This window comes from Mytilus edulis, chromosome 13 (genome assembly GCF_963676685.1).
Source record: "Mytilus edulis chromosome 13, xbMytEdul2.2, whole genome shotgun sequence".
In the NCBI taxonomy this organism is placed as follows: domain Eukaryota; kingdom Metazoa; phylum Mollusca; class Bivalvia; order Mytilida; family Mytilidae; genus Mytilus; species Mytilus edulis.
In genome coordinates this window covers 54,457,193-54,529,281 of record NC_092356.1, presented here as the reverse complement: position 1 = coordinate 54,529,281, position 72,089 = coordinate 54,457,193, and the positions used below count along the sequence as shown (strand labels likewise).

General features: G+C 32.2%; 2 protein-coding genes across 4 annotated transcripts; both read right to left on the bottom strand.

Moving 5' to 3' along the window:
* Positions 1–22,255: 22,255 nt before the first annotated feature.
* LOC139502262 (uncharacterized) lies at positions 22,256–45,801 on the bottom strand. 3 transcript variants are annotated; one of them, XM_071291694.1, is made up of 16 exons: positions 45,716–45,801; positions 39,243–41,378; positions 37,554–37,729; positions 36,627–36,717; positions 35,752–35,845; positions 31,151–31,401; positions 30,158–30,355; positions 29,871–29,964; positions 28,602–28,700; positions 27,534–27,714; positions 27,153–27,232; positions 26,577–26,675; positions 25,992–26,121; positions 25,145–25,337; positions 23,865–24,007; positions 22,256–23,186 (listed from the first exon to the last, which is right to left on the bottom strand). In XM_071291694.1, exons 2-16 carry the CDS (start codon positions 41,347–41,349, stop codon positions 23,043–23,045), a joined length of 4,080 nt encoding a protein of 1,359 aa, XP_071147795.1. In that variant the 5' UTR covers positions 41,350–41,378; positions 45,716–45,801; the 3' UTR covers positions 22,256–23,042. The 3 variants fall into 3 exon arrangements, with proteins under 3 accessions (XP_071147795.1, XP_071147798.1, XP_071147797.1); XM_071291697.1 differs by lacking the exon at positions 45,716–45,801 and adding an exon at positions 45,401–45,520; XM_071291696.1 differs by lacking the exon at positions 45,716–45,801 and adding an exon at positions 41,670–41,816.
* Positions 45,802–53,229: 7,428 nt separating this feature from the next.
* LOC139500409 (ELKS/Rab6-interacting/CAST family member 1-like) lies at positions 53,230–54,297 on the bottom strand. Its single transcript, XM_071289149.1, has one exon. The coding sequence runs from the start codon at positions 54,295–54,297 to the stop codon at positions 53,230–53,232; it is 1,068 nt and encodes a 355-aa protein (XP_071145250.1).
* Positions 54,298–72,089: the final 17,792 nt, after the last annotated feature.

Below are 72,089 nucleotides of genomic sequence, written 5' to 3'. Positions count from 1 at the left end.
TTCACAAATTAGGGCCGAACACTTTTAATGAAACATGATTCAAATATTAAGACATTAATATTATATGTGATTATCTATGATAAAATCTTATACTTCAACGATGCATTCTTTTTAATAAAGCACTATACTGATTCTAATGAATAATACAAAAACCAGACACGACGATATTTAGATGGATTAAAGGTCTGCAAAAGTTCAAATTAGAAGAGCATAGGATGACATTTTTCTTTGATAAACACTGTGCGTCCGACATTGTCCGAAGCACTTTCGTGGACTAACCTTTACATGGAAAGCGCTAAACCGAATATCATACAGCCAAAGATGTTAATTATACCTGAACGCAAGAGAAATTAGATAACTAAAAAAGGACCTAAAATAAACCAAATTCAGCAAACTTTGAGAACCAGCGTTTCTTGCTTATTTCTATTTTATGGCAATGGAGGTTCCCGAAAAGTATGTTGAATATCATACCAGTACTGAAGCACTTAATACTAACCTGATGTCACTCCTCGCAGGTACTGACAATCAACCCGTAGACCTTTTGAAGACCTTGTTGTCTCCTCTCTTCTCTATTCGTGAAAGATCACTGTTCTTGAAGACAAGAAACTAGTGCGTGTATTTTATTCAGCAATAAATTTAAACCTCTCACAATATTGATGCATAAGATTGTGCAGCAATTCAAAACTAACGTGATTTTCAAATGTGGTTTATTTTGTTTTCAAATCAAATGATCAATATATTGCTGCTATTAATAACTAGCTAACTTGCATCATGAATGAAGCTATGAAATGATTTTAATGCCAGGAAAATTAGATTAAAACAGGAAGCATTAATCATTGCTTTGGATTCAGATATTTCAGAAATTTGAAATGTTTGTTCTTGTTACTAATTATTTGAGTGCAATTGATGTTTCTTTCATAGTCATATTTTTTTTGGTGTTTTACAATATTATTATGAAACTCTTTATGAAAGAACACATCACACTTTATACGATAAAAGTTAACTTTTAAGTTGACTCTTTTTCACAAGGATTCCAATAGAGGAAAAACATTTAAGAAAGAATCGCAAGCTCTCCATAATGATCAATTTTCAACTCATCACAAATAAAAACGTATCAAAAGCATGTATTGTTCATGTGATTGAACGTATATGGTATTTTAGCATCTTTGTAAAGTTTTTTTTACAAATATTCGAACGATTATTTATAGTCATTTTTTGGGTGTTAATTTAAGAATGTCTTTCTTGATCTATCTGACAATTTATCTTTTTATTTATTCGGCCAACACTGATTATAGGCACCCGTACGGTCTTTGATACTGAGAAAACAACTACCATATAGTCGGCAATAAAAGATTACCCTCATCGATATATTTATGTTAAACATGTGTAGTAAAATATCTGTTTGCATTAAGACTTAGCGCATATATACATACCGGCGACAAGATCTAAAAAAAGAGAAATAATTTCAGGCTTTGCAGTTGGAGATGATATTATAGACATTTGAACCCCTTGAGGTAAACATATAACACAGTTTTAAAATATGTAGAAGCTGATATTTGAGAGACTATTGTTTTTGTAGCTGATATTGATCAGGGGAATTATCATATCCTGAACATTAACATTCGAAATTAAATGCTTCCGTATTTTTTTTCATCTCTCATGTTTTTCTAGTTATACAAATTTGATGTATTTTGTATATTCTATCACAGCTGAAAACGATAATTATGGAGTGGCATACATAAATCTACAATAAACTGGTAAAATGGTAGCTAGGGGAGGAGGATTAAATAGTTGTTATGATTTGGATAAAGATTGCTAAGAAAGAGTTATTAGTTTGATGTTTAATTTTCTCTTAATACGTATTGATTTGTTAATAAAACTCATTTGTCATTTAATTTTACATTTTCTCTGTGATATATCTTTGGAAATTAATAGATTGTTATAAAGATAAGGTATATTTGTTTTCAATATACTACTTTTCCTATAATATAATTGCAAATTTGTATTAAAAATCGTAAAATCATCAAATAGCATTTGAGAAATGAGGGTGAATCAGTTCATATTAAAATCAGTATTAGGTCCAAGATACATGTTCTTTTCTGTATTTTCCCGTTGTGCAGTTCGTATTAATTAATTGATGATTATTCGAAATGTTATAAATAAGTCATGTAAACTTATTGTTATATGGTAACCAGTTGTTTATTCACATAGGTGTGTCATTGTGCGATGCTTGGAGGTATATAAAAGCAAAATTACCACACATAAATAGAAGAATTGCAAAATTAAGAAAACAGGTTATAAGATTTGTGATCAATATGTTATGTGCTAGATTTAGGAATATGTGGTATAAGTGCCAATGAGACAACTCTCCATCCAAGTCACAATTTTAAAAGTAAACCATTACAAGTCAAGGTACGGTCTTCAACACGGAGCCTTAGCTCACACCGAACAGCAAGCTATAAAGGGCCCCAAAAATTACTAGTTAAAATCAATCAAACGAGAAAACCAAAGGTCTAATCTATATAAAAAAAAACGAGAAACGAGAAACACTTATAAACCACAAAACCAACTTAACCACTGAACATCAGATTTCTACCCGTTTGGAGACATCAGTAACATTTTGATATGATTGTTTACATGGATTTCTATTTTAACTAAGTAAAGTTGAATGAGAGACATTGTATTCAATTCAAAGTTTTTTTTATTAGTAAAAAAGAAAACAACAATTCTTATCATTGCCGCATTTGAATGCATAACTTGTAATTATTATCAAAAGTTTTGTTCTGTAAAAAAAAACCAAAACGATCAATTACAATTTAGTAGAATATGACAAGAGATATCAAATCATTGGATATAAGTCTTAAGTATCAAATTAAATGTCTCTCCACAACGCTGGACTGATCAATGCATTACATAAACCTTTGTCGACGTCTTCATACGTGTTTTGCCTTCGGTTGACCGGTAATAAAAATTGTTATCAAAACGACTTCAAATCGTTAGAACATCATTGGTCTCTTGGACCTTGTAATAGACGTTTAGCAGATTACGTTATCTATCTAAGGGTTTTATGTTACTTATGTCTTCTTTGACCAATTATCATCGATTACATATCAAATCTGTCGTTAAAACATGAATATTTGTGGCTTTGAAATCAATTTGATCGCCCCCCTGGTGTTATTAACTATCTCTAACGTATCCGTGTTGCACATCAGTCATGTTTCGTTGATATATTTACATTAACGTTAAAGTCCGTTGAGGGAGAATCGTTTTTGTAGTTACTGTTTTGCACTATGTAAGGCCTTCTGACGTCTTTTATTGTCGTAACCAGACATCGATAATATATTTATCTTTCACACCAAGGGATTTGACGAAAAATGTCAATGTCAGTCGATCTGAATTCTGACCTTTCTCTAACCTAATGGAGATGATTTTATCAATTTAATATCTTTTCAATAAACGATTTTCATTCCCCTGTGTAAATCAATTTTACAATTGTTGAAAAGATACTGTCTCTCAATTTGACAGAAATTTACTATGGAGAGATACGTAAGTACAGTTTCTATGCTTTTCAAAAGAAAACTCACTGTACCAAGTCAGAAATATGACAGTTGTTATCCATTTGTTTGATGCCTTTGAGTTTTTGACTTCGCCATTAGTAATATATTGCAATTCAATGTATAAACAATTAAAGCAAGACTATCTAAATAAGGTGAATTTGGGTATGATCATTCAGTGGTTTTTTGTAAACAAAATAACAGGCTATTGGGTCAAATGTTTGTGGATTTATATATACTATATGATACATTATGATGAAATATTGATCATGAATTAGATGCAATCAAAGTGAATGCAAACCGTTGCAATAAGGTCAACATATTATGATGAAGATAAAGTTGTATGTACTGTTTAGTTCAAGTTAATGAGACAACACATCAATACGTATATCTTGGGAACGAAAATGAATAGAAAATATGTTTAAATCATATTGATATCACTTAAATGTCACTGGTTCAGGAAATGGAATAATATTTCCGTTATTAATCGCACAAGCATGTATCTGTTGCATGTCAATTTGATGGTATTACCATGTCTAGTGCATCAAATGCGCATTTTTACAATTAATTTCTCTTTAGCGATACTCGAGATTTCTGTCTGAAAATCTAATATCCAAAACAAATGTTTAACGGCAGACATAACCACAAAAGGGACAAATGTATGGCTAAAGCCGTTCAAGGTATAAAAAGTATAAACGCTAAACTTTAAATGATTTCCCTGGTTTTCAAACACTAAATTGTTATTCCTTCACCTAATATGTATAACAAACTTTGTTATAAGACTTTACAAAATTGAAGAAAACAAACTTTGAATACAATACGCAATAATTATGTATAACACTACTACCATGCAAACTATTTATATGATTTACATGCATTTTTGTTCGAAATCTGCTGAAAATTAAGAATTTAAAAGTATCTTTTTTAATACTAAATTAATAAACATGTTTTGCACTCAATGTAATTAACCTTTACCAATATGCTATAATATATTATTCATTGTCAATTACAAGGTTGCTTAATTTTTTCGCTAAGTCAGAAAGGTAGGCGAAGGCACAATGCAACTATTTAGAGCAATGCTGCATGAACATACAGATCACAGATTATCAGTCAATATCAGTGTGTAATAACTTCCCTCCGCATAATGTTATCATTGTCAGCCGATTTTTCACATATACAACATGTATCCAAATACTTTGTTATTCAATTTGCCACAACAATATACTTTTAAGATTTATCCATTATATACGTTTATAAACTTTTTAGCCAAAAATTAGTTTTGAAGAAAATAAATGCTGAAGATAATTCTCACACACTGCATTTTATATTGATTTTATTTTATTATAATATTCTTTAACAAATAAGTTCTTTTTTTATATTCAATTTGCTAAAGAAAATATTTAAAATACATTTTAACAATCCCAGTAAAAGCTACGCTAATTTGTTTGTTGATGAAAATGCATTTTCCCATCATTAACATAAACTAATTGCAAAATGTAGGGCCGTTTAGTCCATATAGAAATATCTATAACCGTAATACTACATCACTAAGCGTTATTATTAAGAAAGTAACGGTTATATTTCCTCTGAATGTAACTTCACGAGAAAATGAAAACATGGTATGCAATCACTTAAATGCTTCAAAGTCAATATTGATTCTGAGCGACAAAAACATTCAGGTCGTACTTAAATACTATCATTGATGGTTCTGTCTGATAAGGGTGAGACTATGGTCAGTAGATTCCATGTAAAGAATTATTATTCAAAACCACTGAGAAATGAAAATCATCAATATTTCATAATTTGCAAATGCTATGTCAATAGAAGAAGATTTGTTCATGCAATATGTGCCGTAAATACAATATATTTGCAAAAATGCGCTAAGGATACCAAAATGATACTCAAACTCATGTTTCAAAAACAAATTGAAAATGTCATGGCAAAAAAAACAAAACACTACGAAATGACAAAAAGTACACAAAACACAACAAAGAAAAACTAAAGACTGAGTTACACGATTTTTAAAAGATATATCAGAAATGTGCCAGCAATGATAGATATATCAACAAAAACAAAACCATACGAAAGGACGAAATATTCCAAGAAATTGGTTCATTTTGTATGTTGAGGTTAAGCATGAAACAGTATGCATTTGATAAGAATGCTTTATTAATAAGATTAAACATTAATTTATTATTACGGATATGGAATAATACATGGAATAATACAGTACTTTTGACTGTTAATCATACCGGATGTGTTTAGTTTTACATCGTAAATGTCAGTTTTTCTAAGAAGGTGGTAGAAATAATAAAATACTTTTTATATTTTGCTTTTTTAATTCAAATTATAAATGAAGTTTTTAAAAGGAGAAAATTTTGAAAAAAATGATTAAATTATCGACCAAACACTTAAAATCTGTCTGGACTGATCAGACAAAAACTGTTTTGTGCATTTACATGGAAAGCCATTAAGCATCAAGTTTTATTTCTAAAAACAAAGTCCATTATCAAAATATGGAATAATGTCAGTTAAAGAATAGATTGCAGACGGTTTGTTTCGTCAGTTAGATATCTTTTTTCAAATTCATGTTTTGCGTTGGTGTACGAATATGTACAAACTCAATGTTTGCATCATAGAAAATTGAACAGGATACTGTAATGAAATACACGTACTATAGTGTATAACAATACATCCCACATTTTTGTCCCACATTGTAAACACTTAGTATCAAAATCAAACCTTCTAAATCAGATCATGTAAATATAACCCGATTGACTAGACAATGCTATAATATTATCTTCTGTTTATTATTGACATGATTTAAGTTTTTAAGACCATCGTGAAATACCAATCTTAAAAGCTTAAAGATAAAAGCAAATAGTTTCAATTACAGGTGAATCTAACAATGACGATCAAGACAAACGAGTTCAGATTTTTCATGCTTAAGAATTACAAAGAACAAATAAATCTATAATAGATTTCCAGTCTATGAATAGAACTTAACAAAGACGTCCTACATGAACGTTTATATTCCTATATAAAATATAAAAGATAACAGGACTTACGACAAAAAACATTGAATTAATTGTCAAATAATTTAAAATCATAAATACATAATCTGTATATCGAAGAGAATATGATAAATTACCTTTATTTAAAGTAAAATATGTTCAAATATACATATCATTGGTGTTTTGAAAAGTTAAGATACGAAACCACAGGGATATTCAATAAAGGCAACAGTAGTATACCACTGTTCGAAAAGTGAGGGAAACGCATTAAATATTAGAGGAGAACAACAACACAACATAAAAACAACATTAAAATGTAACACACATAGAAGCGAACTAAGCATTAGCCAAAATCCGATGAGAATAATAAATATAACATCAAAACTAAATACATGAATTTGGGATAGAAAAGTACCGTGACACGTCCTATAGCAAATATAAGAGGAAACAAACGACACAACAGAAACACAACGTTAAAATGTAACACTCACAGAAACGAACTATAATATAGCAATGGCCATTTTCCTGACTTGGTACAGGACATTCAAACTCGTATTTAGGCATCAAACTGGAATGATACTTTAGTGACTATCTATATATCTTGTTTAAATAGAATGGGAAATTGTAGGAGTAGTAAATCGAAGCTAGCCATAAAACCCATTCTACATGAGAAAGTGGCTTTACCAAGCAAGGAATATGACAGCTAATCTCATTCGTTTCATCTTTTGATTTTGCTATTTAATAAAGAATGTTCCGTTTTGAAGTAGCAGTTTCTTAAATTTGTTATTTCATTTTTTTATATTTTAGAATTCGGAATTTAGATAAAAATGAATATTTATTTTTTTTATAATGTAATTTTATTTTTTGAACAAGCAAAATCTAGGACATGAGACACGATTATTGATTGATAGATTGAGTTGTGGTTTAATTAACAAGGTCAAAATATAAGTTCACTAACTGTCTACATAGTATGTCTAGATCTGAATCGCTTCGAATCCTTACTGTTATTATATAATAAATTGATCACCGGAATTCTACTTAGATGAGCAACATGACGGGTTCGACATATAAAGCTGGATGTGCTAATAAAACTAGCACACATACATTCCAACCCGGATTTTAGTGTTGTTTGCGTTACACACTTTTTAGATTTTTTTATGCGTTGGTTTGTGAGATTTTTTTAATCATTCGTTTTTTGCCATGGTGTTGTCAGTTTTTTTTTCAATGATGTGTTTTTGAATGTCCAATTGGCATGTTCAGTCTTTGTTTTAAAACCTTTCACTAACAGACATAGCTTGACCAGAAAGAAAAACCATAAAGATTTGATTACAAATCTCTGACCAGGTATCTTGCTAGGGATTGGTACATGTAAATTAGAAGGTTTCATTTCGCCATATAAGATGAAAATGTATACAACTGAGTAAAGACATATTGTACAATTCAACCGCGGAAGCTCTTCGGAGAATAAAAATAAGGTAATTCAAGAGCAGACATTCAATTAAATAAACCGGAAAAGTGCTACTAAATCTGTTTATGAAATTTGTGTTGAGATTGTGGTTAACATTCAGTCTTCTCTATTTTCAGCAGGCTGTCGAAGACTACAGATTCATGAAATCAATACTAGAAGTATTTTATAAAAGTCAATTAGAGCAGCTTCAAGAGCAGGAAGCCTTTATTGAGCAACAATTGGACATTCTTCACGACCAAAGAGAGGCTGTTCGAACCAAAAAACGAAGCCATGTACAATGCCTTGTTAATGTTGTTGCTTGTTATAAAAAGCGACGATAAGAATAAAGCCTTATAAAGCAGAGGACATTCCTTGATTTTTTGGTGTATCTGAAATCAACCATTCCTAGAAGACAATCGTTTAACTATTTGAATGATTATTTTTATTGAAAACACTGTATATACCATCATGATTGCTTTTTTGTTATGATATTGTAAAATTGTGGAATTTTAAATTAATTTCGGGTACATCAACATGTTATTGACTCTTTCTATATATTTTTCCTGTGTAACAGTGAGTCTTTTATTTATTTGTCAATATTCAGTGTATGATGCATTTTATCTCAAACTTCCTTCCGACAAAGGAACACAGTTCTTTCACCAAATATTCAACTTATTACGGACACACAAATAGTTTTGACACGTAATCGCAAACTTATTTCCGTTAAAAGAATATGTCATTGAGTGTTCTTACATATAATTTCGAACTCATACATGCTCATAACCAAAGAAAGAAAATAGCTCTAAAAGTTTTAGCTGAAGAAACTGATCAACATCCCAATAAATACGTTATACAGTTCTAGCATCTTATATCAAACGTTATTTTGGTCAAGAGACCTTAACGTCTTTTTCAAATTGTGCGTTTAATTATGCCCCACCTACGATAGTAGAGGGGCATTATGTTTTCTGGTCTGTACGTCCGTTCGTTTGTCTCGCTTCAGGTTAAAGTGTTTGGTCAAAAAAGTTTGTGATGAAGTTGAAGTCCAATCAACTTGAAACTCAGTACACATGTGCCCTATGATATGATCCTTCTAATTTTAATGCCAAATTAGTGTTTTGACCCAATTTCACGGTCCACTGAACATAGAAAATGATAGTGCAAAGTTCAGGTTAAAGTTTTTGGTCAAGGTAGTTTTTGATGAAGTTGAAGTCCAATCAACTTGAAACTTAGTATACGTGTTCCCTGTGATATGATCTTTCTAATTTTAATGTCAATTTAGAGTTTTTACCCTTATTTCTAGGTCACCAAACACAGAAAATGATAGTGCGTGTGGGGGCATCCGTGTACTATGTACACATTCTTGTTGTTTCATATATTAGCCCGCAAACTATATGAAGAAAACCTCTTTATTTTATATAAATCCAACAACAAATTAACAGACAGCTCAATGATATTGTGGCTCTCGCCTAGGTCTATGATTATATTCAACAATATACACTATCCTATCCCCAATTGAGAAGTATAATGCAATTCCTTTCTTGTTGATCTGATTTGCTGATCATGTTTTTCTGTTAACAGTTTATGTCTATAATCTTAAGTTTTTCTGTTAACAGTTTATGTCTATAATCTTAAGTTTTTGCTTAAAGCACAAAAGGGGTATACAAAATCGTCATTTAAGGTCAATCATTCCTGATACTGGTATAATTAGAATTGTTAGTAGATCCTGTATTGGTGATAATTTGTGTGTGTTAAATGTGTTATATTTTATCTATCTGTATATCCTTTCACGGATTTGGCTATACTTTTTTGAACTTTTGGATTATAGCTCTACATCTTTTATATAAGCTTTGGATTTTACATATTTTGCCACGAGCATCACTGAAGAGACATTTGCCTCCCATTCTCATTTAGAAAAAAATCCCACACCTAATTAAATGGGCATTTAAAAAGTCAGAATGTGAATATATATGTTCAAACTCTTTTAGGTCATTTTTTAATAGCAATAAACAAAAAAACTATGTCAATTGGACATGCTTTGATACTATATATGCCCTTAAATTTTTACTAGATAACATTTTTGTTAGCTTTGGGGATTCCGTATATCGTCAGATTATCGGAATTCCAATGGGGACTAACTGTGCACCACTTATTGCGGACCTGTTTTTGTATTGCTATGAGTTACAATTTATGACAAAAATAAGCAAAGACCCATCGAAACAACATCTGATAAACAAATTTAATAATACTTTTAGATATTTGGATGATATTTTGGCTCTCACTAATGACGACTTCAGTATGCATATTAAAGAAATTTATCCTGTTGAACTTACTTTAAATAAATCTAATACTAACAATGACCACTGCCCTTTCCTCGATCTTGATATCTATATCACTAACGGAAAGCTTAATACTAAACTTTATGATAAAAGAGATGATTTTTCATTTCCTATCGTTTATTTTAAATTTTTAGATGGTGACGTTCCCTTGTCACCATCTTACGGTGTTTATATATCTCAACTTGTACGATTCGCTCGTGTATGTAACAATGTTTTAGATTTTAACGAGAGAAATTTATGTATTACTGACAAATTATTACACCAGGGTTTTCGATATCACAAACTAGTCAAAACATTTACTAAATTTTATCATCGGTATAAGGACATCATTCGTAAATATAGCTCAACATGCTGACTTCTTATACGTTCAGGTATTTCTAATCCAATCTTTTATGGAAATATTCTTTATAAAGCACAAAAGTGTCAGTATTCACCTCAAAAACTAATCAAACCTTTGAATAGACTTATTAAGAAGGGATATATTTACGATACTGTTGTCAGGTGATTAAAGATTGCATATTTTGGCGTTAGTATTGATTCACTTATAGGGTCTTTGCATCGGAACTAAACACATTTATTCAAAAACCAGTTGTTGGCATGACACGGGTTATGTTCTTCTCATATATGTTATGATGGTATGATACTAAACCCCTAACGGGAAGGATTGTGCCTGATATTCATATGATGAAATCATAATCTTTCAGTCAGTTTAATTGAAGTCTGGAGCTGGCATGTCAGTTAACTGCTAGTAGTCTGTTGTTATTTATGTATTATTGTCATTTTGTTTATTTTCTTTGGTTACATCTTCTTACATCGGACTTCTCTTGAACTTAATTTTAATTTGCGTATTGTTATGCGTTTACTTTTCTACATTGGCTAGAGGTATAGGGGGAGGGTTGAGATCTCACAAACATGTTTAACCCCGCCGCATTTGTGCGCCTGTCCCAAGGCAGGAGCCTCTGGCCTTTGTTAGGCTTGTGTTATTTTAATTTTAGTTTCTTGTGTAATTTGTAAATTAGTATGGCGTTCATTATCACTGAACTAGTATATATTTGTTTAGGGGCCAGCTGAAGGACGCCTCCGGGTGCGGGAATTTCTCGTTACATTGAAGACCTGTTGGTGACCTTCTGCTGTTATTGTTTTCTATGGTTGGGTTGTTGTCTCTTTGGCACATTCCCCATTTCCATTCTCAATTTTATTATTTGTCGAAATGCGCATCTGGTGCAGAAAAATTGGTACCGTGAATTTTATTATAGTTTTCAAAATAAAAAAACAACGAAAGACCCAAACAAATATTGGTAAAAGTCACAGTAAAGAGACAAACGCCAACAACAGGTCAACTAACAATTTCGCCTTTCTGATTGGTTTTGATATTTAATTGAAATCTATTTATTATCATGATTACATGTTTCTTTTCAATTGACAAAAACACAATAAAAATTTAAAAATCGCCATTAGAGAGCAATCACTTCAATAATAAGTCCTCTGGAGAAATAAGTAATGTTAACTTATTTGTTGATCTAGTCTTCCTGACAATATTTGCTTATAAAGTTTCTATCGACTACTATATATTTTTGAAGATATTCAGCAAAACGTAAAACATTTGACTGCTAAAATCGTCATTAAAGTAGTCTTCTGAATATGTCGGCGTTGCGACTTGTTTGACGATATTGTTATAATGTTTGCTGTTCAACGTTTCTCTCTCTATCTATTGTACATTTCAAGATAAAAGGAAAAAAACCCAACAATTATCGAATTCAACATTTCAAGGAAATCACTCATATAAGAAGCCGTCTGATAATTTTGACGTAAATAGAAAATACAGACATTGTTGACTATTTATAATTGTTTTCAAACTTCACCTTAATTCTTTTTTATAGCCATTCGGGCCATCTTGGTTTAAATGTGGGGTCATTGAACCGATATTTTACACTTTCTACTCAACTGATGACTGCAGCTAAGTTAGTTTAATTTGGCTGAATAATTTAACAAAAGATGAATGCTGTAAAAGTTAACCGACGACGACGACAGATGACGATTTTTGCCCTATTAAACTTTATCATGCGTCCGAAACGCTGATGCATATTTATCTTCAGCAGCAGAAAAAGTTGAAGAACCATATAACAGAAAAAAGAGGCGAAACATACTAAAGGAACGTTCAAACATATATTAAGTCAATAACAGATTTAAAAACGTCATAGCTAAAAAAAAAGAGACAAACAGTCCGAATCGTCTAAATTGCTTTTTTAGAAGTGAGTTATCGAAAAAAAACGACCACTTTTTTTAAATGTAAATCCGATTTTATCCCTTTTTCTCTACTTCTACTATTTAATACACAAAACGCACGAAAAAAGTTGCAAGTACTACACGACAGCTTGTACTTTATCACGGTAAGTATAGTGTCCGCCTAGGATCGTGGTTTTTCGAGAGATTTGATCGGGCTTTTTCGAGTATGACCACTTTTTGTTTAGTGAATATACACAAAAATGTAAACAAACAGACTTCATCTCTAACAAAACGTGATATAAACGCCTGTGTTTAATATACAAAGTTATATTATATATGATTGTATTTGATATCGAAATATATTACTAACCCGACATTATTTTTCTTTAAAAAAAGTGAAAATAAGCCTTAAAATGCTTTAATTCTAAAATACAGAATAAAGCCATTTTTATACAAATTACACTGATAATGTTGAAGAAAATACATACATAGAATCTATATATCCTTAGAAATACAGACACTTTTCTTTATTCTGAGACTAAATTCATTTGTTTATGTTCGGGTTTTTTCGAGAGCAGTCCGGGCTTTTTCGAGTGTGTCCAATTTTTTTCAAGTGATTGTACAAACTGTCTATAGTAAAAAAATGCTACATGTCAGTGTATTTACGATTAAAAACAATAAACAAAGTTTCAAATTAAGTACTTTTCCAGGCATGAACCAATGCAATTGTAATGAACATTTGTTCTTTTGTATATAACTTTCAAGTACAGTACATATTCGAGATGTCAACAATATAATGTACGCATAAATAATTTGAATTGAGACGTACATACAGATATTTTTATTTCTGATGAGCTATTCATTTCATTGTTTATTATGCATAAAATCTTATTCAAATGTTTTTGTCAAGTGGAATAAAAATCGAACGGATTAATTGTGTTTGTGTTGTTTTTTTTTATTTATGTTTTTTTTTGTTGGGGCGGGGATCAGGCTTCCATTAGTAGAAGTGTTTAATTATATAGCATTTTTCTGATTCTTCTTTGCTGTCCAGAACAGAGGTTTCTTACTCCTTTTATTTAATTAACAGTAATGGTCGCATGATACACATGTCCCGTTTTCAAAGTTCATTTCTCTTATGCAGGGTTGTGTCTTATTATCTATTTCCTGCATGAATAGAGAATTCTCGTATCATCACTACACAGAGTGTGATATGAAAATACGAAAATCTGAGTTAATTTTGATCTGCTGGTATCACTCGACCTATTACTCCCTCCACTAAAGTAGCCTTACTCTGACACAAAATAGTGCTTTCGATGTCCTTGTTTACTTGTTTACTTAAACAAGAACAAACAAATTTTCAAAAATCAAACTTTTGGAAACAAAGAAATATATTTAGACCATATTCCATCCAAAATTTACTTGTCTATGAGTTAGAATTAAAATTTGAGGATTATTGCGCTCCACGGTTTACTAATTAAAAATTTCGAGAAAAAAAACAGGGATTATTTTTGGAGTACCTCTATTCGAAGGTCAGTTTTTTTTTTCTTAGAAGGCTTTAAAGGTATTGGCATGTAGAAATATGATACATGTACATATCAGGATATACCTGGTTTCTATGAAGTTAAACTTTGTGTAAGATAGATATGGAATTTTAATTGGTGGTCTGACACCTTATCAATCATCATAAGACGGTATTACGGCATTTTCACTGAATATTCGTTAGGTCATTGATGACATTCAAATGTTATGACGATGAACATTTCGTGTGCAAAATGCTAGAATAATGATGAATCTTTAGTTTAACGTAATGAGAGTGTTGACCGTATTAAGACAACTAGGTTTAATAACTTGTGAGAATTAGAAGGGTGCCCAATCAACAAATTTGACGGATTTGCCTTAACGGAATAACACACGGCTATATTTTATATCATTGGAAAGAGGAAAACAAGCCTCATAGAAATGTCGTTGTCGTCGTTGTCTGCCGTGGTCACGTTTTTTTTTAATCAAGGTCAAAGGTCAAAGCAAAAATTCCAGAAAATGCAGAGTCACATTTAGATAGCTTGTTTCTCCTACAAATATGCGTTCGGAGCAACATTAAAACAACTATTTTTTAGAAAAATATCTTTTGTATCTAAATTTAAAATTTATTTTGTATTTTTATCGCCAAAAAAGACTTTAGATGGATTTTTTTGCATGATGGCATTGAAATTTTCAAACAGCTGTTAAATAACAGTGACCTTGACCTATATCAATTTCTAAATTTGAAATTTTAGTATTCAATTCATTACAAGTAAGAACTTAAGATGTTTTTTAGATCTTAACTTTAATAATTTGTCAAAAACAAAATGTATTTTTAACGTCGTTTGATAGTAAGGTGTTCGTCAATTTCTAGGTAAATATCAAATTCCTGTTATTGGGTTTGAAAGAGTATATATATATATATATATATGATTTGTTTCGAACTTTGTGTAACATTAACGCCGAACTTGGTTAAAAATAAAGCTCTGTTAATAGCTTTGCTATACAAAAGTAAAAGTTACTGCAAACGGAGAAAAAAGGGGGGGTTATAAAGTTATGAAAACAAAACTTAGAAACAGGTAACAACAACCCATCTACATACACAGAAGACTAAATTAGCAACAATTGGCTATAATGTTATTGATGTAATCAGAGAAAAAAATCCGTGCAAGTATCACGCAATAAATTTTCTTTCGGTCAAAATGTGGTAAATTTCAGCGAAAAAAATTATGAAATACTTATACATTGTACTTAAATTATATAAATCTTTTCAGCTTACGTTATATGATAAATTTAGTTTCTCAGCTAAATAATAAGTATCATTTGAACAAATAACACAGAAAGCAATAATTTTATTTTTCGTGTTGAAGATGGGCTGTATGAGGAGGTATTTTTGGGTACCCTAAGAAACTACAAAATTTTGAAAACGTGACCACGGTAGCCTACCACGACATTCATGATTGGAAAATATAAATGAATTTCCAATAGTTTGCATATAAATATAACCATGTGTTATCCTTTAACTTGAACTCGCTAACTAGACGTCTTTTTCGATACTGGGCACCCTACTAAATGGGATATCGCTTGATATCAACTCTCGTCATTTAATTCAAATAGTAATAATAAACTCGCCAAAGGTTCGTTTTTTATTTTATTGAAATTAAATAACTCCAGTTGATAAAAAGCAATATCTATTCCTACTCGTAATGACACCTATAGACAATTTTTCAATGTCAAAAACTTAACTTTAACAAAAATCATCTCGTCTGAAACTACTTGACCAAGTTCATTATAGATAGAGATAACTGTAAACAGCAAGAAGAATGTTCAGTAAAATAAGATCAACAAACAAGTCACCATCAACAAAACAGATAGTTTTGCCATTAATTCTATTATTGTTTTTAATGTTGAAGAGTGCCCTTTGTTTGACATGCACTGCAGCAAATAAACTAAGGTGAGTGACACAGGCTCTTAAGAAACTCTTTAATGTAAAAAAAAAAATCCCATAACTCGGAAACTTAAAATCAATAATTTCTAAAAATTCGAAAGGGATGATAACTCAATAGACAATTCACCGAAGTTCCATGTAAATTGGTTACAACGTTTTTGAGATTTCGTCCGACATGCTGACGATGGACGAATTGACAACGGGGTACCATAAATGTCCCGTATAAAAACTCCATAGTTCATCGCGAAATTTTTGTTTACCTTGACAACAAAAGTACCAAAGTGGAAAGGGATTAATATAAGTTGCAATAACTTGTTTCCCAATCAACTATTTATAAATATGTTTAACCTAACAAAAGTACCACGAAATGAAGTTAAAAAGATTATGATTCTGCTGCACTTTGTTCTAAATAACTTTTATAAAGGATCTAATAATTTCTAATTTAATACTGGAAAGTTATGGTACATGTAGAACAATTTTCGAACAGAGAACTTGCATTAAATTCAAAAAGGTTAGTTTTGATCAATGTAGTATTATGTTTTTATGATTTATTGAGAATAAGTAATATTTTCATTCATTAAATTACCGGTATAAACTAGAACAGTCATTTTTTTAAAGTCTAGAACACCTTTTTCTTATTCATATTTTCTGTAAAAAACTCGGACCATTTGACTAAAAACCCGGACGATTTCACAGTTGCTCTCGAAAAAACTTGGACAATAATAAACACTGAATATTTAGTTAAATACAAGAAAATTGTGCTTTTTTGTTGGTCGAAATATGTTAAGTATTCAATATAAGATGGGTAATTATGTAAAAAAAACTATTATAATTACGAAATAGCAGTTAATTGAAATTATCGCATGTGTTATCACTGGAAAAAGCCCGAAATACACTCGAAAAAAATGGACCGCATTACTCGAAAAACCTTGATCCTAGCCGGACACCATACCTACCGTGTTTATTCTTTTTCTTAGAATCGTATCACATTTCTTTATTTTTTCCTACAATAAAATAAACTTCAGAAAAATTGATTAGGGATATTTACCCAATGGTGTGAAATTGTAATCTGAAAAAGTCATTTTGATTTGAACCTCTCTTTAACGACTGAACAATTATAAAATATACGGGTTTTTTTCTCAGTTTTATAGCCGATTTTAAGACTAATCCTTTCCGTAACTTTCATGCCGTGTAGACATTTCGCTCATGGCAAATTAAGATCTATGCTCAAACTGTTCAGTAGCTTCTAGTTACCTGTACGTACACATCATCAACATACTGATTGTCTGAAATGCTACTGAACAGTATTGAAATGACTCCAGACGAACTCTTTAAACAAAGATGAATTTACTGCGATATTGACTGACAAATTGAACATCACTTAGTAATCATTGGTTCGGAATTTTAAAAATGCTGTTAAGATCGAAATGACTGTTTCAGACTAAAACTATTTACTAATGCATGCAATCAAATGTAGATTCTTAAACTTTCTAATGACATATTCCAAAATCTACAATCGTAATCTGAACATGATTGCTGTTATATTAGATCCTGTGTGTGTCCATCAACAGAACATGTTTTACACATACGGGAAACTTAGATACAATTTGTGTTTAGTACAAGCAGAATCTTACTCATTAAAGCAACACACTGATTCCGGAACCAGATACACCGAAGATATTATCATAAAATTGATTGGCGTTTTGATCTACAACATATTTGTTGCGTTTGGTGGCTTTCTATTTCAGCAGTCAAATGAATTTAAAAAAAAAAAACACTTTGTAGATATACAATATGAAACAACATTATGTTATCAATTTTAATATCTTGTTTATCTATTATTTAGACTTTACAAACGAAGTGGTAACAACTGGAATCCTTGAACTTAAGAGAGGCGAGACCACATGTGTATCAAATTTTGAGGTTTCCACAAGTTCGAGATAAGATCTTTCCTTTTTACCAAGTCAGAAAATTAACATCAAATTTAACAAATGCATATCAATGCAGATTTTTCTATTTGAATTACAAACGGAAATTGCATGATATTCTTTCAATCAAGTTATCACCAAAGGATTTCATTAGCAAGCTCTGAAATATAATATATTAGATCATATAAAGTTTTCATTCAATATCAAGTGTTTTGGGCTTTGACATTTGAATTTATTCAATGTCATCTTATATAATAATTTAGATTTGACTTGATTAGGACTTAGGGAAATACTAGTCAGCCTACCCTTCCAGTGCTACTGATATTAACCACTATTTCTGTGGGATTCATGTTGCTTAGTCTTAAGATTTCTATGTTGTCTTTTGTGCACTATTTTTTGTTTGTTTGTCTGTGTGTCTTCCTTTAAGGCCATGGTGTTGTCATTTTATTTTCGACTTTTTGAATGTCCATCTGGCATCTTTGATTCCACTTTTTTGATAATAGTACAAGAACTTAACATGCAATGTTTACACATCCACTTACTATTTCATCTACCAGAAACATTTTAACAAATACAGATTAAGGAAAACATAATTTCACGTACTTTCAATTCATGAAACGTTGTACTTAAATTTTTTTTACGTCTGTTAGTTAGTTTCAGAGATAAGGAAGACTTGTTCCAAACAAAAAAAAGATCAGTTGAATTCAGTACAGATACACTGAGATGTACGGTTAATTTCATACGAAAGAATTATTGCAGCTACTCAATGTAATTCCTTATTACCTGATCTCAAATAAAGCATGTCTATTCTACTCATTTACAATATGCAGTCTGCACATTCAGTTTCATATAGTACTTGTTAAGGTATGGACATTTATTCCAATATTTGCCCAAATATCATATTTTTGCGCCAGTCAAAAACAGCTTTTTTTAAAGCTTAGTAATTGTATTCATTATACAATTTTGAAAAAACAAACTTTGTAAAACATCACCGCGGTCTGAGCAGAGTCGGAGCAGTTAGTTGATGAACCAAGTGTATGTTTAAGAATATCTCGTGATTAAGATTATATTACAATGTTGACGGCTGTTTCCCTATTTTTTCGACATGTTTACCTATTATGTCGCAGTTTTATTCACACAACGTTGTCAATACAATGGAAATTTATGCGACTGTCATACAAGTGAGTAGTTTGGCTAGCTATAAGACAAGGTCTATTCAACCATTTTCTATTAAAATAAGAAATTGCCTGTTCCAGGTAAAGAATATGACAGTTGGTATCTATTTGTTTTATAGGTTTGAACTTTTGATGTTGCCATTTGCTAAAGGACTTTTGGTTTTAAAAAAATCCCGGAGTTGGTTTTTTTTTTGGCTTTTTTACTTTTTAAGATTTTCTTCATATTTCTCATTTTATCGGACGACAAAATGAATTGAAATGAAATATATTTGTGATAAACACCAAACAGTTTATCGTTGCTTACTTTGGCATTGCATGGTTTTTACAAATTCACTTCATTCTTCTGTTATGAAAATAAAGCATTTGTGACATTGGATTATAATACATTATAGAATAAGAATTATTAACCATTGCATTGATAATTTCTTGTGTCCACTTAAAAATATGTATCTAATAATCGGAAAGAGTAATCAAAAGTACTTTTATTTTTCAATATATTATTTAAATTCTTATCTTATCTATCACAATTATATCCAATACATTTTTTTCATTTACATGACATTTTTTTCGAGTTAACTCATCCCATCTCATCTGATCTGAGACAATGTAAGATTGAATATTGCTATGGTGTTTGTTTTCCTTTTTTCCTTTAGATTTATTTTGGTCCGTGATAAACTATTGAATCTCAATAGAGTAATTTAGCCTTTATTTTGATTGAATTTTCTATTACTCTCATACATTTAGATGAAAGAAGTACATACATTCATACTTTTTAATGGATTTTTTTACCTTAAGCAAACGTTATTAACCGATGCATGTTATTGAAACAATTGACGACTTCCGGATTTCTGAGACGCAATTTCCGTTTGATATTATTACAAATCTTATTCAAAACACGCAGCAAGTGTCCAAAGAAAACAAATAAGATAGCAATAAATAGAAAATAAGTTAATCGTTACAGAAGACTATGTTAAACGTCAAACAATTGTCGGTGTTAGATAGATGTGAAATCAATGCATTGTGTCAATAATGATTGATGTCTAAAGATATAATTTTGTACGCCAGTAAATGTACAAAGTTATCAAAGGTACCAGGCTTATTATTTAAATTTTTTTTTAAATACGCCAGACGCAAGTTTTGTCTACATCACTAACTCTGATCAAAATAATTAGAAAGCCAATACAAGTACAAAGTTGAAGAGCATTTATGACCCACAATTCCAAAAAGGTTGTACTAAATACGGCTCTTTATAGAAAATATTACAATGATGGGTTCTTTTTATAGAATATTACAATGAGATGTTTCTTATCTTAATTGTTTTGAACATATCTTTTAAGAAAAAAAATATTTTATAGGAAGTGATTACGTATCATATAACAGAAATATGCAAGTAATGTGTGTTTATTACCACGGTAAAATACGGTGTAGGAATATCCAATTATAAGTTCGATCCCCTAGTCATCATTTGTATTATTATTACAGAGGGAAGACATATTTTAATATGAGTTATCTTTTCTTACCAGATTGTACACTGTGTAACTACAATCAGACTTGGGTTATGTATTTTAAGAACATTTTGTCAACGATTTCTTTTTAAAGTTTCAGCCAGTTTCCATGTTGTTGTTATAATATTATGTCTCAGGACAAAAGTAAATGTGTAAAGTAAACTCAAGTACATGTACAGAAGTTTATTCCGACAAAAATGTGCATGGCCATGGAAAATACCAAATTGGTGTTAACTAGGTGATGAGTGTTCGAACGTGTTTGTATAATCACATCCAATGATACAAATGTAGCAGGGTATTCATACATTCCTGCCAAATAGACACCAAGTACAGATCTGAGAGTACTAGCAGTTACGAACATAGTTCAAAGCCATTAACAACAAATAGAAAAAATCAGTCACCCATACTAAAAGCTATTTTAAAACTTCTCTTAGTCTTTCACTTGAAAACAAATATTGTCAATATGACACCAGATATCAAAAGACAAGGATGTTAACAACTGATGAAATACATTCTGAACTTCCTATATTGATATTTTATGGAATCATAAGCGATTTTGACAGCAAGTCATTACTTGAAAGTTTTCATTATGAATCGTAATTCTATGAGAAGATACCAGAACAGAACTCTAAATAATAGCAATTAAAAGTAATAATTTTTATATTTCACCTGCTTATTTCAATATCTGATTGTCTGATTGCATTGATTGTCGATTTGGATTAGTGAAATGATGAGAAATTGTTTATAATGCACAGCTATTTTAACCTTTTCTGTCTATTTACAATCTTATGAAATGAAATAGTTTGTGTGTTTCAATAGGCCTTTAATTTATTTATTCAGTCCATACACATGTATTTGACATATACTTTATACAAAGGCAATTGTTTGGAAAGCTTTATGAGACCTTACGGGAAAAGCTTCATCTGCAACGTCAATATTCTATATTTTCAACATAGCATATTTGAAATATGATAACTAAGGGAACCATTTGACTTAGAAATAGCTTTGAAATTCTCTAACTGTGAATAATCTCAATCGGTATGTGTACGTCTTGAATTTATTTAGTAATCTTTATAGTGTAATGAAACACGTCATATTTTTAACGCTGGCTAGTTTTATCTAGCATCCTTGAACATTTCAGGTTTAAATGATTGTTGTTAAGTTTCAAATCAAAAGACAAATGACAAAGTTGTAAATAACCGTAAAAATATGATTAAAAGCAGATATTTGTTATATTTTATTATCAAACAAACATGTTGCTCAGTGGTTGTCGTGTGTAGATGTGGTTCTTTTCGTTTCTCGTTTAATTTATAGATTAAAGTTTTCCTATTTAAAATATTTTACAAGTCAGGAATATGACCCTTGTTGTCCATTTGTTTGATGTGTTTTATCATTTGATTTTGCCATTTTGATTAGGAACTCTTTTGAATTTTACTCGGGGTTCAGTATTTTGGTGATTTACTTCTTACACTAGTCATTTTGGGACCTTTATAGATGACTGTTTGTTTTGAGCCAAATCGCGTTTTACACATTGCGACTTGGATGGAGATTTGTCTCATTTGCACTCATATCTCATTTTCTAATTCAATATGCAATAAATAAGATTTGATGTCCGAACCAAAATTAATTTATTACAAAATTACAAAGAACTACATATTTAGATTCAAGCAAAGAGTTGAACTGTAAAAAATGAAAATAAAATTATTTATCTACGAAAATCACATGCAAACAATACTAGTAATACTATGACATTGCATTAACTGTATTCAGAATGATGAAACTCATAATAATATAAAAAAAAAATGTTTGCTTTGGCGCAATACCTGTCGTTTAAAAAACGGATAATGGATTCAACAATATAAGGTGTAATGATAGTTGTTTTGTAGCCTTAAATATAAGCAGACTGCCTTTCGTAAAAAATGAAGTCTAACTTAAGTAACCTGTAACAAACATTAAAAGTGATAATAATGTTATTATTTCGTAAAATAACCATTATTTTTTAAACATCATTACTGTACAAATCGAATTGTCATATGTTTTAACACGATAACAATGAATAACTTACAATCATTAAATTGTATTTAATGACTAGAATGGCATTCAATTTAGACTTATTACACACATTAAATGCATGTTGACATCTTACAGTTCTTGTTCATGTTTTGATTTCGTTTTCAACGTATACATATGTCAATAAGTGCTGAGCTAGCATGCAACACTAATATGTTCTTTATCAAGGAATTGACTATTAAACAAAGTATCAAATACGGCACATTCATAATTATGAGTTTTTTGGCACATCGCTTGCTTTCTACTTATACAAGTTAAAGTCAGTTATCAGTATTTGTTCATTAAAGTTAAATGGAATGAGAATTGCTAGGATAGTAAGAGTTACACATCTTTGCCTAGTTCACTTTTGGCATTTGAGCTTCGGCTGAATGCCTTCTCTAAAGCAATGAATGGTCTTTCAAAGAACACGGACATCACAGAGGCTCCAATGATGGTGACCACAAAATATCCAACTATAAGGAAAGCCTGCAAAACAAAACAAATCAATACAGTTTTTGATCCGAATATGAAAATGAACAAAATCTAAAACGTGTATGCTCTTATATTACAGTGTACAGTCTTAAATTTGTCAATTTTGTAATATTGTTTCTGAAGAGGTAACACATCAAATAAGTTAATGTTACTTGAGGGCATTCTGATACTAATTCCTTATTTTCAACAATTGATAAAACAAGAAAGTACACCGATGCCCCATACACACTATCATTTTCAATGTTCAATGGACCGTGAAAATGGGGGAAAATCTCTAATTTGGAAAGATCATATCATAGAGAACATAATGTACTAAGTTTCAAGTTGAATGGACTTCAACTTCATCAAAGACTACCTAGACAAAAAAACTTTAACCAAAACTTTAACCTGAAGCGAAAAAATGAAAATAGCAATATCAATGACAAAAAATATCAACAAGCAAGAGATTACGTGTTTCGATCACATGGCAAAGCCAACCCTTCATAGTCTATCAAAGTATCTACTTCAAATGAAACCAACGGTAAACAATTAAAGACACGCGATGGCATACTATAAACCTAATATAAAATTACATAAGTTGAATTATCTCTTGTACAATATGTCGATCGGACTTTTTACATTTAAAAAACTGAAGATTTTTTACATGTTAAACAAAAAACATTGTCGACTTACCATATCAAGATCATCTACATATAATAAGCTCTTCCTTGACATAATGTATACGGCTATTACAACGGGGTTTAGTAAGTAGATAGTATATGATAATTTGGATAGTGGAATAAATCCTCTCCATGATAACATTGTGTTAATCATTCCTGAAAATATAAAAAAAAAACCAGGTTGAATTTTATTATTTTAGATAGTTTTGGAAATAGGAAATAATAAACATACTGTACAGGATTAAACTGTATTCGACATTCCAAAATAATAAAGACTGGTACATTATAAATAGTTTGGGAAGGTAACTAGGATGCAGAATATATTATGCATATCATAAATAGACGACTATCGAATTATTGGACTTTCCCGAAAATCTCCTATATTATCACAATGCATATAGTATTACGTCTGTTCGGTGACGTCGAAACGAATAATAATCCCCATAAAGTTCAAGCGTACATTCTGCGTCGCTCTTTTTTTTCTGTTTTCTGTTTCTAGCTAATGAGTTCCAATTTGTTTAGCCTTTATTATTTGAAAGGGAATATTTTTCTACAATACAAATATTCTTTGTATTTTTTAGTACATTATATTTAAGTAATTATTTTCAAGAAGTAATTCATTACGTGCTTAACTGTCGCAAACACTTACATTGGAATGCAGCGCTATGATAAGAGGTATAGCAAAATATGATACATTAAAATCTAAACAGAGGTATATAGTACATTTGTATTACCATATTCATGAAAACCAAATAGAGCTTTCAAAATTAAGGACAATAAATAAGGGGCAATAGAAGTTAAACGATGTTAGTTCAAATCTCAAAAGATTTTTCTGGCAATTCGATTTATTAGTTTTAACAGTGGATCAGAATGCATTTAACACATAGTCTTCTTTTGAAGGTATTTAACTCGTATTATAAAACGATTAAAGAGTCAACTAAAAACTAAGCATTTTGAATCTTTGAGTTTCATACCTTGACCTGTATACTGAATACTACATAGAATTTAAATGGTGTAACTAACCTCCTCTATAATGATGATTTTGAATCGTTTGCGTTTCATACCTTGACCTGTATACTGAATACTACATAGAATTTAAATGGTGTAACTAACCTCCTCTATAATGATGATTTTGAATCGTTTGAGTTTCATACCTTGACCTGTATACTGAATACTACATAGAATTTAAATGGTGTAACTAACCTCCTCTATAATGATGATTTTGAATCGTTTGAGTTTCATACCTTGACCTGTATACTGAATACTACATAGAATTTAAATGGTGTAACTAACCTCCTCTATAATGATGACATGAATAAATAACCCATGCAATACAGCAGGCCCATGCCAAATGACTAAGTGATTCATAAGCTGCTTGTTCGGGGAATGTCCACGTTGGTGCATTTTCCATGTATTTCAGATATGATACAAATAAGATGAATACTCCTAACAATATAGAAACAATCCAACCAATCACAGCTACCAACTGCCAAAAAATAAAGACGAAATTCAATTTTACATCAGTACTTAAAAATGTAAAAATATAAAATAACTAAGGATGAATGGTATAATTGCAAATAAGAAACAAGTCCGTATAATTCAAATAAATGGGAATTATGGTTATAAAGGTCACCTTACTTACTTTAGCAATTATCAAAACCAAACCGTATGATCCGCTATAAAATGCTCAACATGACAAAATCTGAAACCATTCAAATATATATACCCTATATGAAAAGACTCAGTTGCTGACTCAGTTGATGTTTCAAAAAGCTGTTTATGAAACAGAAAGTTTTGCAACAGAGAATTAGGGAAAGGGTTGTCACGATATTCTGTAAATTTAATTGGACTCCACTTTTTGTCTAATTTAAATTTGATATTGAAATCCTGATTGGATATTATAAATATATCATACCGGTTATATTCAATGCATTCCTTGTATGGCACCGGCCAATTTATTTAGATATTTAATTTATTTGCAATTTTAATCTTGTAATATTTATTATTTCTGCTCCTTTCTCGTCTACATAATTTGTTCGTCCACAATATCTTACAAATAGATTCGATAAAAAATAGTGTCATGGGAATTTAAATATAAACGTTTAACTATCGAACATTCATCATTATCAAATATACGAACCACATCAAGTTTTGCTCGTCGTTTGATGAACATAACATACGCCAACATAACACCGACACAATATGTCCCTACACGGCACCATGGAGCGGTAAATATATAATTCCAGTAGTTACCTTGATCTGTTACAGCACTGCAAAGTTAGTTAATACACAATTTACTTATTGATTAATATATAACAATATAATAGTGCAATTTTACTTATTTTATTAATTAGGATTCAAATATAGTATTCGGAAACAAAGTTGGAAAATTTGAATATAAATCAGTATCCCAGTAAATTTGCATGATCTGTCCTTAAGCAATTTGAATTAATCAAAATATCTTTGTGTAAATTAAAAACTCCAAAAACAATTAAGTCTATTCGTATTTTAATGCATCACAATATAACAATCAATGATGATTCTTTTCCTCATATATAACTCTCTCAAGATGGTTTTTGTTTAATTTGGATAGTGTATAAAACAAAAAACAAATAAACAAAATTGTATAACAAAATTTAAAGGAATTATTACACATTTAATCGCATCTTTATTGCAATCAACATGATCCAAAGAATAAGAAATATTATGCCTGTAATGTATATACCTAAGAAGATCTCCACCGTATCTATGTTCCTTCACGCCAGTCGCAGTAATACCCCCTGTCATAAGTAGGATCGCTACGATAAAACCAAGTCGATGCGAGCTGTTGTAAAGTAAGCATAAAAAAGACGAATACTTAAATAAGTATGGAAAATTAGAGAAAATGAAAGCTTCGTCTTGTTTTTAGATAAACATTATAATAATGAAGATTATTTTTAAAACAAAATTACCATATAAATTTTTTTTATGAAAGATCGATAACCGTTGAATTCGTCATCAATCAACGATATCAATGAGGCTTTACGTGATTTATTTTGCCTTATCATCAATTCAATCCGAAATTGTGCAAACTTTGAAAAAAAAAACAAAGAATTCATAAATATGCATATAAAGATGCTGATATCTAAATTGAATATTGTTTCTACTGTAGCATGACACTAACATCATGACGACATTTATCCAAACGTGTGTATCAAATGATTTGTTAACTACAGTAATCTAAAATAGTGCAAATTACATCAGTACAATTGCACAGTATGAGTGTTTATTAAAGTTCTCCAAAATATAGACTGGAACTTACATGAGGAATAATATGATGAGTATAGGTGTTATAATATTTAGTTGCATTACAACTGCATTAAACCAAGACCATGGCATACACTGTAACAAAGGAAAGAAAACGTTAAAAATCGTAAATAATATGTATGTTATACATATACCATTTTTTTACATATAAACATTTAATCAAAAGACATGTCCTTGTATTGGTTATTTTTTTCTAAAGGAAATCGTTGTGATCGCACATAAACTGAATATTGCCGCAAATTCTTACAAATATGTTTCATTGCACATTTCTTCACCCTGCATGTGTTTTAAACTTTTATATGGATCACTGCTTTAAATTCTTTAATATTATTTATCAATATTTTATGGTTAAAACAGTGTCGAAGAGCATACATACCTGTTGAAAAATTGTGTGTCCATCAACGTCAACTAGATTATTAACATACAGTAAATGATACCACCAACGTTGTCTGCAACTGTCAGCAAGGCCTATTTGTTTAGGCCATGTTGGACCATCACCAATGTATGCATATAAAAACGCATAACTCATCAAAATTATTATGTAGACAGGTGTTAATCTGAAATGAAAGCCGTTTTTATTTTACTTGGATTACATTTTGCATATTATGAGTTAAAAAATTATGAAGTCAAATACTTGATATTTTCATCAATAAAAGTATGGTTTAGTTTTGAATTACGTATTTGATCTTCGATTCATTAATGAAACAAAACAAAAATCCCTATAAATGCTTTCTTCAGACTATGTATTTTTTTAGTCTGGTGGAATGATCAGATATTAGTTGGAAATTATTTATTTACTCCTGCAGAACGATTCGTTACTGTACTCAAATTGTACTGACGTAGAGTATTAGTTGTACAATTGTACAAACCATTCACGAAAGCACTTAGAACGTTTAGATAACCTCTTTTCTAACATTAAAATATATATTGCATTGACGATGTCTTTCTGATCCTTTAAAAAACCTTTTCTAGATTGATAGGTACTTACTTTTGTTTATCCCTGTGAGTTTGATATTTAAGAAACTTACATGAAGAAGTAAAAATTCTGGCTCTGACATAAGATTTTGTTTTATTCAAAATTGAAAACTTATTAATAGCGACAGTTTTAGTTTTACTATTTCAAACTTTTCTTCCCTGTGTAGTTAAGTAACATTGGTCTCTGCATTTCGCAAGAATTGTATAACTGCATCACGATGTTTTCAAAAGAATAAAAATCACACAATCGCTTTCCCCATGTTAAAAAGTCATATTTATCTAAGATTTTGGATTCAGGCGTGTATATTTTTGTCGATGGGTTGCCGTCTCGTTGTGGTTTTCCCTACATTTACTTTTATTCATACAAAAAAAGTGTTTAAAAGTTAATGTATGGTACCCAATGTCTAATTTAAAAGGTCATCAGTTTGTCCTGTTTAATTTAAGTGTAAAATCTTTAAAAAGCAAATACCTTATGTATCTTCGGGCGTAGAAACCAAGGATGCCAGTAATCTTCATTTTTTCATCTCTGACCATTGTTGATAAGAGTTTGGTAGTTACAATAAAACCACTGAAAAAACATGCATGTCGGTTTTTTATCCAGTGAAATAGAGATATTGTGATTACAAATAGAGGTACACGAGAGCAAAACTATTTCATGTGATTTTTAAATCAATTTACTCATATCAAGCAAATAAGAATATCTAACATACTGTTTCTATTCACTAAGACAGAAATATTACAACAAAACCAGAATCCCTTTTATCATAAGGATGGAAATCAGTAGATTTTGGCATCTTCGCTAGCCACTCCCTTCCTCTCAACCCCTGGCAGAATACAACATTTGTGATAACAATTTTTCGCACTCTATCAGTTGATTAAAGTCACGCCCATTCCGATTACATGAAAATATATGTTGACATTCCAATCATTGTGCAGGAATCATACACAGGAAGCTCTATGAGTTGATTAAGAACATTTAAGTTGTTACTAAATATCGTCAATTTGTATTGGAGAAAAAGACTTGTTGCACAGTCAGCACGTGACAATTGTTTACCAACATTTTCTACATTTACACGTGATCATTTTATAGGCGCCTTTTGAATGGACACAGCCAGTTACGACTGCAACAAATGAAAATCATACCCTAGTGGATCCGTTACCATTGGCTAGCGAAGATGAGATTTGAGAAGACTGATATTTACTTTAGCTCAAATTGTGTTAGCTACGACAAAAGCAAACTGTTCAGAGAGACATTTGCCCACAAATATATAAGGACATAACAAATATAACAAACAAAAACATAATCTTCCTTTACTTACAGAATAGGCCGAATCATCACACAAGTGAGAGTTTAAGTAGGCTTAAGCCACCATTTTCAACATCAGAAAATGCCTGTACAATGTCAGGAATATGACAGTTGTTATACATTCGTTTGATGCATTTGAGCTTTTGAATTTGCCATTTCATTAGGGTTTTTCCGTTTTGAATTTTCGACCCGTGCTCGATTCTTTAGTGATTTTACTTTTGTTTTTAAACAAGTCAGTTGACAGCAAACTTATGTTACTTTGTTTCAATTTAAAAGTAATTTCGAATACTTGGCGGTGATTCCCTAGGAATGAATTACCTTAAGTTTACTAATCGTCAATACATCAATAAAATGATCTGGTTCTTTTTTTTTTTACCTTATTCTTAAATTTTGTATTCTATAATTCTTACAAAAAATGTCTACGTTTCTCACCTGATAACAAGAAAAGTGTCCGTAGCAAATACTCCTGAGAAAACAAACTGGAAGGTAAATCTTTTTAACAAGCTGACAGCTGGCATTTGGTTTGCTAGAACAAATAAACAATGTTTTATTGTAAAATACAACAAAAAATAACACAAAAAGTAACTCAAATATAAAAGTTAAGTTTTAGTGAGAAATATAACTGAAGCATTTAACATTAAGTAACAAACCAATAAATACTTGCTTTGTTTATATGAATTTCAAAATATGTTTATGTGTAAGCTAATCATCGTACTTACAAATGACAGAACCATCTGATCCAGCCACTCGAGGCCATATGGCATTATATAGGTAGGCATTTCCAATACATATCCATAAAGCTGTTAGGAATCGAATACCGTAAAGACATGATATTTCATCCGGATCTCTATCAAATGATGCTAATGTCCTTACATTACTAGTTATTGAAAATGATCCTAAAATTCGGCTTAAAATACCTGAAAGTACATCAAAAGAAAAATTGAAAAAACAATATTCTTCATAATTCATCTTTTTACTGTGTCCTTACTGCTTGTTATTGTTGAGTATGCTGAATTTTGAGATAACATTATTTGTTTGTATGACGCAACTATCAATTTATCAATTTCGACAGTGACACTGGTAGGTCTTTTTAAATATCAATTAAATACTAGTAGATCAATTAAAATCGAAATTCCTGCGTTGCATACGGTTAAAGCTTACAATTAAAGTTTTTCCTGATTCTTAACATTCTGTAGAAACGCAAAAGACGAAAGAAAGTTCTTGTTGTACAAGAAATTGAAATAGTGTAATGCAACATCAGACAAATATATGACTATAATGAATAAGGCTCTATTTCACATCTTTGTCCAATTTAATTACTTATTTTTAGAAACACGAATTTGTTGGTATAACTCCTACTAGTATATTATTCCATTGAAACAAACAACCTAACCACACTTCTACTACTAAAACCCTAAAATTCCTCTCAAAGGAGAAATGAACGTTTCAACATGTAACAATATCCTTTCATGAACATTATTTTAGTAGTTGCGAGTAAACTTGCAAAGCTATCTTGACCACAACGGACGACGCGATGACCATTTTGACCTTGTTTGAAACTCAGAAGCAGCTGGGGGAAAACAAGTTAAGGTGCCCCGATATTTTTTTTTCAAATTCATTTCAAAAGGAAGACATTCTTGTTCTTTTGATGGTTGTGTTTTTTTAGATTTATTTTTATTCATCATTTAAACTGTTTATTTTAAATACCTCACCTACTTCATCATCATCAATGTCAGAAACGTCGTGTTTTTGTTCGTTTTTTTCTAATGACCTTTTAAAAGAACCATTTTTCAGTTCACCTGGCATCAAATTTAAAGCTGTTCCATTTTCACCAAGGAATGAAGGGTTTGTATAAATATTTTTACTGTTTCGTTTCTCTTCCGATTTTCCTGACAACTTTCCATAACATTCATTGAACACTGTTGCTAACACCACGATTCCAACGATAACAACCATGATAGCTCTAAAGTGGCAAAGGATTTATAAAATTTTCAGATTCAGAAGCAAAAGGAACAAGAAGTAATTGTAACAGGATGCTGTTACGAAGTCTCTCCAACAAAGCTCCCATAGCTCGCCATTCCTATGGTCCCATATTCACTTGATTTGATTTTTTGTCCCATACAAGAATATATATGGCTTCGGGGTAGGGGATCTCGACCATTTACAAGTATTCAAACAGGAGGGGGTGTTGGTGACCCCCAGGGACTTTACCTACATTTCATTTGATTTGTTTTATTGCCCCATACAAGAGTATATATGGTTTAGGAGTGGGGATCTCAACCATTTAAAAATTTTCAAACATGTTGGGGTGGGGTGACCCCCATGGACTCTCCCTATACTTCATTTGGTGTGTTTATTGTTCCGTACAAGAATATATATGGTTAAGGGGTGGGGAACTTGACCGTTCACAAGTTTTCAAACAAGAGGGGGTGGGGTGACCCCCTAGGGGCTTCCCTTTTTTTCTTCATTTCATTTGTTTCATTGTCCCCTACAAGTATATATGGTTTAGGGGGGGGGGGGGGGATCTGGACAGTTTACAAGATAATTGTTCATTCTCAAATTTAATGGGTTGGGGTGACCCCCCAGGGACATCCCTTTAATTTCATTTGAATACTTTTATTGTACCATAAAAGAATATATATGGTTTAGGGTTGGGGATCTGGACCGTTTACAAGATAATAGCATATTCTCTAATTGATCGGGGTAGGGGTGACCCCTCAATGACTCACCCTATATTTCATTTGATTTGTTTTATTGTCCTGTGATCATTTCTGAAGACTGTATGTGTCTATCACTTACAGTTTTCAAGTTATTGTCATTTGAAAATTAAAAAAAAATAAAATCCCATAGGGTTCTATAGTAAACCCCTCCCCTCTTTAGGCCCCTCAAAATACCCCTTAATAGACCCCAATGCACAAACGACAGATTGATGGCTCTTCTAGTCATGTTAGTCTAACATTTTATGAAACCCTAAGTAAATCTGACAAACGGTTTTGGAGAACCGCTGCGGACAAGTTCATTTTTAGAGTGGCGGAAAAAGAAAAAGAAAAAGAAGAATAATAGAAATAATTAAAAACCAATTGTTCAGAGAACAATTGAAGGTCTTTCCATCAAAACAATGTATTTTGATATGAAAGTTGTGAAACTAAGTTTAAAATGTCATTTCAATCGTCAAATGATAGCTACGCTGATTCCAAAAATATTTGGTTTCCATACATTTTTTTTAAATAAGGGAGATAATTTGTTACTTCCGGTTTGAAAAATGTTACTTACGATTATATTTGAATATTTACTTGACACTGATTCCAAAAATATCTGGTTCTATATACTTTTATATTAATAAAGTACAAAAATAGCTACTTCCGGTTTACAAAAAGTCACTTCCGGTTGTTTCTTTCAAGGTTAAATGGTTTGATACCTTTTTCCAAAAGTTTCATAGCTTTATCATAAAATTGAGAATGGAAATGGGAAATGTGTCAAAGAGACAACAACCCGCCCAAATAAAAAACAACAGCAGAGGGTCACCAACAGGTCTTCAATGTAGCGAGAAATTCCCGCACCCGGAGGCGTCCTTCAGCTGGCCCCTAAACAAATATATACTAGTCCAGTGATAATGAACGCCATACTAATTTCCAAATTGTACACAAGAAACTAAAATTAAAATAATACAAGACTAACAAAGGCCAGAGGCTCCTGACTTGGGACAGGCGCAAAAATGCGGCGGGGTTAAACATGTTTGTGAGATCTCAACCCTCCCCCTATACCTCTAACCAATGTAGTAAAGTAAACGCATAACAATACGCACATTAAAATTCAGTTCAAGAGAAATCCGAGTCTGATGTCAGAAGATGTAACCAAAGAAAATAAACAAAATGACAATAATACATAAATAACAACAGACTACTAGCAGTTAACTGACATGCCAGCTCCAGACTTCAACTAAACTGACTGAAAGATTATGATTTCATCATATGAACATCAGGCACAATCCTTCCCGTTAGGGGTTTCTAACAAAGGCCAGAGGCTCCTGACTTGGGACAGGCGCAAAAATGCGGCGGGGTTAAACATGTTTGTGAGATCTCAACCCTCCCCCTATACCTCTAATTGTATACATATAAAATAAAAGCAAAGGTCAAAATCTAGAACGTCAAATTAAGCTATGACCTTGAGATCAATTTCAAGGTCATGAACTAAGGACCTCAAATCAAAAGACCATAGGTCTTAATTATATTTGGTTAATGACTTATATCACCAAACACGTATTTTTAAATACAAGAGGGGAGAAAACTCCCTTTTACGTTCAACGTGCCCTTGCAATAAAAATTTATGTGTTACGACATGTCGCAACTAACAATTTAGTAAAAATAATTTGTTGATATCTTATACGGTCTTTGGATATAAGTGAAAATAAGCCAAATTGAAATATTAGAATATGACCTTGACCTTTGACCTTGACCTAATTTTCATTTTTTTGGACCAAGGACCTCAAATCAAAAGATCCTAGGTCTCTATCACTTATGGTTTATAAGATAGAAATGCATATCACTTATATCAGATGCATAAGGGGAAATAACTCTTATATGGAGCGGTCATATTGCTTCGGTCAAAATAGGACAAATCATGCAAAGGATATAACGAGCAATTTTGTAAAATAAATTTGTCGTTATCTTTTACGGTTGCGAAGGAGTTGTGAGCGCAAGGAAAACAGTGTTTGGGGAGATAACTCCTACAAAGAAAAGTATTCGGTTACGCAGGGTAAATTTCAAAAGCGCATAAACTGTTCAATATCATATACCAAATATCAAAGCGACATATTGCGAAACAAATGTTTATCGCAAGAACAAAATTAGGCGGAAGAAAAAAAAAATAATCAGAAGTAAAACAATAGGTCTTTCCACAGAAAGTGGAAAGACCTAATAAGAACTGAGCAAAAACAATAAGTCTCCAAACTTTGTTTGGGAGACTTAATTAACTGCCTGTTTATTTTATTTATGAATGCACGAATATGATATGTATTTACAAATTGAAACAAATTATTTAAAAATATAATGCATTACAATAATTAAATAGAAAGTTTATAAAACGGTGCTCATAAAATGCAATTATATAACATTTAAAAATCACATCGAGGAAAAATTTGTAAATGGTGAAGAAGGGTTTCGAAAATGACATATCATACGATAAAATATATCGTGAAAGACATATGTTTAATTCGAAACGTAAAATAATAAAAAAATACCGAATTCCACGGAATTTCAAAATGGAACAGACCTTAACAAATGGAAAAATCAAAAGCTCAAACACAATAAATGAACGAAAGACAACTGTCATATCCATGACTCGTTACAGACATTTTTGTATCTGTATGTAAAAAATGGTGTATTAAACCTGGTCTTATAGCTACAAAATGTAGCTGAATGTCTCACTGTATGAATAACTTGAAGGATTGCAGTTGACAAATACAAGAAATGAACAAAGCTTCAGATAATATATAATAAAAGGATTGAGAGCATAAATCAATGAGTCAGCAACCAAACTAAACGTCAAAAGTAATCTAGCAGTTGACAAACGGTCAGGGTTAAAGTCGTTTTTGATATATTGGCCAGACACCATTTCACCTCAATCTTTGAACAAAACATAAAAAAACACGTACGCTTACAAATGTCGAACATTATAATTAAACAGGAGGAAGACAGAGAAACGTGGTTCTTCTCCCATGCTCCACTTGATCCAAAAACAATAACGAAAATATCGTACTACACGGCAAATTCAAACAGGTCAATAAATACTGACAAAATCTAAAGTTTCCAATCAATGGAACGAGTGAAACCCAACTGCCATATACATGTTGTGGTACATGCATTTTCCAAAGAAAGTAATGTATTAGATCTGGTTGTATAGCTAACTAAACCTCAACTTGTATAACAGTTGAGTATAACTCCGTTATATTGACAAATTCACAAAATTGGGTAAACAACCCCAACAGACATAAAATGATAATGTAACAATAATTGCATTCCAACAACCAAAACTGTGTTAACATATATCACACTCATATACATACAGAACAATTGATTGATTGGTTGATTGGTGTTTACTTTACGACGACCGGCAAAAAAAGGATATATTGCGACGTTAACTGACAAAAATCATTTAGATAAAAAAAAACGGTATTAGTAAGCGATTGTTTTGTGCAATGAGAGGAATCTTTAAACATGCTATGTTCCTTTGCATGATGTGCTTTTTTCTGTGCATGTACTGATTTTGTGTCATATCCCTTGTTTTCTATAATTGTTATATTATAAAGTCTTACAATATTGAGATTGCTGGAGTGTCCGTGGAGAAGTCAGGTTTTTCACCACTGCAAACAACACTGTCCGGAGTCAAATTGAACATCTGAAGCATGCCTATAAAATATTAACATTATTTTTATGAATACAACTTCAGAGAAAGATTGTAACGCATATATTTTCAAATTTTACTTTCTGATACATGTATAGTAATTAACTTACAGGTATAAAAATTAATCAAACATTTTAACACATACAAAAAGGTCAAAGAAAACTTTTGTTTGAAATATACGCTTGAGCTGTGTTTTTTTTTTCTGAATTTTTTTCTGGACTCAATTTTTTCTGTTTGATTATAGGTTTATGCTGAATTGAAACATATATATAGATTTTAAAAAAAATCTTGCATCTTTTGGGGTATATCAATCCAGGAAAGTGGAAGGATTTCATGTTTACTGGAAGTGGTGCGGCCTAGTGTAAACAGCAAACAGAAAGTAGAAGAAAAAAATGTTTTGAATTCAGGGTTACGTAACTTTTTATTCTTCGTGGCATGACCCACTTTTTTTTCGATTAAATCACAATTTCACATTAGTACATACATGATATGAACATGAAATTTTTTTTCTATGTAGCATTTTTTATTTTTTCATTTTCAAAGATCAGCTGTTTAGCATGTAAGCCTTTATGGAGCAGTCAATTACAAGACTGCAACCTGAAGGAGGTAATGATAAGAACTTAATTTTCACGCTGAAAACTAACTGATTACAGATATGATATCCATACTGTTCTTTCTCGTCAATTTCAATCAGTTTCACGGTAAATACGATTAAAAAATGGAAGTTTGTTTCTTTAAATACAAATATATTTTACCAAACATTTGCTCTATTATATGTAAACATACCTAGCCTAAATAAAACAGGTATATCTTCAGAATGACATTGGGAATCGAGACACATACCCCAAGTTAAAGCTACGGGTATACCAAATGTTTCCTACAATAATACAGAACAATAATTGACAATATGTATTACGAAAGCCAGGAAGGATCATGTATTCAAAATTAGCGATTCATTATCTGAAACTTTGAATTCGATATCCTCAATTTGAAATTCAATTTTTTTGTGAAATTCAATTTCAGATACTGAATCGAAAATTTTCAATTTCGGATCTCTAATGATCCTTTTAGACTTTCTTTCATCATATCAATGCACTATTTATTGCACACAACTGAAATTGTTAATGCGAATTATTTTCAGTATAAATATCCCAGGAAACAAATATGCATTATAATAGAGAAATTAAAGGAAACGGGTATAATGTGTAAAAAAAGACAGCAACCCGACCAAGGAGCAGAAATAGCCCACGGCCACCAATATATACTAAACACAGCGAGAAAATTAGGATCCATTTGCCATTTGTAATAGAGTCAAGCATATGGCTGATGGAATTCGTATAAGCAGGATATTACTTTGTAAACTTAGTAAATTGTTACAGATATATGCAATAAAGATATTGTTACGTTAAAAAAAATAACTGTGAGCTTGATTTTCGTGCTTGTAAATAGAAAAGTCTGCAAAATAGTTTTACTTGTATTTATTTCTTTGTATTTATGTTTTATTAATAATTCTTAGATTTATTTTTCTACAAACATTTTTGTTGTTGTTATTGGATTATCCTTTTGTTTTATTTACGTAAATTAGCTTTCCTCTTTCACATGACTTCGTTCTTCCATTTATGCTTAATTGAAATTAAAAAGAATTCTGAATGTAAAGTTTTATGATCACCGATATGTATAATGATTATAATATTAATTCATTATAGAACTCACAATATGTCCCATTGTCTGGTTTATAAGTGTTTCCGGTAGTTTGAATGTGGCTCTGCAGTATCTGGTGACAGGTGATGATGGCATCTGACTAACTCCTAAACATTCGTCGTAGGAACCAATGAAATGGAGGTTGCCGTCTAATGTACCTGTTGGTGGCTTTCCAAAAGCATCAAACACTTAAAGAAAATGATGAAGACATAAGTCTTATTTGCGTTTCTTTTTTTTTAAATGGTTCCATGCATAATTATGATTTTAATCATCTTAACGTCGGATGATCGTGAGGGAATTCCGGTGTTTTGATGCCACAGACATGTCTACCCACGTGAATTTCGTTTTTGACTGATAACCGAACGCAAAATAACATTCCTTATCCTTTGTTATATATCAATTTCATCAATAAACATCCATGAAAATAATTTTAAAGAACATATTAGATAAATGATACGAAAATATTTTGCCGTGAGAAATATATATACAATATTAGGTCAATGTTCAAGAGTCTATCTAAAAATGGAGGTACATTTTATACGGCCTTCCAAATACCGTTTCGATCCCTTACATCACTGAAGAGACATTTATTGTCGAAATCGGATCTGGTGTACAAAAATATTAACACCTTATGTTTGTGGCATAACATCGTGGCCACAAGTTAATTGTTTTCTGTTTAGTTAAGATTTATTTTGTTACATCTTGTGATCGATTTTATTTGGCAATTGCCAATGGCAGTCAGCAGGGTTAAAGAACATCAGTTGTTCGACCTGTTAGTCAAATGCGTTTTGTTTAAATATACTTCTTCACTTTTTTGGTCTTTTGGAAAATGTTGTTTGTGCTGTATTTAGACCCTTCTACAACGAAATTTGTTTTACATGCACACGTATAAAAATTGCGGTTTTTATCCAACGCAATCATAGGTTTGAACGTAGTTTTCAATTTAGACTCGTATATATATATACAACTCGTCTAAACATCAACCCAACAATGTTAGATCAGTCTGTAAATTTGCTTTCGTAAATTTTTTGTTCTTCCCTCTCCGGGATTTGAACCCATGCTACTGCGATATCGTGACACCAAATCGCCTGCACTGTATCCGGTGCGCTAGACCACACGACCACCTTGGCTTCACAATAATAAAGCTTTCGGTGGCCGTGTGTTACCTTTCCTCGTCAGTTTTAATCTAGCGTCGTAATAATATATATACTGTTGTTTGTTTCTATGGTCGAGTTGTTGTGTCTTTGACACATTCCCCATTCCCATTCTCAATTTTATATATCAATAACAAATTAAGAATACCGAAAATGTTTGCTTACGTATGCGGAAGAATATCTAAAGAACGAATTGCAGGAAAATATGAATGCTTACTCAAATCCAGTCTAATAGAAAAATCGAATTATTGCAGAAAAGTGTCAAAATATTGATATAATTTATACAACAAACCAAAGTATACTGATTTGAATCACTACAATATAAAGGTTGCGGTGAGTTTGAATTACCAGTCATTTATTCACATCCACGCAGGAACTTGTCTAAGAAAAAAATATATCTATGTACCTTAACCTCAGTTTTAGGTGTAGAGATGTGATTTTTTTTTCTGAAACCACCCACAAGAACTTGCGGTCATCCGATGTTCAGTACTGAAGTACTTTGATTCCTTATTGTTATATTCAATTAAACAATACAATGCGTACTTACTTTTTATGGCTGATTTATTTCCATGCAGTAGATTTTCAATAAAACCAATAAAACCAGTATAACATTTTTGCGTTGACGTAAGTGTTGCATCTGCTGGCAGGGAAAGAATGTCACTTAGACTGAATGATGAAAATAAAATCTTTCCAATGTCCAGAACTATTTGTGGTGATTTTAACAAGGTAGAAACCAAAAAGCCACTAATATGCGGCTGAGCCAGTATTCCAGCTAATATATTTCTCATGTTTAATTTTCCAACATATCCTTGAACGAAACTTTTTGGATCCCGTACATCCAAGTCAGTCAAATTTACATTGTTCATTTCAGTTATAAGTATTTTCAATCCGTTTGCTAAATCAGTCTTTGTTACCTGTTCCAGTATTTGCATGACTGCAGGAATCATATATGTTGCAACTTCCGGTTTCAGGCCAGACTGCATCGACAGTGGTAAGGCTACTTCCGTTGCAATTCTTCGTATCAGACGAACTGTGTCTAACCCAGATAGTAACTCATTAATGTACATGTCGTCATTTGTTTGGTTAAAAGTTGACGTATTCACACTGTTAACTTCAGACACCATTATATCGACAGCCTTCTGAACTAATTTGCTATCGAGAAAATCAGGAATGTGCTCTAATGCCCAAGGTACAAGATGCTGCCTAATTTCAGGTTTTAGATGCGAAATCGGAACAAGAATAGGCAGAGCTGATAAAAGAATATCTTCAAGTTGAACAAACAACTGCACATTATGAGACAAGAACCACGTGACTACAGACAGTTTTTGTTGTACTGGAAGAATTTTAACTGTTGCAGACACCAGCGCTTTCCATGTTGGTTTGGAAAGCATATCGGGAAGAACATCCTGTAGAGCAAGGTTTTGTAGAAAATTAAGAATAAAGCTACTTGTATAATTAACTCTTTCTAATTTCGCTATATCAGCTTTATTCATTTCCTCTATTAGTGCTTGCGCTAGTTTCCCTCCGTTCTGTTTAAGTAAATCTGTCAGTTCATTAATTAACTGCGGGATGATACTTGCCGACACAGATGGATGCATACCAACGCTGGTAGACAAAGGAACAGCAAATTCAGACGCAATCTTACCAATTACATCCCACCAGTCTATCTGGCTGAATACGCCATTCATAAACTCGTATTCGTTCGAAATATTTAACCCAGTGACGTTGGCTTGGTTAATTTTCGTCACGAAATAATGGAAGCTCTTTTTGAACATTTCACTGTGTAACAGTTTTGGGATAGTACCAAGACCCCAAGTAAGTAAGACGGGTAAAATTTGATCTCGAATAGTCGGGGGTTCACTGAGTAAAGGGACAGCTGATAGAAGGAGGCGTTCCAATTTCGGAAACATCGCTGAATGATTTGTTATATAATGAAATAATAGCATTTTTGTGTCGTTGCGACTTGTTGTATTCGCATGGAGGAATGTTATTAAAGGCAGTTCAATGGTTAAGGTAGTATTGGACGCAACCAGAGTCGGCGTAACTGCCGTTGAACCTGCTTCAAACTTATTAAATTCCCTTATTAAGCCCGGTAGTAATGAAGGCAGATAAGTCTTAATTAGAACCTCTCCCTCTTGAAGAATTGTTGGTATGACAGCCTTTACAATGTTCTTATCGACTGCATGTTTTATCAGCCATGGTTGAACAATTTTTGCTCCTATTTTACCTATTATAGAAAACCAGTCCATTTGTGCAAATATTCCATTCATAATTGTAAATTCGTTTGTCACATTTAAAATAGTTAGATTCGCTTTGTTCATTTCTTCAACAATAATATGCAAACTGTCCTTAAATGTTTGATTCTGCAATAAAAATGGTAGTTCATCTAACGTCCATTGTATAAGATTGGTTAATATATCTGGTTCAAACGTTGGTTCCTCATGAAATAGTTCATAACCGGCAATAAAAACATTTTCAAGTTTATCGAATAATGGTGGATTTGCTATAAAACTTATTAAAAAACCAGCCTTTTGCTCTATGGTCAAGTTACTGAGTAAACCAGCTATGTCGACACCAGCTAGACTCAACTGACTCTTGCAGGGGTTGACACTTAGCATACATAGAATTGTTACAATCAGCAAAACAGACTTCATTGTCAAAAATCCAATTCTTCAACAGTCGCCTGTAAAATAAAAATTCTAATAAATATATAAATAACCTCATACGTTATATAATCATTTGAATTAAGTTACTTAGCCATTTTGCTCGTTGTCAAAAGCTATAGCAGACATTCGAATATTCAATAACTTTAAAAGCGCTAGACATTATAAAATTCTAGCGATGCGATGGACATAGAACAAATTAAATCAATAAAAAAAGGGAAAACAAAACTAAATATAAATGAATAAATAAGTATATAAACAAATGAATAGATAGATATATAAATAATTTAAATATGTAACTGAATAGAAACCTAGAGAAATTAATTAATTAAAGAATTAATTCTCAACACATCTTAAAATAAATGTTAACGATCCGATTAACCGATCTGTTATGTGTGCACGGTGACAACATTCGTATAGTTTCGAAGAATATTTTCAAGGTTATGCACTGAACGCACAACTACATCTTATGGTGTTCTGTATAAGTTACTTAAGATAATTCATTTTGATAAATAGCTTTATCAATAGGTTCAAGGTCACTGTTCAAGGTAAGGATATGCATTTGTATCAACCTTGAATTATCAAATAGACCTCTTTGAAATCGACCTTGACTATAAAAAAAAATATCCTTCTATGAAGTGCCAAAAGATTTGGTTCATTTTGGATAAGAACAGTTGAATCAAGGTGAATCCGGCTTGGAGGTTGGGTCGGATAACTTTGTATATATCACTTAGCACGGTCAAAGGCGCTTTGGTCTAACAGATTAAATCTTATTTAGTTTAACACTATTCTAGAGAATTTAACATGCCTATACATTTAACATGTTAAACATTAAGATTGTATTTGTTTTTTAGTTAACTTTCAGATTCAGGGATAAACCATGTACATGTAATAGTACATGTAATAGCACACATTATACCAATCCCACTTAATTCTGTGTGTGCTTGCAGCAAGACATGGCTATATAGTCCCGCGATGTCCTTTGTTGCTTTGTTTTCATTAATGCAATTCCCTAAGATAACGGCCTGTATTTATCTCAATGTTGAAGGCGGAAAAGTTACCGTTCAATGTTAATCCCCTTAATCTCTTAATCTTTGTTGGAATGTTGATCAATTTATAATCATACCCCACCTCCTAACTTGTTTACGAGGATATTGATCTAAAAACGTTAGGCTTTCGATACTTTTTTATCAAAGCAAAATGACCAAATACAATGTAAGGATTGTTTGTTAACTAACATCGTTTACAATCTGTTGAAATCCCATATTGAGACATGAGTTATTATCAAGGTTTTTACCGGAAGCACTTGTAAGTTATCTTACTATGATTAGTAAGATATCTGGATTTATCGCTAAAACTTGTTACAACGACACATATATCCTCGAGCATATATCATTCATAAAAGTCGTGGTTTGGGTGCAGTGGATTTACATACTTAAATTAAATCTTTAGACGTCCTTGCTTCCTATCTTAATTTGATAATGTATCAATTCATAAACGACTAATACCAATTCATATGTCGTTTTTTTCTGGGTTTTTTTTTATTATGTGTTGATTGAAGTATAACACTAGGAAGCTTTCAAGACATTGACAACGTGACTGAAGTGAGAATAAGTACTATGAGTTATATAGGGATGCGTATTTTTTTAATTTGAGATCGAGGTTATGAAATAATTTAAAAGCCACAAAATAAACAGACATATATATGTCAGAAGCGCGAACATTAAGTTATGTTTTTAAGAAACGTTGTTACAAGGTTTAGCAAATATTTTATGAAAAATTGAAATATAGTCGTTATATAATAGAAAGTGTAGGAAAAGAAACATTACTTTTTTGTCATTTGAGATGTACACTTTTAGTTGAATTTGGTTAATTTGCATAAAACCCCACCTATCTTTGTTCCTGTTGAAGCAAACAAAAAAACTGATCCTTCTAATCTTTACTAAGCATCTTTTACTATTTTTCCCTTTTCTCTCCTAATATTTAGCAGTCGATATTTCTACGTTCTACTTCTTTTCATGAAAATAAATGTTTAAAGATAGATGACAAAAATGAGTTTAAGGGGATGCAAATGAGTGGTATATAAGATATGCGCAACCGTAAACAAACATCTTCAGGTCATCATATTAAGTCCACAATTAACATGCATTAACACCGTGCGACTAGTTCTAAGTCCCTGAATCCTACCACATTGTCAATAAATAGCAGACAAGCAAACATCAGACAACAACAATAATCACCCAAAATGACGAAAAACCTTGAGAAATTATCTTTAAGTTTGTCTTGCCCAAACATGTTGGGTAACATATAATTATTCAAATATTTTTGGCCTCAGTAATTGTATGCAAATGAAAGTCGTGTATTTCAGAAAGAGACTTGCTATAGAATACTTTATCAGCCCAAAAATATAACTATATGTCTAACATTTACATATACTAAACAGGTATACAAAATCTTATGTTGTCTGTCCGACATTAAACTTGTCAGCTTGACTATGAGTTCTTAAGGGAGCTACCATTTGATTTTGATGGGGGGGGGGGGGGGGGCTAGGATGAAATTTGAAAAAAATAGGCAGGACAGGAGTTTTGAGTAAAACAAAAGGCAGGATGAGACACTTGCGAAAAAAAAAGTCAGGACGACAATTTAGGTTAAAAAAAAGTCAGGATAAATTTAAAAAAAAAGGCAGGACCGAACAGAAAGAAAAATAAAAAGGCAGGACAGAGATTACAGCTAAATAAAATGCAGGACAAAATTTTTCATCCTAGCCCCCCCCCCCCCCCCCCCCCCCCCCCCCCCCATTAAAAATCAAATGGTAGCTCCCTAATCATACACAGAGTTGTTGGTTATCCTGATTTCTTATTATTTTGTGTGGACTATCCAATATTTTAGAAAAGAAAACGATAGTTCTGTATGACTTTACCTTAATACGATTAAAATTTATTTTAACAATTCGTGTCCTACTTTTTTTTTTATCAAGATAAAACTAAAACGTACAAAACGTATCACAAATACAACGCACTTAAATATACCTAGTAAATAGTTTTATAGCGATCTCTAGAACAACTAAATTATTTCAAACAGTTACGCATCTTAAGCTTTTTAAAAAAAAAATGAATATGAAATAAATACAGTCTGAGACTTCAAAACTGAGACATTGACAAACGTAACAAGTCAGCTTAAATAGTACACTTGTTTTTTCAACATTTATTTATTTAGTTACTACATGTATGTTCACTTTGTCATTTAGCAATGTCACGAGCAACAGGTTATCGGGTAATATTCGTGGGAATTCGGGACGGCTAGCATCATATATGACTTCCGTTTTCAATAAACTCTGAAACGTTTTGAACTAGCGTAAAACATTATAAACAAATATCCTGAAACTTTATATGTGCATATTGAATCTTCCCGTCATGTGTTTGTTCTGCATTAACTTTATATTATCCTGAAATCATGCAACTTTTGTCCAATTAACAGGTATTTGAGCATGTACAAAAAAAGTATCCTGTTACCCGCTTCAATGTTGAGTAAGCGGTAGTATGGATATCATATTTCTTTCTGTAAATATGTGGTCCTCTTCGCGGTCCGCGTTTCGACTAATGTCGATTTCTTTGAAAAATTAGATGAAAGGATTTGGATTTAAACGCCTGGACGTATCGGGTATAAATTGCAGAATAAAAACAAAAAATGTACATTGCAGGAAATATAAAATGTAATTATACTCGCTACGAAAATGGAGAAAGGTCAGCGATTCTTGCTTTTTGTCCTGTTTCTAAAGCTAGTAGAAATACATTTTATATATTCCGACAATGTACATATTTTGTATACATGTATTTCCATGAACTTTGTGAAAACACTAAACCATTATAATGATACAAAAAATATGATATATTTCCAAGTTATCGATACAAATAGACATTCATAACAAAAAAAAAACTTTACTCGTACCTATATACATGTATAAACACTACTTATCTACTTGTAATAGTATTCCATGATAGTATTTATAGGGAAAACTTATTAAAGATTGTTTGAAGGTTACCTGCGTTTGCATGGAAGGAATAATACGACATATTTTATAACATCAAACAGATTGCAATATGAAATCGATTATGTCACCAATATGACAATCCGCACCATTCTCGAATATTCAAATCAACCCATTGATACTTGAACGATTTCGTTGAAAAACAATTACGATAGATAACCGAAAAAGTGTGTCGAGATAACAAACTAAACAACCTTTTACGGTGTGTTGTAGACGGAGAAGGCATCTTACTAACAGGAAGAATTGACTTGATTTGAATTTTACTGAATTAGAATAATACAAGAAAAGTTGCAAAACTACACTACATACCTAGATGTCTTGTCGTACAAACTACTCCCATGTGTTTGTTTCGTGACCTATATATAAGAGGGACTTTGTGTTGAACAGAGATTAAGAGTTTGGTTCACAGTGCAAGTGTTTTGTTTGGACTATTAAATCACCTGATTTTCTTTTTTAAAAAATGTTTTGACGAATTTTACTTTTTCATATATTGGAAACATAACTTATCAATTCTGATTTCTTTGCTTTTTATCGATATGTGTTTATCTTAGAGAGAAAACTAAATTATTAATGGGTTACTAATGCACGAAAGTCAATGTACTACTATATCTACCCGAATATGACGTTAGTGTGTCAATATTTGGTAGTGATAACGGATGTAAAAGGTTTAATTATGTTATCAGGGCTTATACTGATAGTGCTTTATTAAGTGGGTGGCCGAAATTAGTCGTTTGCTTCGTGTTCACACTCATATTCTTTCCACATAGACTACCCTCTTCATGTGCAATTTATGATATCATTTATTGTATAAGATGGTGTTTGTAATCATTTTGTTTGTTGTTGTTTTTGCTGTGTTTGTTTTTTAAGGGGGGGGGGGGGGGGGGCTGATTATAATTGATACCCATACAATCTATCTTATATACAATGTATCTTATTGTTGATATTTGGACATAAAAAAAATATTAAATGCTACATTATTTAGATTTTTTTTCTTCAGATGAGGGTTTCAATTTTACATTCTTTATTTATAACCCTTTTTTAACCTTTCAATATTAATATCTCTATTATTGTCCATTCTTTATATTTTAGCGTCCCATAATTCTCTAATCTTTTTTTTAAGGGGTTAATTTTTCACTATTCTTTATTTTTTACCAATTTTCTGATGCATTGGATAACTTTTCTCTACTCTCTAAACCCACTCCAGACCCTCTTAAATACATGTATCAAATCATTATGTTAAAATATAATAGCATAAACGATAATAATAGCAACTGTCTATAATTCCTAATAATAATTAAATTGCTATGCAAATTTTAAAAAAAGTCTCTAAAATTAAGTTTGGAAGCTGTGACGGTGAAAACTATGTCTATTTCTACGCCATATCAATATTATGTCAACGGGACATATGACGTAAACAATGATAGAATATATCACTTTTTAAATGTCAAAATATCATATATAATAACCTATGAAACCACAGAAGGCCGATTTTTAACTTTTTATATAAAAATCGAATAACCGACATCAAATAATCAAAAAAAATCTTCTATAAAAGCATAGCCACAGGACAAAAAATCTTGTCCAAATAGATATAGGAAGATGTGGTGTGAGCGCCAATGAGACAACTCTCCATCCAAATAACAATTTAAAAAAAAGGTAGACCATTATAGTTCAATGTACGGCCTTCAACACGGAGCCTTGGCTCACACCGAACAACAAGCTATAAAGGGTCCCAAAATTACTAGTGTAAAACCATTCAAACGGGAAAACAAACGGTCTAATCTATATAGAATAAAAAAACGAGAAACGAGAAACACGTATGATACGGTGTTTTTTGTCCTCAATTCGCTTTTTGTCCGCTTTTGCTTTTTGTCCGATAATTTTGCTTTTTGTCCGAAACTTTTGCTTTTTGTCCGTTGCTTTTGTCCGTTTTGCCTTTTGTCCGATCATTTTGCTTTTTGTCCGAAACTTTTGCTTTTTGTCCGTTGCTTTTTGTCCGTTTTGCCTTTTGTCCGATTACTTTGCTTTTTGTCCGAAACTTTTGCTTTTTGTCCGTTGCTTTTTGTCCGTTTTGCTTTTTGTCCGATAATTTTGCTTTATGTCCGATATAAAATGTGTATATTTTTGGCAGGTTTCAATTTGAACTTCAAAATACCATGTCCTTTTAGGAGTTAAATACAGACCATACTCACATTATGAATGATTTGTACATGAAATTTCATGTCTTTTACAATATATCGCATTACCTCTAAAATGGCTCGAAGCACTAATATCCTAGACCCGTAGGTGTTGGTCAACAGAGGGCAAGGGGAATACTCTTGTATATCCCTAAGTCTAATAAAACAACTATTGAAAGCTGGCTAAACTAAGACATACTCCAGGTAGGCCATTATACCAGAAGAAGAGGTAGTCAAACCCTTATAAATGGCTTGTAGCACTTATGTCCTGGATCTACACGAGTTTATCAGCAACGAATTAAAAGGGGCATGAGTTTCGCCGGTATATCACGAAGTAAAAATAAACCTCATTATTGCCAGCTCTTCAAACTAAGAGATTCTCCACGTTGGCCATTATACCAGAGGTATAGGTAGGCAGTGCTTCTTAAATGGTCCATGGGCCATGGCACTTATGTCCTCGACCCATACGAGTTGGTCAGAAGAGGGTAAGGGGAATACTCTAGTATATCACACAGTCCACCAAAAATAGTGACGGCTGCCCAAACTAAGACATTTTTAGGTGCGCCCTTTTACTAGATGTTGGAGTAGTCATTCTCTTAAAAATGGCTCATAGCACTTATGCTATAGACCCGAACGAGTCAACAATGAGTTAAAAGGGGGATGAATTAGCCCGGTATATAACGAAGTTGAAATAAACTGTTGCCCGCTGGCTAAACTAATAAATTATCCACGCGGGCCATAATATGAGAGGTAGAGGAAGAGGAAGGGATTGCCTCTATAAAATGACCATGAGCACGTATGACCTAGACCCGTACGAGTTAGTCAGCAAAGTGTAAGGTTGGTACCCTAGTATATAATAAAGTCGAACTAAACTATTGCTGGATGGCTAAGAGATTCTCCGCGTGGGCCATGATACCAGAGGTAGAGGTTGTCATTGCCTCTAAAATGGCCAAAGAAGTCGAAATAAATTATTGCCGGCTTGCTTAAGTACGAGATTCTCCAAGTTGGCCATTAATCCTAGGTTAAATGTGTGCATTGCCTTTTAAATGGCTGATAAAACTAACGCCCTAAACCTGTACGAGTTTGTCAGCAAAAGGTTAAAGGGGGGATGCGATGCCTCTTTTTACAACGAAAATATAAATTAAGCCGACTGGCCTAACTAAGAGATTTTATACGCGGGGTATTATATCAAAGGATGAGGTAGGCATTACCTCTAACATAGCCATAACACGTATGTCCCAGACCCGTGTAAGTTAATCAACAAAGGGTAAGGGGGGTACCTAAGTATATCACAAAGTCGAAATAAACTATTGCTGGCTGGCTAAACGAAGAGATTCTCCACTCAAAAATGGACACTTATGCCGTAGACCCGTACCAGTGCTTCAGCAAAGTGTTAAAAGGGGGAGGTGGTATCTATGTTTACAACGAAGTCGAAATGAATTATTGCCGGCTGGCCAAACAAAGAAATTCTCAACATAGGCCATTATAACAAAGGTAGTGGTGGACATTGCATCTAAAATGGCCCATACTTCTTATTCCATTGATCTGTACGAGTTTGTCAGCAAAGGGTAAGGAGGGTACCCTGGTATATAACAAAGTCGAAATAAACTATTGCCGGATGGCCAAAAATAAAAGATGATCCACGTTTATCGTGATACCAGAGGTAGAGGTGGGCCTTGCCTTTAAAATGGTTTATACAATACAATACAATACAATACAATATTTTTATTTTCCAAATTAAAGGGCCCATTAAGAGCATAACATTAGTTACAACATGACATAAACATTACAGAGTGATTAAAGAAACATAAAATAATAATTGAAATTCAAATGCATGAAGAAAGGATCAGTGGTCAAGGGGAGATAATTTTGATATATTTTAGAGTATCTAACTAATTTTCTGATTTTCTTAGTTGCAGGCCTTTATCCAGGTATGCACATAAAATAGATAGAAATCTGCTATCTTCATTAATCATGATCCATGAAAAAAGATCATTTATATTTAAACTATCTAAACTGGGGTATTTTTTTTTTTTATATAATCAGTGATATCTCTTCTGAGGTTATTGTAAATAGGGCATTCCAGAAGAAAGTGCATTTCATTTTCAATACAATTTGTATTACAATATAAACATATCCTCTCATGTCGAGGTAATATTTCATATTTACCACATACATTGGTAATTCGTTCATGTCTGCCAGTTTCTATTCTTAAACAGTGATTGCTAAGTCTGTATTTTGTTAATAAATGTTTTTGTGGGTGCTTTAAATCTAAATAATTTTCATAGTCAAATGACTTTTTGAATGAAAAATAAGTGTCCAATTTGCCTTGATTCTGTAAATAAAAATCTCGCATTTTCTCCCAATCATTTTGAAAATTTAATTTGAGCTGTTTTTTCAATAAGTTTTTAAATTTATTTTTTCCTAGATTTTTACATATATTTAGGTCAATACCCAATTTTTCACTGTAGAAAATGATATTAGAGAGCCATGAATTATTGGAACTGGTTTGACCTTTACTTTCTATCATTTTTAACTCAGCATAAGCATTTTTCAATAAATCAGATGGAGAATTCTCTAGTCTATGCCAATACATAAACATATGTGTTAGCAAATTTATATAAAGAGGATATCTACCCAATTCAGACAGGACTGCTACATTTGTGCACATCTTTGTAACACCAATAATATACTTACAAAATTTTAAATTTAGCTTCTCAAACTCCCAATCTTTAAATTTGTCATAAAGGGACAAATTTTTCCTTTTAGAAGTAATGTTAATAACACCCCAATTTTCACAACCATAAGTTACAATTGGCTGTATACAGTGATCAAATAAATGCAAAAGAGTTTTAATAGGAGGATTAGATGATTTCAAATCTTTATAAAGTTTAAAACTGGCCTTTTGACCTTTTTGGAATAATTGTTTCCTGGCTTCATTAAAGTTTCCAGTATTTTGGATGACTATGCCAAGATATTTGTATTGTTTAACACATTCAGTAGAATTATTTCCTACATTGAAATTTTCATTAAGGAGTCTACCACTCCTATTGAATATTATAATCTTGGTTTGCTTCACATTTATTTCCATACACCAATCTTTGCAGAATGTGCACAATGTATCAAGTCTCTTCTGAAGCCCTTCTTTTGAGTCAGATATTAATACAAGATCATCAGCATAAAGTAGACATGGTATCTTTTTATCATTTAAATTGACATCATCATAATTGTTAGATAATATATCTGGCAAATCATTAATAAACAGTTTAAACAATGTGGGACTCAAAATGTCACCTTGTCGTACACCAACATTATATCTAAAAAAATCAGTTATTTTGTCTTCTACTTTAACACACACTTTGTCATTACTATACATAGATTTCAAAATGTTATAAAAAATACCATTATTTGTATGCTGTAATATTTGTATAATATACCAATATGAATAACCTTGTCAAAGGCCTTGCGAAAATCTACAAAACATACATACAATTTACCTTTGCCTCTTTTAACATATTTTTCTATGAGACATTTTAGTACAAAAATGTGATCCGAAGTGCAAGCTTTCTTAGAAAAACCAATTTGAGTTTTGTTTATGATATTATTATCAGATAAAAATTTATCAAGTCTGTTATACAGAATGGTATTGAAAAGTTTGCCAAGACTATTATTGATGGCAATACCTCTGTAATTTTCAGGGTTCTGCGGGTTATCAGATTTGAATATAGGAGTAATGTAGCTCTCAGACCAATTACTGGGATAAATGCCAGATAGAAGAATGGCATTAAAAAGTTTTAGTAAGCAATCTTGCATATAACTCTGTGAAACTTTTAACATTTCATTTGTAATAGCGTCTAGACCTGGACTTTTCCCAGATTTTAATTGCCTCAGGGCTTTTTGGAGTTCACCAGGGGTGATTTTAAAGTCAATCTCACTGAATCCAAAGTTTTTCTTTTCTAATTATAGTTCAAGTTTACTCTTTATCTTTTTTATCTTGGACTTTATGTGTTCATTTTCAGGAATTGATGACAAGTCAGAGAAATATTTATACCAAATGTCACCATCTATGTTGTTTTTAGTTTCTGAATTATTTTCAAGACGGAGTTGATTGACAAGGTTCCAATAATCCTTTGGATTTTCTGATTCTAGATTGCTTAAACGGTCCAAAATATTTTCTCTAAATTCTCTTTTCTTTTTCCTCCTTAGTTTGGCAAATTGTTTATTAAGTTTAAAAAAAAGAGCCACGCACTATCGGATCTTTCGGAAATTTTGACATTAATATAGCTTTATCATTAACATGTTTTTTCAAACTTTTTAAATCTAAAGTCTTGGTCAATATATTATAGTATAATATTTTAGCTCATTTTGTATGACAGGATGTGTAAATGATTCCTGGAAATTTTGAATACTTTCTGTGTCCCATTTATACCTCAAAGGAAAGTCTTTCATATGACTTTTATTTTTTTCCAATTGGAAAGATGCTAAAATCTTAAAAGTGATTTTGCAATGGCAATCAGAAAAATTTGCCTTAAAATCTGATACATTAAAATATAAAATTTGCTGGAGTAGGCTTTGAGAAACTAAAGCATAATCAACTACACTGCATCCATTAGGTTTGAAACATGTAAATTTACCCGTGCTATCACCACACATACGCCCATTCAAGATACGTAACTGATTACCTATACAAAATTCTAGCAAGTTTTTCCCTCTGGAATCAGTTATTAAATCTTTACTGACCCTTTCCTCTGTGAAACAGTCTACATCATAATTTTCATCAAATAAAGGAACATGGGAGGTGCTGTCACCATCAATATAGTCTTTTTCTGACCCAGTTCTGGCATTAAGATCCCCTACTAACAGGATGTCCCCCATAGACCCATAACTATCAGTTATATCCTTTTCTATTATCTCCAGTAGGTCTGTTTGGCTTTTGGGAGCATAGTATATCAAGCACAGATATATATCTTTGTTTAAATTGAAAAATTCTCTCTTCAATTTTAGCCATTGGTATTCTGAGGTCCCGTTATTCAAAAAATTTACACCTTTACGAATTTCTTTACGTATGAGAATCCCTAGACCACCAAAATATCTGTTATTTTTAGATTTTGGTCTGCAGAATGGATAGTACAAAAAGTTATCAAATTTCAAATGATTTTCATAACCAACATGGGTCTCAGTTAATAGAAATAAATCATTTTGTGCTAATTCTGATAAAAAATTCTTATCATTTGACTTATCATGATGTTCTGACAGCAACCCCCCAACATTCCACATTCCAGCTGCATATATTTAGACTAGTTTTCATATTGTATCTTATAATAACGTATATATGTATTTGTATATTTATGTGTACACACTACACTAGCCTTTTTTTCAAATCTCTTATATCTGTATTTGGTTGTACAATATATTTGAATATCTATTACGTTGTATATCTAGATCTATTTTTAGCTGTACACAAAAAATTGAATTTACTCGATATGTTATATAAAAAAAAATAGTACTAACAAATGTTTATTGAAATAATCTCTCTGCCTGAGGATTATTTAGCTGATATGATATTCAAAATAACAACACAGCTCAGTACAATTTGTTTAAAAAGAAGATATCAATGAGGTTTATACTATAGGTAATTTTAACAGTCTATCGGTATCCTCTACGGCCACGTCCATAGCCACGTCTGCCGCCTCTGCCTCCTCTACCTCTATAGGGTCGTCCTCTTCCATATCCATTTCTTCCCTGTGTACTGCGTGGAGGCAAATTAAGGGCTTTATCGATACAGTCACGGATATTTGCAGCTAGTACAGCAGTTCCATCAGGAGTAAGATGAAATTGGTCCTGAGCTATATATCTATTCATCACTTGTCCTTTGTATGCCAAGTTGCTATTGTCGCATAGGATAACAGAGTCATCTCCCCTGAACTTGGTTTTCATTAGAATTGTTATAAGTTGTCCATCTGAGTTATAATCTTCAGAATCGCTTCTCGGTGTTGGCAAGGAGATCACGATCTTGATATTATTGAAACGTGAACGTATATCATCGCATATCCTAGTCATTCTGTCAACACAGTCATTTGGAGTTTTGTTCATTAACTCGTTCGTTAAGGAGTGTAACACAATAACGTTTGGTTCACTCTCAAGCTTTTGGAGTTCTTTTTCTGTTTCGTCAAGGGTATATGCTGTAACTTTGTGCACATTGTAGTCTGGTGAGATTCTAGGGTCTATGTTTTCAGTATTTGAGGTGCCCATGAGAATAACTGATGGTTTTGATGGTCTAGATATTGGCACAGTTTGGAATTCTCCGTCGCCACTACTGGCATGTATTTTTAAACTAAGAATCTCTTTATCTTTGTCTTCAATGTCTTTGCGAAGAGCAGTAAATGATGATTCTAATGATTCTATTTTGTTTTTCCTTACCTGCATCTCCTTGTTAATTTCACCAAGATCCAGGTCTAATTTATTAATTTTGTCACTTTGTGATTTATTTTTCTGTGTAAGTATCTCACATTTAGTTTCCATTTTGGTTTTCAGTAGTTCTTTTTCAAGTGTAGTTTCATGATTTATATGCTGAATTTTGCATTTTAGTTCTCCATTTTCTCTTTCTAAATTAGCCTTTTTGTTAATCACAGATTCTACTTTGTCCATCATTTGAGTAAACCTTTCTTCATTTTGTTGAATGGTATGTTTATATGCAATGTCCATTGAAGTCATTTTCGAAACCAGCATGTCAGTTTGTTGTTGACATATTTTATCAAGAGCGTTGGTAAAATGTTTTTCCATACATGTCATAAATTTTTCCATGTTTATTATTTTGGTCCACTGTCTGAGACACTACATTTTTTTCGTGTTGTTCCATTGTTTGGTTCTCATTGTTTTTGTTGGATATTTCTTTAGTGTCTGATGGGCTCTTTACGAAGGTGTTATGGTTAATATCTAAAGTAGCCGTATCCGTGATATCTGATTGTAATGTTTGTTTGGCATTTTTAATCTTTGTTGAGTCTTTGTCTTCACTAGTTGACAAATTATGGGCAACAACTTTCTCAACAATTTGGAGTAAGACAGGGAAGTCAATTGTAACGAATGTATCTTTGTGATTTCCTTGTATTTGAATCAGGCCAGTAATGGATTTGGCTCATCTGACTTTGTTGATAGTTCAATACAGACTGTTTTATTTCCTGTTTTCTCTGACCAGTTGTCAGGTTCATCAAACCAGTTCACTGCATACTGGGTCGATTTACCATAGTGTTCATAATATACGAGATGTAACGCTTTGATCCAAGGGTACAGTTTATCATGGGGAATGCGAAAGGCGACCATGTGAGCAGCTTCCGCGTATAGATTTTGGTCTATGGTTTCAATTAATGTTTGTTTCCCCTTATCAGTTGTTGGCAATTTAAATTTATTTGGCATATGTTCATAAGGATAATCATCATAGATACTTGTCAGGTCTAATGAATGTTCTCTGATAATATTGTCTGTGTTCAGAAATTTTCCGCTGTCCGCCATTTTGTTTATTTTAGTTTTACACGTGGAGTGAAATCACTGCAATTTAATGTATCTGCTGCATTTTTTTAGGCGTGATGTTTCTGTTTTGATAGAAAATCATTATTTCATGATCTGTATCATGTTTAAGAATGATCGGCTGGCAATAACCACAGCTATGGATGTGTTTTCTTCTCTTACATAGACGCTGCCATCTTAATCAAAGGGAGTTAACACATCTACATTTATAGCACTTATGCCAGCAAAAGGAAAGGAGGGTATTCTATCATATCGCAAAGTCGTTATGAAATATTGCCGGCTGTTCAAACTACGAGATTCACCACATGGGCCATGCTACCAGAGGTATAGGTGGTCATTGCCTTTAAAATAGCCTATAGCACTTATATGGCATATACCCGTACGAGTTTGTCAGTAAAGAGCTAAAATGAGGAGGTGGTACCTCTGTTCACATTAAAGTAAAAAAAACTGTAGCCGGTAGGCCAAACTCCGGGATTCTCTACGTGGATCATTATACCAGAGGTAGAGGTTTATTTCGACTTCGTTGTAAACAAAGGTAACACCTTTTATTTTTAACCCCTTGCAGGCAAAATCGTACAGGTCTTTGGAATTAGTGTTATATGCCATTTTAAAGGTAATTACCATATCTATCTCTGGTAAAATGGCCTACGTGGAGAACCTCTTAGTTTGGCCAGCCGGCAATACTTTTTTTCGACTTTGTTGTAAACAGAGGTACCATCTCCCCCTTTTGATTCATTATTGTCAAACTCGTACGGGTCTAGGGCATAAGTGCTATAAGAAATTTGTATGGCAATGCCCTCCTCTATCTCTGGTAAAATGGCCTACGTGGAGAATCTTTTAGTTTGGCCAGCCGGCAATTATTAAAGTGTATTTCGACTTCGTTGCAAACAGAGGTACCACCTTACCCTTTTAATTCATTGTTGTCAAACTCGTACGGGTCTTGGGCCTAAGTGATCTGTGCCTTTTTTAAGGCAATGCCTACTTCTACCTCTGGCATCATACCCCACGTGGAGAATCTCTTGGCCAGCCGGCAATTGTTTATTTCGACTTTTTTATATACCAAGGTACTTCCCTAACCCTTTGCTGACTTACTCTCTGGCTTATTCCTTATTGTAAGTAAGTAAGTTCAATAAATATAAGACTATATGCCAGGTCTTTCTGACAACCAATTACAAACAAATTGGGGTTTATCTAATGAGGCTTTTCCCAGGATGCAATTGCTCGTAGACTGTATACAGTTGACCAAATAATCCACAAATTCCGCAAAAGGATCTTTTAATTATAGGCCATGTCCATTTAGACATTAAGCAACAAAAGCCCAGCATGACCGATGCATTTGTCTTTAACATCTCCGATATTGATTCCGCGTGGCCTTCCAATTGACATGAGTGTCCATTGGTGTTCATTGTTAAACCTTTGGAGCTATATCAGTTTGTGTGGAAATTAAGAGCACGATGACCTTCCCTTGGTGATAACAACATGACCAACAACCATATCGTGTGTTACCAAAAGCCGTCAGCGATAGTCACACCGACAATTTGCTACCTTCGTGGACAAAAGCCTGGCTTTTCGCTGGACCCTAATTAACATCTAGTGTTGTCACTACCATTTGCTGTAGAGATTTAGTTGCACAACATAACAGAAACATTCTTTGTAAATACTCTATGTTGATATTTTGACATTTGGATGGTTCATATACCAATTGTAGCCGAAAAATGATAATGAAACATTTCTGTTTAATATCGATCTATTGTTGGAATTGTAAATTTTCATATTCAATGTTTGTTTGTTTAAAGATGACCATTTTAAATAAAGATTTTAATTTTTTAAAAAGCAAGTGTTAGACTTGTGCTTTTATTGCCACTCAGTTCATATAACCTGTCATTTTAGTCGAGCCTGTAACTTTTGTTGCAGAGAGCTCGACATATGAATAGTGATCCGGGTGCGGCGGCGGCGGCGGCGTAAGTTAACTTCTGAAAAGCTTAATATTTTAGAAGGTGGAAGAATTGGATGCTTCATACTCTGTATATAGATGCCTCATGTTACGAAGTTTCTGTCAGTCACATGTCCAATGTCCTTGACCTCATTTTCATGGTTCAGTGATCACTTGAAAAAAAAGTTCAGAATTTTTGTAATGTTGAATTCTCTCTTATTATAAGTAATAGGATAACTATATTTGGTATGTGCGTACCTTGCAAGGTACTCATGCCCGTCAGACAGTTTTCACTTGACCTCGACTTCATTTCGTGGATCAGTGAACACAGGTTAGAATAAGTTTTGGTGGTCAAGTCCACATCTCAGATACTATAAGCAACAGGGCTAGTATATTCGGTGTATGGAAGGACTGTAAGGTGTACATGTCCAACTGGCAGGTGTCATCTGACCTTGACCTCATTTTCACGGTTCAGTGGTTATAGTTAAATTTTTCTGTCTTGGTCTGTTTTTCTCATACTTTATGCAATGAGTCTACAATATTTGTTGTATGGAATGATTGTAAGGTGTACATGTCTAGCGGGAAGATATCATCTGACCTTGACCTTATTTTCATGGTTCAGTGGTCAAAGTTCAGTTTTTGAGCTTTGGTCTTTTTATCTAATATTACATGTCAAAGGTCACTATATTTGGTGCATGAAAATATCTTATGATCTATATATAAGTCTCCCAGGTTTTATTTGACCATGACCTCAATTTCACGGTTCATTGCACAGTGTTAAGTTTTTGTGTTTTGGTCTGTTTTTCTTAAACTATAAATAATAGGTCAAGTATATTTGTTGTATCGAAGAATTGTTAGCTGTTCATGTCTGCCTGGTATGGTTCGTCTGACCTTTACCTCATTTTCATAATTTATTTGGTCTTTGTTTAGCTATCTTGGTTAATGTTAAGTTTATGTGGCAGTTGTAATAAATCTTTATACTTAGGGCTATCAACATAATATTAATGATGAGTAAAGTAGGCGAGACATTTCAGTGTGTGCACTCTTGTTTAAATGTGCTTATTTATCCGAGTCCTGGACTGCATTCCAGTGGCTTTCATTCGTTTACTTTTGTGTAAATTTTATACAGATCAGTATTTTTTCAAATGTTTTACCAATATTTTAGCTGCATGTAACATCTTGAACACTCAGAACAGCAAAACAAAATTTAGATTTCAGAAATAAATAGCCTTTAGTCATCGACGAATAGCCGATGATTTCAAGAGTTGTTTCCGTTAAAGGATGATTCCTTTTTTTTTTGTGCAATACTTGCTCTTTCGGAAGCTCGAGGGTAATTTCAGCAAAAATTTTATCATTTTTGTTTTCATTACAAATTTTATTTATTACACTATTAGCATATTAGTTATAATTTTATCAATTGGCTCAAAAATCAACCCAAAAAATCGAATGATTTTGGCCTCAGATTTATTTTTCAAATGTTTATATCACTGTAAAAGCTCCAAATTGTCTCCCTTTAGTGCAATAATGACATTTTGTTTTGGCATTAGAATTAAAATGTCTTTTTCAACTAATCGGTGACCTATAGATATTTTTCAAATATGCTTTACGTAAACTAAACAGTTGTAAAATTAAATCGATTTCTGTAATTTAGTTCTTTTTTTATTTCGATATATATATCTCTCTATTTCTCCTATTAGTTCAACTTAAAAAAAAAAGTACCTTAACAAAAATGGTTGCTTCTTTCGAGGGCAGATTGTGAGCTTAAGTGAACGATAACCCCATGTTATTATTTGATTTTTCTATTTAGTATATGATAAAAGTTCATCTATAGAAAAACAAGAAAAATCCTACATGTATATTTAAAAAATAAGGGATTAATACCCTCCAGTCCCCTTAACGACAAAAAAAAATAAATAGAACATTACGTTTAAGTATCACCTACAGTATTTTACAACCTCCATTGGTGATACATTATATGTATTTCTGCTGTTGTTTTATATAAGTTATTGTCCTGAATAAACATCTTTATGCGTTTTTGCGTTTTTGCGTTTCAGTTTTTATTGTGAAATTTCTTCAATCAGCCAAGACAAACTTAAAATTTCGCCTTAACGATGTTTTCGCGAGAAATCCATGTATTATTATCGAATAACTACATGTAATCATTGTCTAGTGCCCTAAAATGAGATTTTCCGAGACGCTGGGTTTGAAATGGGATACCCTATTTAATTTAAACAATATTTGCAATCTTTTCAAAAAGATGCAGATGGGAATTTTCGTTCCTTATGAAAGTGTTCGCAAGGAGTTAAATTATAAACTCCTTATAGGATTATCAAAAAGCAACTATTAAGGACCCCCTTGGAATAAAGATCTTCCAAGACAACGTGTTCGAGAGTTTGAGTTTAATACATGACTTTTTAAAACTTAATGGACGGAGCAGGATTATCTTACTTTTCCAGTTAACCATACATCATCACAGTTGCATTGGTTCTTGTTGCTCAGATTTTAAATTTCAATGATTTCTTCCGAGACCACAATTGTCGTCCCTTGATTTTCGTTATTAGTCCCTAGTGATAACAGTGGGTTACTTGCCAATAATTTTTATACCCCTTCCAAATTTATTTCTCCTTGTTTAATGCCTCACATTGTAAGTAGGGGGGGGGGGGGGGGGTGAAATTACACTGTAAAAAAATTTGGGTCCAGAATTTTACAGGAAAGTAGTGATTTGGTCCAGCTGAAAAAGGTTAAAAATTAGCACTTCGGAAGCTGTCAAAAGATTTCAAGACACCCTAAACACAAAATTGTCCATATTTTGAGTTAGACGCGATGAAGTTTTCTATAATTTTGATATAATTTGTCCCAAAATTAGTACAACACACTGTAAAAGTTTCATTGAGAAAGCGCAGGTGGGATTTTTTAAATTTTCATTTATGTTCTAAAAGAAATGCACTACGAATTAATTGTGTTCTCGGACCATTTGTTTTGTGGACTGTTGTGTATCTTGTTGTTTTTCATTCAGCTGCGGCTTTGTTGGTTTGTTTCAACCCTTTTTAGTGTGATTATCCTTTGGTACACTTTGCCTCTCTCTTATATATGATATCGCAATAATTATATATATGTAAGCGTTCATATACATTTATATGGATACAATATTGAATTAAAATAGATATAATAATTAGATGAGTGAAAAAAAAGAAAATGAAGTAATAATTGTACGTGTGAGGAGTTGGCATTCTTATAAAAAAGAAGATGTGGTATTATTGCAAATGAGACAACTATCCACAAAAGACCAAAATGACACAGACATTAACAGCATTAGGTCACCGTACGGCCTTCAACAATGAGGAAAGCCCATACAGCATAGTCAGCTATAAAAGGCCCCGATAAGACAATGTAAAACAATGCAAACGAGAAAACTAACGGCCTTATTTATGTCAAAAAAATAAATGAAAAAACAAATATGTAACACATAAACAAACGACAACCACTGAATATACAGGCTCCTGACTTGGTACAGGCACATACATAAATAATGTGGCGAGGTTAAAGTCTTTTACACTAGAAATATTTTAGATCTTGTTATATAGACTAACATTTATTCATTCTGGTCGTAAGTTAGTCTGTCATCCTCAAACGTGTGAGCAATGGTGTACATACACCAATTTGTAGAATACATGGGATATTCAAAGACTTAAACGAACGTTAAGTCTCAGAGGCATGACTTTTTATTAGTTGTTAGTGGCTTTGAAATAGCTGTCAGATAACTGCGAGTACTCTCAGATCTGTTCATTGTGACTTTTTGTGTCGGGATGTATAAGTACCCGGCCACGTCCAGTTGTATTTGTGTCTATCTGATGAGTTAAGCCTTTTTCAACTGATTTTTATAGTTCGTTCTTATGTTGTACTGTTATACCACTGTCCCAGGTTAGGGGGAGGGTTGGGATCCCGCTAATTTGTTTAACTCCGGCACATTATTTAAATCTGTGCCTGTCCCAAGTCAGGAGCCTGTAATTCAGTGGTTGTCGTTTGTTTATGTGTTACATATTTGTTTTTCGTTCATTTTTTTACTTAAATAAGGCCGTTAGTTTTACATTGTCTTATCGGGGCCTTTATAGCTGACTATGCGGTATGGGCTTTGCTCATTGTTGAAGGTCGTACGGTGACCTATAGTTGTTAATGTTTGTGTCATTTTGGTCTTTTGTGGATAGTTGTCTCATTGGCAATCATACCACATCTTCTTTTTTATATGCTCGAAACTTTAGAATAGTTTAGAAATTTATCAAATAAAATAATCCTTGAGTGATGGTTTCGTTATTGAAATTCTAAATTGATGTTTAACCGCGCTAAATATTATATATGATAATCATACGAATAAGTCAGGAACGGAGTTTCAATCTGTAATTCAATAGTTGCTGTTTGTTTCTGTATTTGTTTGTCGTATAGTGTTTTGTAAATCAATGGTTTTCTCGTTTGAATAGTTTTATCATTATGTTAAATGGTGTCGGCGTTTGCTACATGTGGAAGTGCACACATTTACGACATGTTATTGCTTAAACGCACAGTTTCTTAAGCTTCTTCCCGCTAATAATACATAGTCACCATTTGCACTTATATGCGAATGGCCGATTGACAGTCGCTCCAAAATATTTTGCAACATTTCAGTTAAAAAAAAACTTTTTCAAGTCTGGTAATATTTTCGTCATATTTCCAACAACTTTATTTTTCTTAAACATTACAAATATTACAAATATAACAAACAAACAAACTTCATTTTTGGAACACTATCACAAAGTTTACGTAATACATGTGTAGCTATTTATTTAGATAAACTGTATTAATCCATACATTTCGGAATTAGTTAGCAACTATATCCAAATGACGAGGAAGTTCGAGGTTATTCAAGTAATAAGATTACGGAAACTTTGGTTAACACAACAGCATTTTCAACAAAGTAGTTTATTTTTGTTTGACAAACTCGAAAAGAGGGGGAAAAGTAATAAAATGGTTACTTAAGCATTTACTTAATTTCTATCACGAAATAAATGCGTTTAATATTTTAGATACAGATACAATATAGTACGGAAGCCGATAAGGGCCATTCAAAAAAATAAATTATGTCGTTATTACGACATAGCATGTCGTAATTTCGACATAACATGTCGTTATTACGACATCGCTATGTCGTAATTTCGACATAACATGTCGTTATAACGACATCGCTATGTCGTAATTTCGACATATCATGTCGTAATAACGACATATCATGTCGTAATAACGACATCACTATGTCGTTTTAACGACATAGCTATGTCGTAATTACGACATCGCTTTATTTAAAAGAATATGTATTATGATTGGCAAGAGACTAAATGACAAAGAAATTAACAATTATACGTCATCATAATGTCCCCGATAGTTATGAAAGCCCCCGCATGGTCAGCTATAAAAGAGGGAAGAAAGCTACCAGAGGGAGAGTCCCCGAAATGCTGTGTGGCAGACAGTGTTATTATTCAATTATTAGCTCCCTTGGTAAAACTCCAAATTTCATATTTAATGTATTCTATTGTTAAATAATTTACATAAAGCTTAATAAGTATATATTTGTTAATTGCATAGTTTTTGCTATTTGAATTCATTGGTTAAAGATATTTATTCATATTGTAAAGTTTAATATTTGTTAATTGCATAGCTTTTGCTATTTGAATTCATTGGTTAAAGATATTTATTCATATTGTAAAGTTTAATATTTGCATCGTCGCAAAATCTTTGGTTACCTTCTTTGGATACCTTCAGTGAGAAACTTATATATGTTATAGATACTAATTCAAATTAACATGGCCTATAGTGCGAGGGCTGTACAGTCAGTCAAAGTCGTTTAGATTAACAAGTTACCGGTCGTAGAATAGCTATGCAGTCACACATATTGGAAGAATGAATTGTGGAATTATTAGAGGACTGAAATTGTACAACCAAGTCAAGCCAAGCTTTCCATCTCCCTTCAAATAAGCGCAAACTACATGGCTTCTTGGTATAAGGGTGTATTGAAGTATTGATAGCTTTATTTCTACTTTCAAAAGTTGGACACGCACGATGTTCCTACAACCCCTAGGATTTAAAACAGAATCTTCGAAATTTCATCCGCAAAACAAATAAAAATGTTAGAAAACACGAACCAATATTAAAACAAATGCAATATATGTTTTAAATTATGTTTTTACAGCTCTTGATCATCTCCTAAGTAATATCTAGTATATTTGAGGATTAAAAAAAGAAAGCTATGTGAAAAAACGGATGTCCCCATCCAACGTTACATTTATGAAAAACTGTTTTAACTCTTATGTATAGTGATCCTATTTCTTATTCTCTGATCTTCTTGATTCTTGACAGGAACAACGACATGTGTCGGTTCTTTGTGGCGTTAAAGCTGTTATTTTACCAAATTTCATTTGACTCGACTGCATATTATAGTAGAAAATGAATAAAAATAGTAACACAATAATAATATCTAACAAAAGTACAAATATTTGCCTCATGTGAGTTCAAATATTGCTGATTCAATAAAAATCTTCTCTACACAGTCGTTTTTCAAACGGTAGCCATTTTGTCCAAGTTGATATTTCATTTTTCAAAGCAGTTAAGGCGGTTTTTTTTATAATTGATCAAAACAAAAGCTAGATATACGAAGAGTAAAAAATGCCAAAATTCTTTCCTTATTAACAACATATTTGGGTCTTAAAGGAATAAAATGCTTCCATACATTACAAAACGGTAGCCAATTTTTCCATATGTCTGAAAACGTCTAAAATCCTAAAGACGCTAATTTCCGACGTGAAATGTGCTAAAGTTTCAATTAAATGTTTATGATACATGTAATTAAAACAAATCGTGTTATGAAATTTTGAGAAAGATGTTAATGATTGCTGCCGAAAAAAAATAGTGCATGTTGCTAAAGACTACGCCCGGGGAAATAGGTTCGACACAGGTTAAATTTTGCAATTTTTATTAATTGTATAGCTTTTAAAGATTTATTTAAAAGAATTTGGAAATGGGGGAAAAATCCCATTTTATAAAATAAATTGAAATTTATGTTACGGAAGTACTCCGAAATAGATCATTTAAAGTCGTCACTTCAGTTAGGTGCAATCACCAATATCAAAACACTTTCGCGATTTGTCCTGCTATTTCGTGATGAAAGTAATTCCTGTACTAGCGAAGCCGGAACTTTTCGTCAATATAAACTTGTGCATGAAATGGAGGTAATTGAAAGACGAATCCCAAACAGCAACGAAAACCGTTTCATCGAATAAAAAAAAAAAAGGGATTATATTTTTATTTGCCGTTTTCACGGACGACCCAGGAGTAGATTGCTATATTTTAAAAAGTATATATCTGAAGATGACTTGGGAAATAATTCTCAAGTCAAGGTTCAAGTAATTGAAGGGGTGTATTTCGACAACTTATATGTCAGGGAAAATACAATTCTATTCAAATTTAACCAAGGGTAAAAAAATCGATTTACTTGCAGAGTGTCAGATATATTTGTATTGGGGATGAATTAAGATATAGAAATTTTACAATGACAGATGATATGCAACTTGAAAGTTAAACATCCTATGATAAAAAAAATATGAAAACCGTATACATGTACTTCCGTCCCATCTTTCCTTCCTACATTACTTGCAACAGTACTGCATTTTAAGTTGAAATAACTTAAAGGGTAAACATTATTATATCGATTTCCACAACTCGAGGTAATTTTTTGATAAAATGACATCACAAAACGAACAGAACCAGAATCAACCAACAATATAAAAATCCGAATAAAACTTGCAAAAATTAATCGAAGTCAAAGACCCTCTTCGACGTCACATTTTAAGTGTAACGTGTTGTAGGGATATCGTGCCCAACGTTTGAAAGTAGCATCAAAGCAATTGATACAATAATTCTCCCTTATTACAAAAAGCCATGTAGTATGCGCTTATTTAGAGGAAGATAGGATGCTTTGCTGGCAAAGTAGGCTGCTTAGCTGGAAAAGTAGGCTCGTATATTCACATACTATTATGTAGCTGTATAGCTGTTTGACATGCGTTAATTTATAAACCTCAATTGTAGTTTATAAAATATATAACTTTTTCACTGAAGGTATTCAAAGAAGGCATTCAAAGAATTTGCGACGATGCAAATATTAAACTTTACAATATAAATAAATATTTTTAACCAATGAATTCAAATAGCAAAAAACTATGCAATTAACAAGTATATACTTATTAAGCTACATGTAAATTATTTAACAATAAAATGCATTAAATATGAAATTTGGAGTTTTACCAAGGGAGCTAATAATTGAATAATAACACTGTCCGCAACACAGCATTTCGGAGACTCTCCCTCTGGTATCTTTCCTCCCTCTTTTATAGCTGACATGCAGGGGCTTTTCTAATTATTGGGGGCATTATGATGACGTATAGTTGTTAATATCTGTGTCATTTAGTCTCTTGGCAATAATAATACATATTCTTTTATATTAAGCGATGTCGTTATTACGACATAGCGATGTCGTTATAACGACATAGTGATGTCGTTATTACGACATGATATGTCGAAATTACGACATAGCAATGTCGTTATAACGACATGTTATGTCGAAATTACGACATAGCGATGTCGTAATAACGACATGTTATGTCGAAATTACGACATGCTATGTCGTAATTACGACATAATTATTTTTTTTTGAATGGCCCTTATCGGCTTCCGTAATATAGTGCATTCGTAAATGTAAAACACTTTTTAATAGAAAATTTAAAAGAGATACATCAACAGTGTTTATTTTAGAATTGCTCAAGTCTGTAGGGCTTATTCCCGATTGTCCCACTTTTTTTTAAATTAAGAGCTCATATTGTCCCACATGAAAAGTTCTGACTGGTCCACATTATTTTATAAGGCGAAATGTTCTTATCCCTTGTTAGATTGTCTCTATGGTTTTGTTTCAGATATATAAGCCAAAATCTACATTTTATGCGATGCTCTTCTTTTAGACATTGCGGCCATCTTAATTATTGGGCGGGGTCATCGGATACTTTTTTGAAACTAAATACCCTAAGGATGATTTTGGCCATGTTTGCTTTAATTTTGCCAGTAGTTTTAGAAGAGAAGATTTTTGTACAAATTAATGACGACGACGAATAATGAGAAAATGAGAAAAGCTCACTTAGTCCTATGGTCAAGGTGAGCTAAAAAGCAAAACGGACAAAAAACAACGGACAAAAAGCAAAAGTGTCGGACAAAAAGCAAAATTATCGGACAAAAAGCTAAACGGACAAAAAGCAACGGACAAAAAGCAAAAGTATCGGACAAAAAGCAAAATTATCGGACAAAAAGCAAAACGGACAAAAAGCAACGGACAAAAAGCAAAAGTATCGGACAAAAAGCAAAAGCGGACAAAAAGCAAATCGCGGACAAAAAGCACCGTATCACACGTATAAATTACATAAACAAACGACAACTACTGTACATCCGATTCCCGACTTAGGACAGGTGCAAACATTTGCAGCTAACATGATTGTGGTGTTTTTTTAACATTTCACATCTCTGTCAACCCGTTAAAAGTGTATTTGCAATGTACTTTAGAATTATCATAGATAAGCGGTCGTTTGATTGATAAATGAACTTTGTAGTTTTTTCCTTTTATCTGATGTATAAAGGTGTAATACCACCATTGACTATCACCTTTAACCCTTTGTTAAATTTGCACTTTTTAAATAACTGGGCAGAATTTATCTCTGTTTCAAATAAAGAATTACTTGAGATTAGCTAATTTTTATTCTGTCCAGTACTATAGGCTAAAATTTCACATAACATTTTATTGCATATTAGAAAATAACGATCACTGGAATTCAACCAATTACTTATTTTTTTACGTATATCTGTGTACATGTACAAGCCTTAATAACCATGTGACCTGACCTCCATAATATTCTATAGAAACATCCAATAAAAATAATGATAATAATTATAATATTTTATTCAATATAATATCAAGCATATCTATAATTACAATACACAATATATATGATACATGAAGACAATACTAACACATATATGGTAAAATATTTTGGCATTATTATGAGTGCAGTATCCTTAAGTGTATGAACAAATTTGCTGATATTTTATCAGGGATAACCCATGAAAGCTCTAAAGCTTGTTTCCAATGGGGTCCCTTCATGTAAACGGCTTGTAGTTTCGACATACCAAAAAAGATAACACAGAAATTAATATGTCTTTTGACATAAAAATAAAAATTCATATAAAAATAATTTATCTAAAAATATGATTGATAATATAAAAAGGAGTCTGATGAAGCCGCACTATAACTTTTGGTCAAGTACTCTTTGGCGCTAATTTTGAATTCCTTTATTTTCTTTATTTTTTTAACATTAATTGGCAACATTTCCAATCTTGTAAGCCATCAAAATAAAATGTGTCTCTTTTTTACTCTTAACTGGAGGAACCCAGAAGTTATATTCAATATTTCGTATGAAACGATGATGTACATGTCTCACCTTTGTAAAATTTGAATACATATGATTAGGACAATGGTGGTAATAAATATTATGTACATGGTTTAATCTCAATTGTTTTACACGATTTTCAATATTAACATAACCAATACTATTCAATACATTATGGTCAACTTTTGATCTATATCCAGTGTTTTTTTTTTATAAATCTAACAAATTTGTTTTGTAATACTTGTAACTTATCTTTATATTTTTTGCTGACACCAGCATACCATGCAGAACAGGCATAGTCAAAATGACATTGAATTAAAGCGTAACTAAAGTCTTGCTTGATTGTTCTGATAAACATTTTGCCTGTCTGTATAGGAGCTTCAATCTTGAATTTATCTTTTGAATAATATTATTTAAAAAAAATTCTCCAGAAAGAGAATTATCTATGTTAAGGCCTAAATATTTCACACAATTTTGTCAGGAAATTGTGTCATTATTACAAGTAACATCAAAGTTACGGGTTTTAGATAATTTACGTGTGGACCCAAACAAAATAGTCTCTGTTTCCCCAAATGAAGTGATAATTTATTATCAATCGGCCATTTGCTACAAGACTCAAGTTCCTTACCCAGTTTCTCAGATATAACTTCTGGGTTCTAATGAGAGAATAGTATGGTACTATCATCTGCATATAATAACATTTTACAGTCTTTACTAATACATATAGACATGTCATTAACATAATATAAGGAATAAAAGTGGTCCTAAAATACTCCCTTGTGGTACTCTAAGTGTAATATATCTTAAATCAGATTCAGTACCATTTATACTAACTTTTTGTTGTCTATTACATAAATATAAATTCAAACCATTTAGTACGTTTGACACCCATTTTTTGTAGTTTTTTACACAATATAAGATGGTCGACAGTGTCACAGGCTTTTTGTACATGTAACATTATCATTCCAGTATTAAGTCCCTTAGCAGTTTCATTTTTAAAATGATCTAGCAAATAAATAAGACATGTATCTGTAGAATAAGCAGATTTGAAACCAGATTGTAAATTATAAAGTAGATCATTTTCCACCAGATATTTTTCAAGTTGTGAATATACAAATCTTTCATCAATTTTAGATACTACAATTAAAATACTAACTGGTCGATAATTTCCGACATCCAGTCTACTATTTTTCTTAAATATAGTACACACTCTAGCTGTTTTCAACTCCTCAGGTACTATGCCTGAAGTTATTGACAAGATAGGACACACTCTAGCTGTTTTCATCTCATCAGGTACTATGCCTGAAGTTATTGACAAGTTAACTATGTAAGTAATTGGCTTTGCTAAAATACTTGAGCCATCTCTTTTAAACCTTGATGGTATTCCATTCAATCCAGTACTTTTACTTGGATTGAGTTGTTGTAACTGTTTAAAAAAATATATATATTCTTCAGTCACAGGTTTTCATTTAAAACTCAAATCATAACAACAAACAGTGTAATATTTAGTAAGCACACGAGTTTGTGTTAAGATGTACTACAGATTTCAACTCTTGTTTTATTTAGTAACTGTAAATCTTTAATGTGTGTTCCCCCCCCCCCAAAAAAAAAAAAAAAACACATATATGTCTTCACTGGGAACTCCAGAGCTGAAACCTACAGACTTCAGTTTAGCAGGGACGTAACTCTATTGACATTTTGCGCATATAATCTTTACAGATACATTCAGTGTAGCACAGTTGTGCTTCCCATCGACATGTCTACTTAGCTACCGAATGATGCACCTAAATAATGACTGCGCGATACATTCTCCGAAATTTCGCAATGCTTGGTCATAAACCACACCTTTTTGTAGTAAGAGAAAAAAAAATCTTTATATAAAGGTGTCGTCCTAAAGTTAAGAACGAACTGACTAGTGTAATTTAAGATATAAGTTAAAACTGAAAGTTCACCACACTAAAATTTGAGATGGACACAAAGACCTTTAACCGCAGGCCTTCTAACTGAAGCTGTACCCTTCCTATCTTTCTTTTAAGTCTTCTTACACTTCTTAGTCATATACTTGTTTTTAACAAGTATAACTGACATTAGTAATATGTTTCTCAATAAATCAATTAATACTACAAGGCATTGATGAACAATTTTTATTACATGTAGCTGCTTCATGTCCAGTGACAAATATATCAGAGCGGCATTTGAAAAAGATAGTTACATGTATGTGTTGCAAAAGATTGCTTTAGTTCATTAACAAATCTTTAAAGAAAAAACAAGAAATGATATTTTTTTCCTTCAAAAACGACCTGTTTGGTCACTCGTATATTGGTTGTCTATAAATATAGTTCCTGATAGTTTAATGAATGTAAACTATAAGTACTGTGTCTTTTAGGGGAAAATGTTTAGCTTAATATTATAAGTTATGTTGTTTGTTTGATAGTGATGTGTATCATTATTTCATTAAATTTTAACTTTTTCGATCGGCATAATGGGATGAAGTGTCACAAATGTATGAAAGGCAAACCTGTCTACTTAAACAGCGTCAAAATCGTAGTTTTAAAAGTGCGACTTTTCCCATGTGTCTAATGACTTTATATTTCATGCCATTAAGCAGTTCATATTAAGTTAGCACACGAGTTTGTGTTAAGATGTACTACAGATTTCAACTCTTGTTTTATTTAGTAACTGTAATACTAAATCTTTAATGTGTGTTTGCCAAAAACCCCCCAAAAATATGTCTTCACTGGGAACTCCAGAGCTGAAACCTACAGACTTCAGTTTAGCAGGGACGTAACTCTATTGACATTTTGCGCATATAATCTTTACAGATACAGTCAGTGTAGCACAGTTGTGCTTCCCATCGACATGTCTACTTAGCTACCGAATGATGCACCTAAATAATGACTGCGCGATACATTCTCCGAAATTTCGCAATCCTTGGTCATAAACCACACCCTTTTGTAGTAAGAGAAAAAAAATCTTTATATAAAGGTGTCGTCCTAAAGTTAGAAACGAACTGACTAGTGTAACTTAAGATGTAAAGTTAACCACACTAAAATTTGTGATGGACACAATGACCTTTAACCGCAAGCTCTCTAACTGATGCTGTACCCTTCCTATCTTTCTTTTAAGTCTTCTTACACTTCTTAGTCATATACTTGTTTTTAACAAGTATAACCTGACATTAGTAATATGTTTGTTTCTCAATAAATCAATTAATACTACAAGGCATTGATGAACAATTTTTATTACATGTAGCTGCTTCATGTCCAGTGACAAATATATCAGAGCGGCATTTGAAAAAGATAGTTACATGTATGTGTTGCAAAGATTGCTTTAGTTCATTAACAAATCTTTAAAGAAAAAACAAGAAATGATATTTTTCTCCTTCAAAAACGACCTGTTTGGTCACTCGTATATTGGTTGTCCATAAATATAGTTCCTTATAGTTTAATGAATGTAAACTATAAGTACTGTGTCTTTTAGGGGAAAATGTTTAGCTTAACATTATAAGTTATGTTGTTTGTTTGATAGTGATGTGTATCATCATTTCTTTAAATTTTAACTTTTTCGATCGGCATTATGGGATGAATTGTCACAAATGTATGAAAGGCAAATCTGTCTACTTAAACAGCTTCAAAATCGTAGTTTTAAAAGTGCGACTTTTCCCATGTGTCTAATGACTTTATATTTCATGCCATTAAGCAGTTCATATTAAGTAAGCACACGAGTTTGTGTTAAAAAAAGGGGACGAAAGATACCAAAGGGACAGTCAAATTCATAAATCTAAAACAAACTGACAACGCCATGGATAAAAATGAAAAAGACAAACAAACAACAGCACAGACGACACAACATAGAAAACTAAAGAATAAACAACACGAACCCCACCAAAAAACTAAGGGTGTTAAGATGTACTACAGATTTCAACTCTTGTTTTATTTAGTAACTGTAAATCTTTAATGTGTGTTTGCCAAAAAAAAACAAAAAATATCTCTTCCCTGGGAACTCCAGAGCTGAAACCTACAGACTTCAGTTTAGCAGGGACGTAACTCTATTGACATTTTGCGCATAGAATCTTTACAGATACAGTCAGTGTAGCACAGTTGTGCTTCCCATCGACATGTCTACTTAGCTACCGAATGATGCCCCTAAATAATGACTGCGCAATACATTCTCCGAAATTTCGCAATCCTTGGTCATAAACCACACTCTTTCGTAGTAAAAGAAAAAAAATCTATATATAAAGGTGTCGTCCTAAGTTAATGACGAACTAACTAGTGTAACTTAAGATATAAGTTAAAACTGTAAGGTCACCACACTAGAATTGTGATGGACATAAAGACCTTTAACCGCAGGCCCTCTAACTGATGCTGTACCCTTCCTATCTCTCTTTTAAGCCTTCTTACACTTCTTAGTCATACACTTGTGTTTTTAACAAGTATAAACTGATTAGTAATATGTTTCTCAAAAAATCAATTAATACTACAAGGCATTGATGAACAATTTTTATTACATGTAGCTGCTTCATGTCCAGTGACAAATAT

Bases quoted from the DNA above. Each gene is read 5' to 3' on its own strand.
- LOC139500409 (XM_071289149.1), bottom strand. From the start codon at position 54,297: ATGACTTCAATGGACATTGCATATAAACATACCATTCAACAAAATGAA.
- LOC139502262 (XM_071291694.1), bottom strand. From the start codon at position 41,349: ATGAAGTCTGTTTTGCTGATTGTAACAATTCTATGTATGCTAAGTGTC. The intron at 37,730-39,242 runs GTAAGTACGCAT...ATTTTCTTTAAG, and splicing joins AAATAAATCAGCCATAAAAA to TGTTTGATGCTTTTGGAAAG. The intron at 27,233-27,533 runs GTATGTATGCTC...CCTTTGTTACAG, and splicing joins GACACACAATTTTTCAACAG to TGTATGCCATGGTCTTGGTT.